The sequence below is a fragment of the Papio anubis genome, chromosome 4 (genome assembly GCF_008728515.1).
Source record: "Papio anubis isolate 15944 chromosome 4, Panubis1.0, whole genome shotgun sequence".
NCBI classification, from domain to species: Eukaryota; Metazoa; Chordata; class Mammalia; order Primates; family Cercopithecidae; genus Papio; species Papio anubis.
Window position 1 is genome coordinate 165,960,403 of NC_044979.1, and position 72,089 is coordinate 166,032,491.

Below are 72,089 nucleotides of genomic sequence, written 5' to 3' on the forward strand. Positions count from 1 at the left end.
TGCACTCCAAAATGTTCATTGATTTCTCCTTATGTAGTACTTTTATATACTTTACTTTTGTTTGTACCATTTTTCTCTTTGTAAATGTTGAAATGTTAGACTCTATTTGCCTGTTCCTACCTTCCTTCTCCCAGAAGTGGCCTGCTGCTTTATGAGAGTGGTGCTTGGATTATGATAACCATTTTTCTCTTTGTATCATGGGCGCTCATCTATATTTGTTTCCTACGACTTGAGTACGAACTTCATTAAGTCAGGAAGTCTGCTTGTGGCTGATTTTGTTTTTAATGTAATACAGCATCCAGCCCAATTTTTTTATTATATAGTAGGTACTCCATTAATGTTTACTGCACTCTACTTAATTAGAGAGGGTTACCTATATAAACAATGTTTCAAGTAATGATTTCTACAATATTGCTCTCCTTTCTAACTTTAAGGCCATTAACAAATCTGGAATTACTTATTACATGACACAATAATCATTGTATGTGTAATCTTCTACTCCCTTAAGAAATAGTGAATGGGTCCTAATGGGGTTAGTGACTGACATGTTATTTGGGGTGCATGTTTAGCTTGTAACACATGTTCAATGAAATGTGAATTATTGCATGAATAAATAAATCTTGAACCTTACAGGTAAGCATAACTAGTTTAACATTGATGGTGGGGGTCAAAAAGTGTTTGTACCTTTTTGCCCATCCTTCATTGTTTCACTAAAGGAATGAGAATATGATATACTCAAAGTGTTGACTTTCGGAGATGTTCTACCATTGGCTTTTCCTTATGAAAGCAATGTTGCTAAGCAACACTTGTGCATTGGTATATTTCTTTCCCAAACTTTCTATCACAAGGACAGCCCAGGATTTTTTCAATTGTAATCACTGGAATCTCTTGAGAAGTAAACCACAACATTGCCACCAAGCTTTGCTTCATAGTTTGCATTGAATTTGATAGGAGATGAGTACTCCACTTCACCCCCAAATACACAGGTGACTGACAGCAGGGACAGTTCACAAGTGCAAATGGAGTATGATTTATGACACACCTCAGAAATTACCCCAGTTGCTGGTTTTCATTATGTTGCCTAACTCCGATCTGCATGAGGTACCTGCCTTACAGACGCTATGCACTGGAAGGCTCATAAAAAATCATGTGTTCTGTTATTGAGACACAACTTCTGTTTCCTTCCAGTTTAAGTGTCAAAAATCACCTGGCTGACAAATATCTTTCTCTAGAATATTGATGCACCCTACACTAAGACTCTGACACACTTCCTTAAGGAAGAATAAGAAAAGATTTTTATATTAAATCTTTCCATTGTCCATGTGTCCTGACATCATAATATCCCCTTTTCTTTTTGTTGGCTAAGGTAAAGAGACTGCAGTATTAGCTTCTGTTAACCAGGAGTTATGTTATAGTAGCTTTACAAATTCTACACTGTTTAATAACTTTAAGAAATAATTTTTGTTAGTGAATTATTTTTCTCAAACCTTTAAACAGTATCTTTTTTTATTTTTTTGAGACAGAGTCTTGCTCTGTCGCCCAGGCTGGAGTGCAGTGGCGCGATCTTGGCTCACTGCAAGCTCTGCCTCCCGGGTTCAAGGAATTCTCCAGCCTCAGCCTCCTGAGTAGCTGGGACTACAGGCGCCCGCCACCACGCTCGGCTAGTTTTTTGTATTTTTAGTAGAGACGGGATTTCACTGTGTTAGCCAGGATGGTCTCGATCTCCTGACCTCGTGATCCACCCGCTTCGGCCTCCCAAAGTTGGGATTACAGGCGTGAGCCACCGCGCCCAGCCCTATGTATTCTTAAGTATTTCTGATCTGTCATTTATTTTAATGGGAATTGTTCTTAGTAAGGTCCAAAAAATTCTTAGCAAACTAGCAGTGTAGCATAACACAGAAAGCATGTGAGTCTTGGAAAACTGGGTCGTGAACATCTTATTTTGCAAGAGTTTCTCCTTCAGGAGAAATATCAGGCTTGACAGAACGAAGATTTTAGAAATAATACAAGTTTTTGGAGAGTTTTATTCCAATCATAAAATGGCTCTCAGTTGGTCTATAAGTGATACTTACAGTAGAAACCCCCAGCCATCTTCAAGTGTTTGGGCTCCAGAATAATATGATGAGAAACCAGAAATAGTCTTAGAACACAGCCAGAAGCTCAGCTAGGTGATGAGGAAGACAGTGAGTGAATGAATGGAAAGGTTCTGAAAGTGAGTTTCCAAAGTGGCAAGAGATGCCCCCTGGTGTACAGAAGGAATCACTGCAGACTTTTTTTTTGCTTTGGTCAGCAGCAACAAAAAAATGACAAAGATGTCTATAATCATATCCATATTGAATATTTACAGGACTTGTAAAATGATGAAAAAATTGTACAGATTCTATCTACAACCATGATTTTTCCCCTTCAAATATTGTCTTCTTTATAACTGTTTAACAAACACCTCGTTTATGTTACCTCTACTCATGAAATCATGTGCCCTCTAGCAATGCTGAGCCACTTTTAGCACAGAGAGTAGACTTTATGCATCAGACAATATTGTAAATGTTCTGTGAAGGGCAGGCAGATAATTCCCTTTATTCCCTTTTTCAGAGTTTTACCCTCCTTTTGGATTGTCCTTTAACATTTTATCCTTCCAAAGTCTAGCTCATGTCCCATGAAATGCCTTATTCTCCACAGCAGCAGGATTGCAAAATTTACCTTCCTTATAAGTTAGCAGATAGGGTTTGTGGCATTATACAGCTCATGAAGAAAGAGAGAAAGGTTAAGAGGAAGATGAGAGAAAGTGGCTTCCTTACTTGACTGCTCCTTCTTCAACATATTCCACTAGATTGGGTTCCATTATTTTAACACTGGATCTTATGGATTTGCCTTCAATAAAGTGACTTTGTTGTTAATTATCTTCTCAGATTATGGCCTTGGTTTAATAACCAAACACAAAGTATTACTGATATCCCATACCATCTAAAATTAGGTATACTAAAAACAAATGCTGTAGATAACTTCACAATTGTCTTACACTAGAGGCTGCCTGCACGCCCTAGTAAAAAACTGATGATTTCAATGAGGATCCATTTTCTCTCTCTTTAATTCGGGGTCCTAGAACTCTTTTGAGTTTTACCAAACTTATACCCAATCAGTGAATTACTCCAATTAACCAGTGAAGACAACAAACTCAATCTACCATCTCTCTCAGCACACAATTCATCCCAAATATCACTCCTGGTGCATGCTTTCTGGCAATAGCAAGAGGTAGTAAGAAGACCAAACATGGGTTTTAAATCAAGATTCTAATCCTAACTTTACAACCTATTGGCTGTGAGATCTTGGACAAGTTACTTAGCCTGTCTGATTCAGTTTCTTTATTCTTGCAATGGGAATCATAATGCTTTCAGAGTTTATGTAAGGCATTTAAAGTATGTGCTTAAATCAAGTAATCAATGGTTGTCCTATTTTGGTATACAATGTTTCTATTATTATACTTGTCACTTCTAAGTTTCTTAGCATATTTAATGCTAACTAATCTCATTTCTCTCTTCTCCATCTATATTTTTGTCTCTATTAATTGTTTTGAACGACTCAATACTTTATAAAGTCACCCATGGACATTTCAGTGCCTTTTACTCAAAACAGAAAAAGCAAAGCAAGGGAGAAGTGCACCAAATGAGAACTGACAGAGTTATATAAAATTTTACTTAGATCTAAAAATGTATACAAATTATCTAGCCCTAATCATGGTACTTTGCAGCTGGATAAAAACCCTGCTCATATAAACAGGAGTTTATTAAACTTAACAGAAGCTGATTTTTACACACTAGATGAAAGACAAATGTTGTGATTAATTTTCAGTGAGCAATTAGGTAAATATATGAGAAACTAGTGAACTCCTTGTTTCCTGTCCTTTGTATGACAAGAGTAAAAGCAATTTTACAAAATATTTCTTTTGTTTCCTTTGTACTCTGGGTCTAATGACTGAAGATTCAATTCTCTTCCTTTAGAGACTCAAAGAAAACACATAGGAGGGGATACATTTGAAATTGTACTTTGAAAATGTCAGTGACACCAGCTGATGAACACTTAAGCAGAAACAATCAACTTTAATACTTTTCAACACATACAAAAATACATTCCTGTTTTATTTCTTTCCTGATTTTAGGTTAGATTCTTAAAATCCTTTCAGCCACGTTATCTGCATTCAACAAGGAATATATTCCTTTTAATATTGATACAGATGAAGATTAACACAAATATGTTAAATGGCCTGCAGGGATAGTCTTCACATATAAAGAAGAAAGTTCAAAGTCAAATATAAATACACATATGCATTTGTTCAAATGTCAACACTCTGCTTGATATTTACAAAACTGAAGAATATTTTTGACACTTATTGTTTCTGTTCAATTTGTTAAAACAGTATTTTGTTGATTTCGTATATTATTCTATTTTTCCGTTTCTTCTATTTTTTTTTTTAACTTTAGAAATATACCATACTCTAGGAAGAATTTAGGAAACCAAACATGTTATAAAGAAATTTTTGTTAGTTTTGAAAGTGTTTAATGGAAATTTTAGAGGAAAAAAATGGGAAATTTGAGTAAAAGAGATAAGTTACCTACATGATGTATGATGAAGAAAGAAATTAGACAAATACAAGAAAGCTGGGGAGTCCAAGGGTAATCCTGACAACTAGTGTCTTATGAAAAAAGACAAGAAACTCAAGGAGTTTCATGAAGTGAAAAGGTCTTTGTGTTTCTTCCATATGCATTGTGTGTGTGTGTGCGTGTGTGTGTTCAGATACATATAAATATAACACAAATGGAATATTCAGTGTCGAATTGCATGTTTAAATGGTGGACTTTTTACTACAGTCAAATAAATTTGCCCCAGATGATTAGATTTGAGGTCCACTGGAATAACTAATTGCTAAGCATTATAATTCAAGCTCATCATAAAGCATATGTTCACTTGTTTTACAGTAAATATCAATTCATGAAGGGAAGAAAAGTCTTAAAAATAAAAATCAGTTAACCCAAGTTATTTCAAGTCATAAATTTAAATACCCACTAGATTCTTCGGTGAACACTGAAGAGCAGTTATTTTTATGGTTTTGTAGTTTATGTAAAGCTGGAGACGTATATTTGACTTGAAACATGTAGCATTTTTTAACAGATTTTATAAGCCACCTATTAGATAACCAGATGCATAGTAAGACAGGTAAGCCCCATTATACACATTTCTGTTAAGACAAAATTAAAAATGTAAAAAAAAAAAAACATACATTATGTAACAATTAATAAGAATTATAAATAAGTATGTAATAAGTATGCTTAGCCCTTTTTCCTAAAACAAGAGGACTTACATTTTAAAAAGGCGTTTGGCTTTATTTTCTAAGTGAAATTTTAATATTCAGAAAGAAGTTCTGCTCAATAGTAATGGCAAAAATAAGATCATAGAATGTAACTTTGGGTGTAAAACTTGTGTAACAATTATATTTTACAGATGGGAAGAGCGAGCTTGATGACCTATAGAAACTTATGCCCGCCATGAGCATGACCTGTAAATGATTATGATGTACTGTACCACCCTTTGGAATGAAAGTTGAAAAAAACATCCACCACTGATAAAGACACTTATAAAGTCACCATAGATTATTGATTGGTGTTTCCAAAAGGAAAATGAGATCATTTTGTTAGAAGTTAAAAGATTATTGTATCAGCTACATCATTTAAATACACTTTGGAAGACACCCAGTCATTATAATCAGGTGACTACGGGATAACATATATTATTACTAAAAGCAAGAAATCATTCTTCATTTAGAAGGCCCAATCAACACCAAAGAAGCATGATTCTCACAAATTATTGGTTTTTGAAACAATAATAAGTAGATTCAAAGGAAACAATACAGAAGGAAAAATAATGCCTCACATGGTGATTATGAAAGTTACAAATTGAATACTGGAGTGAAGGTGAAGTAAATGTTAAAAAGTTACTGCACAAACTCAATCACCATGTTAAATGAGCTGCAGGTAAAACTGACTTTCTGATATGGAGGATTAGTACAATCAAAACGGTCAAACAGGTTGTACATGATGCCATAATCGTGATGTTCATTGCTTCAGTCTTTGAGATTAGGTTGTCATTTCTTTTAAGTCTTTTGTCACTAATATGGAATTTTTTTTTTTTTTTTTTTTTTTGCCAAAGACTAAACCTTTTATAGAACAAGAAAAGTATTAAAGAAAATTAATAAATAAATAACTGAGTATTTCTCTACATTGTATGAAATCAGTTTGCTTGATCGTTTGCTTGGATTAATTTGTTTTCAATCATACAGACTTAGTTTTAAAATAGCATGCTCCTGAGTGTTGGTTACACATTTGCTTTACTTATTTTAAATATTATGGTCTTTTACTATTTTCTACCACTCAGAATAAGAAAAAAACAACTGATCATAACAATGAAATACTCCCATAAAGAACCTGACTGTGATATGCCCCTCAAATGAAAAAAATCCATCAGAAGAATAATGTCCTTTAAATAACTCCATCACATCACATCTCAGTCAGTGAAAGCACCTTGCGAGTTTATTTCTTCCTTTCCATAGAAACCTCCTTTCGCACGATATCTCTGAGGTCGAAATTCAGCAGCCTGGAAGACTCAATATGATGGGAAAGGTATCCAAGTTGTTATTTATTCTACAACAATTGAATACCAAACTAGTCATACTCCAAAATAGTTTGAGGGAAAAAAAAGTCATACTTTAAATATCCTGGTTCACAAATGATCAACACAGGTCCCAGGGATGGCACAAAGATGGTTGTAATTCAATGAATGCAGAATGTTCGTGTCTTCTTAATGGATGTTGATCTGGTTACAGAGAATATGCACCCTACATGACCGCAGAGAGGCCAGAATTTTATATTTACCCTGTTTGCCAAGGTCTTTATCTCTAAGCCAAAATGAGAATGGCGATTTAAACAGTTGAAGTCACAGTACTCATCCCAAAGCTTTTGTGGAAGCATAGATTGTCAGTGACTGCAGCTATTAGGGAAATGAATTCAGCTTGGTAGAAAAAGTCACATCACTTGAGTTTAAATGTCACTCTCTGTTCTCTGTGCAGTAAAATTGTAAACCCTCAGAAGTGGGGCTGGTAAAGCCTAGAGCCTTTACGTCTCAAATAGCACACAAGCCCCCCAAACCCTTTAATATTCCCTTGATTCCAAGAAGGGAGGGCCTCTTGAATATTAACATGTTTGAATTTGGTATTCCTTTAATCAACTTGGTGCCTGTAAGAGGTAAATGTTTCCATTCTCAAAGCCTTGGCTTTTGTCTGACCCCAATTGAGATCCCCATAAATGTACTCCATGACATGAGGTAATCCTTCAACTGTATTTCAAAAGATTATTTTGCTTCACTAATTATACATGATGGCTTCTGACATTCTCTGTAATCAGGTATTTATGTAAACATCACCGTCTGTCCACCATTATTCAAAACCAACTTCTATTAAAGGGTTAACCACTTCAACTGAGTCCCTGGGATAGACACATCTCTTAACCTGGCAATAATAATCTTAAGAATAGTAAGTGTTTATGAATACTTATTATACGTCAGGAACTTTAGATGTTTTGATTCACTTAACATGATCCCCTATGAGGTAAGTATTGTTATTACCGTCTTTTTATAGATGGCCTAGAGAGCTGAAGTAATGGCATGCCCAATGTCATCATGGCTATTAAGTAAGTGTGCATGTTGAATCTGAATTTAGGTACGCTGACTTCAGAGGCTATGTTCTTCCACTTCACTGAACTGCTGATTTATAGAGCTCCTCAGAAGGGGAAAAGAAACAGATACCTCTTGATGGTGTTTTCTATAACACACTTAGATCACCTAAAGTCTTGGGGCATAATTTTTGTAGACATGGTTTATCTTTGTTGACTTCTTATCCGTGTCCTTTTGATCTCCACCCTTTGCCCCTGCCACATCCATCCTGAAGAGGTCAGTCACTACATGGCCTCTCTTGGGGGCTAGGTTGGTCACTGAGTCACTCCATCCTTGTGAGTTTCTTCCCTTGACTCTGCATCTCTGGTTCCATGTGTGTTCCTCTGCTTTCTCCTTTTCCTCTCCCTTTTCCCTCCCAATATGTGGGTGGATAGTATTCCAGAAGCAAATGGTAATAATGCACAGGATGGTTCTCTTCCTAAACCCTCAGGAAATGATTTTACAATTGTCATCATGACCACAAGTCTTAACCCTATGTGCTAAGCAAAGGTTTAATTCAGAGAATTTTAGTCACTTTAGAAAACTGGATAAATGGTTTGGGAGGTACAGTTAAAAAATAAATTAGATTTCAGTGGCACTCCTGCTACTTAACTAAGAGCGTGCTTATTGATATTCTGGGCTCAGTCTGGTATGGAAGAAAACATAGACATTTACTCTAACTTGGGCTCTGTGTCATTGACATTTGTGACTTGTTTTTGTAGGGTTACTCAGTATCTAAGACTTGTTTCTGTTTTAGGAGGAGACAGTACTGTGGCTCCCAATATAGACCTTGAAGAAGACTAGATAATTCCTTTCATGGCTCCCAGTAGGGATGTCTTAGGCATTTGAACTAAGCTTGGATAATCAACTGTCTCAACTGGTCTTGAATTTTTAACAAAGTGACACAAAGATAAAAAATGGTATTCAGAATGGATCTAGAGCAGAGGTATCCAGAAGCAGAAAAAAGAAAAAAAAAAAAGGCAGGAGGAACGTCAGTAGTAGCAGTGCTAGCTACTAGTACAAGTAGTCCTCGTGCTAGCTAGTCAGTAGTAGCACCACCCACTCTAGTGGTGGCTAAAAAGAAAAATGGCAGTAATGACAAAAATAATATCCTAACCAGACTATTGCTGTGTCATTGATTTGGGTGCTATATTAGCTATATTGACAACCCTGGGTCGCATCCCACTTCTCAACCCAGTCTCCCAGATTTCCCACAGTTCTTCAGACTACCCATAGTCTCAGTAAAGTTTTTTTTTTTTTTTTTTTTTTTTTTGGCCAGTGGTTTCCATCTCATTCAATCAAGAATACCACCTGATACATTCTGCATTTCCTTACATTCCTTTCTTCTAGAACAAAAGTAGACTAAAAAGACAGTTATGATGACTTGATAATCTTTCCTTTCACTACTTCCATGCTTATTAAATAGTCTCCCTGATAGACAGGCCTTGTGTTTCAGCCTCTTCATACAGTACAGACTGTTGACATAAAAGTTCTAATAAATTACTGTACTTACATTTTCCATTTACTCTTTGCCTAGGAAGTAATCCAGGTGTTTCATATGAGCTGTTTAAATCTTTTGAGCAAACTATTTCACTTATTATTTTAACACGAAAATAGAGCATAGAAGGCATACAATTTAAAATGGGAACATATCAAGCTTAATAGCCATCTTGTATTGTAACCATGAGTGATACAATAAAGTAAGACATTTAGCTTTATGAATCTGTAATGACTTTCAATTCAAATGCATTAAAGTTGAGTAAATCTAGATTGCTAGGAAGAAGCTCATTATTGAGCAGGAGAGAAAGATAAGCAAACATCACATTATAAGATAAAAGTGGTTGTGAGAAAAGACAACATGTGAAAAGAATATGGTTGAGAATAGGGAGTTTGTTCATTCATCATGAACCACGATGTCGGAGTAGTTTTTACACATTAAGACTTGCAAGATGAAAAGGTATTATGATGGGATGAAATAGAGACAACAGGTATTATAAAAGAATAAGTGTATTATAGTAATAATCATTATTATTACAAATAATGTCTACCATTTACTCTGTGCCTGGCCATTCTTTTGTACTTTACAAATAATAAATCATTTAGTCCTCACCACATTACAGGGAAAATATTGACATTATTTTCAACTTGCAGATAACAAAAATGAGATTTAATGAGATAAAATAAATTTCCCAAGTTCAGAGAGTTAATCTGCAGTGAAGTTAGTATTGGAATCCAAGCAGTTTGACTTGAACTTTGAGTTTCTAACTAGTAAAAATGGAGCCTTAAGATGTAAACAAAATAAAATTTGAGTTAGGAAGATCCTTAATAGAGACTGCTGTGATGAAGAAATGAAAAAACATAAAATAAAAAAGAAAAGTTGGTGATGCAGATGGTGTGCCATCTTTGAGAAAAATATAAATGCCAAGGTTACAGGGAATTAGTAGCCAACAAGTGAGGAGAGGGACATAAATGGATAATTATTTTCACAAAATTTTAATTTTGCAGAACTTGGTGGATCAAAATGCTGGAAAGGGGTTTGTAGAGAGGCAAAAAGGGTGCATGTGTAGGAAGAATAATCTATTGGTTAGAGTAAGTTTAAGCTCAGCTGTCTATGGAGACATGCATTTGGGAACATTCTTCTGGCAGATAAATATCAGAAGAATGACCAGATTGGGAGAGATGCCTTATATGGCAAATAAAAACACAGGGTGCCCAGTTAAACTTGAGTTCTAAATAAACAACATTTTTTTTAGCATAAGCATGCTCTATATAATTTTAGACATACCAAAAATGTTTTTGTTACTTATCTGAAATTCAAACTTCATAATTTGTTGATTATTGTGTCTGACATTCCTATAGTCTGGGAATGTAGATTCCAGCATCACAACTTGCAGAGAAGGGGTGAACTACTGCTTAGAGTAAAGGAGATCAGCTTTAAATAAACAAAGGCTAGACAGTGGGTTCTCTGGTAGAATACAAAGCTTTATATTTTCCCTCATCTACTCTCTTTGCCTTATAACTTTGAAATGTTCTTTCACTCTGATCCCTGGCACAGTCGTATAACATGGTGTTAACAGCAAAAAGGCAGAATTGATGATGTTCTGGTTCTGAGCATAAACGTCCTTGCAAGAATCTATTTTGTTCTCATACTCTTGCCTTCTTCATGAGAACACAGTAAATAGATCTAGCCTAATTGGAGAGTGAGAGATTGATGGAGCAAAGCCAATTCCCACTTTTACCCCAGTCAACGGTAAGTCAAATCCCAGTCATGTGAGCGAACAGCAAGGCTATCTTACTTCCCCCAGCTGTTGGATTGTTGAGCATGAACCTCTTATTATACAGCACTGAGGTCTAATGGTTGTGTGTAGTACAGCAGTATGATGGCAATAGAAAGTGGAAACAAAGTCATTTATAATAGTGTCAAAAGAAGAGTAGCAATAACTAATATATATTGATTGCAGACTATATGACAAGCAATGCTTTGAGGTTTTGTATGCATTACTCATTTAATCCTCACAAGGATCCTATGAAATTGTTGCTATTATTACCCCAGTTTTACAGATGAGAAAACAGAAATCCACTGGGCTTAAGTAACTTTTCCAGGGTCACCTTGGGAAGTGACAGAGCTGCCAGTCTGACTTAGGTGAATTTACCTTCAGAAAATTCATGCCTAACCACCTAATGACACTGCATCTCAACAAAACTTTGAAGATGACATTGGATTTGACAATAAAGAAGTTGTTTGGAACATTTACTGCATTAGCTTCAACTAAGTGACAGACTATTGGGGGAGGATGGAGGATTGCACTAGAAAGTGAGGTACAGAGGAAGTGAGAGAATGCAGAGGGGGTGTAGTTATTCAGCAACATGAGGAAAAGGGGAAGAGATGACAGTCAACTTAAAGGTAGACCAAGATGACACTGAGGTTTTCACCTTGGTTTCTTTGGTTGTGTTTTTCATAGGACTTTGTGTATGTCTGAAGATAGTATATTGCACTCAGAATTCCTGAGTTAAAAACCCAGCTTTGCCTCGTATAAACATCCAACTTTAGGAATTTTTTAACCTCTTCGAGCTTACTTTTTTTTAGCATACAAATATCTCAAAGAGTTTTTAAAAGACTGAAGCACAATATCCCAGAATATAGATGGTGGTTCCAGGTGGTTCAATTTCAGTATCTTCCTACAAGGGGAAACTGCAAACAGAAGGATAGGTAATAGTGAATAAAACAATAAGCCAGAAGATAAGAGATAGAAAAACAGGAAAAATGAATGCCTCCAGTCTTACCAGGGAGAAGGAAAACTTCTTTCTCAGAGAGAGTTGAGAAAAAAAAAATGGGTGAACATAAATCTGCAAAGTGAGAGAGGGAGGTCAAGGTATATCTCTCCTGATGATACTATAGAAGAATTTTGACTGGCGCCTCTAATTCTTAAATGTGACCAGTGATATCCTATGAGTAAAACATCGGACCTTCTTTGGGGGCATTTGTCTCGCCTTCACTGCTCAGGTGCACAAACTTATGCTTAGCGTCAAAATACTTTTTATTTTGTCACAGGTTATAATACCTCACAACTCACTATTGGATGGTTTGTGGAAGTTATTTAAATTTTCCAAAGTGCAACTTTCTTACCTATTCCACAGGAATAACAAAATCATATACCTTATGATGTCTGAAGTTTATGTGTGACATGTCACCAAAGACAGAAAGTAAATATAAGCTATCATTACTAGCTATATTGCAGTTGCAGTTGGCTTACGCTTATGCCTATGTACTTAACAGAGCATCCAGCACATTGCAGTAGTTAATGTCTACCTATGGAAGAGATAAATAAAGCATGACATTAATTTAGCATAAAAGTAGAGCTATTTTACACTTTCATCAATAGAATCATATTATTATAAGAAAAGGACACAGGATTCAATGGGGAAACTGGCATATAAATTAATAACCAGTTGTTTGGCTTTATGATAGATTTATTTGGCACATATTTTATGAAATACTTTCTGTAAGCCAGGCATTATTTTAGGCCCTGTGAATGCACAGATGAGTGAAAGAGATTAAGTTTCTGCCCATATGTAGCTTCCATTTCCTGGGGAGATACACAGTATGTGAGTCAACAAGCAAGTGTATAATATCGCTTGGTGATAAGTGCTATGAAGGAAAGGCTATATAAAGGACCATAGGCCAATAGCATCTCAGGGAAGACCTCTGCGCAAAAGTGACATTTGTGCTTGATGCTGTCAAGTGACTGCTGGAATCTGGAAGGCATCTCAAGAGAAGATACTTAAGTTAAATTTTTAAATTTTTTATTTTACTTTAAGTTCTGGGATACATGTGCAGAACGTGCAGGTTTGTTACATAGGTATACATGTGCCATGGTGGTTTGCTGCACCCATCACCCCAACATCTCAGTTTCAAGCCCTGCATGTGTTAGATATTTGTCCTAATGCTTTCCCTCCCCTTGCTCCCCACCCCCTGACAGGCCCCTGTGTGTGATGTCCCCCTTCCTGTGTCCACGTATTCTCATTGTTCAGCTCCCACTTACGAGTGAGAACATGCTGTGTTTGGTTTTCTGTTTCTGTGTTAGTTTGCTGAGAATGATGGCTTCCAGCTTCATTCATGTCCCTTAAAAAGACATATCTCATTCTTTTTTTTAGCTGCGTAGTATTCCATGGCATATATGTGCCACATTTTCTTTATCCAGTCAATCATTGAAGGGCATTTGTGTTAGTTCCAAGTCTTTGCTATTGTAAATAGTGCTGGAATAAACATACGTGATTATGTGTCTTTATAGTAGAATGATTTATAATCCTCTGGGTATATGGGAGAAAATTTTTGCAATCTACCCATCTGACAAAGGTTTAATATCAAGAATCTACAAGGAACTTAAACAAATTTACAAGAAAAAAAAAAACATCAAAAAGCGTGCAAATTATATAAACAGACACTTCTCAAAAGAAGACATTTATGCAGCTAACAAACATGAAAAAAAGCTCATCATCACTGGTCATCAGAGAAATGCAAATCAAAACCACAATGAGATACTATCTTCCGCCAGTTAGAAGGGCAATTATTAAAAAGTCAGGAAACAACAGATTCTGGCGAGGGTGTGGAAAAATAGGAACGCTTTTACACTGTTGGTGGGAGTGTAAATTAGTTCAACCATTGTGGAAGACAGTGTGGCAATTCCTCAAGGATCTAGAACCAGTAATACCATTTGACCCAGCAATCCCTTAAGTTAAATTTTGAAAGTGAGTAGGAACTCTTTATGAGAAGTGAAGAGCAAGGTAAGGGAGGAGCTACTATAAAGGCAAATATTTAACAAGATTATGGATCATTTAGGTAAATACACATTTTAATTCAGTCGGTGTTTGCTAAGTATCATATCATACCTGATAAGCCAACTGCATGGTCCAGGCTCTTCTGTGTCATGCCTTTTAATGAAATTTCCTTCCATATCAGCATATTGAGCACTTCATTGTTTTCATCATAATAGCAGCATTATGTGTCATCCCAGAGAGAGCTATTAGGAGCCATTTTAAACAAATAACTTTAAACAAAGAGACTAAAGAAAGGTAGCAGGTTTTGAGTTTCAGAGATCAGATAGGGATAGATGAGATGAGAAGGTGCAGCCATAATCCAAGTGGCAAATTGTGACCACGAGCATTGGACAAAAGGTAAAATGAAATTGAATATATTTATAAAGAATTATAAGTTTTATGTGTCTATTAAGAAGATAGCACAAAATAGCTACCAATTGGCTATGGAGATGACAGAAGAGACATGCAAAGCCTCTCCATATTCTGACTTGAGTGGCTGAAGCGATCACAGTGTCCTTGTCAACCAATTAAACAATAGAATCCACATTGTCTCTACAACCCATCGTAAGGTGCTTGGCAGAAACATAACTAAATATATAACAATATTAAGCCTCAGAATCTCCAAGTTCGTAGCTCAAACCATAGATGGATTCATAGCTGCAACCTAGTTCTCTAAATTTCAGAGGTCAGCAGTGATGTTTGTCAAACATATTTCCAATGAAAGGAAATACTTTTATTCAGATTACCAAATTTTTATTCTATACACATATCCAATACAATATTGATTCAATTGATCTTTCATATTGATAGAGCATTTTTCATTGATTAAAGAGTTTTTATATTGATTTGCTTTGTTAGAGTTTTCTGTGACCAATCTGAGTGCAGTAATAAGATGTGACCATGATTATTATGTCTGAAAAACCTTTTTTTGGTAGAGGAAAGAAATTTTACTTTTTGTATCCATGTTTCAAGAAATTATTCATTCTCCAATTCTATCCTTCAACATTAATCTTGGATCCTAAATTATGCAATCACTATTCACAAGCATGTCTAGGTACACATGACACTATTATACCTTCCTCAAAATTAGAGTCTATAGTTTTCATCAGGAAATTCCCCCTCTGCTTGCATTCAGAAGAATTGCATGTTCTCTTGTCTTACTGATATACTGTAATAAACATCTACAAAAATTCAGTTCTCCCAGCAGAACTATTTAGTGACTGCAATTTAGAAATATCTTTCACATTCCCAGCTTCCAATTCTTTAACAATCTAACGAAGAATAAAAACATCTTTTGCAATATACTTTTAAAAGCCATGACATTCAGGAGCATCACAAATTATATCTGGGTACAAATCGAATTTAACAGCACCTGGACTGTTCAGATCGGAAATCAAAAAGACCTTCAAGTCAGGCCAGCACTTAAACCTAATGAGGATGATTTTTGTTGTTGTTTTTGCTTCCCTTGTTTAGTTTTCAAATTTGAAATAGAAACTGTGCTGTAGTAAAAAGGTAACAGATTTTCTGTCTACAAGGTCATCTCTAGTAGGATATATAATGTCTGTCTGGAGAAAATTAGGTTGACTAGTCACATATTGTACATTCTAAATAATTGTTCTCTAAAAGCAGCCACCATTTTTTATATGTTTATAAAGGGAAGCTTTATATATACTTACAAGCCTTATAGAGAAAATATAAATATGCAGACTAATTCACACATTGTTAAGTTTTAGCGTTGACAAAGGACAATAAAAAAATCAAAGATAGAAATCATACAGAATAGTAACTATAGTTCCTGTAATCTACAGAGGCTATTCTCCTGCTCTTTTTGGTTAGAACATAAAATAATTAGCTAAAGCTAAAAATCAGCTTAATTAATAATTAACTCTTCTATTTTGTCCAAGGAATTTAGAACATACTAAACCTTAGATTGCAAAACCTCACTAGCAAAATTAAGTATTTGCAAAGGGTATCTGCAGGAGGGTCTTTGAATCACTATCTTTCAGTTTAACAGCACTTGGACAGGTATTATATCTGGTTCTCATTTCAACTTCATAAAAGATCAGTTATCCATACTCATTATCCTGATCTGATTATTATACATAATATATATCAAAGCTTCACTCTGTGCCCCATAAATACATACCATTATTGAGTCAATTAAAAAATAACATAAAACATGGAATGTGTTCTAAATGTGATTGGGCCTTTAAACTATGAATTTTTCTTTGTTTTTGGATTTCTTTCTTCTTTCTTCTCTCCATTTTTTTGCATCCATTGTTTAGTTTCTAAATTTGAAATCGAAACTATAGTGTAGACAAAAAGGTAACACTTTTTCTATGAGAAATCGTTTATAAAATAGTATTCCTCTTCTAGATTTACAAGAGGATAAAAAGATTTTCTAGGATAAATAGTAGGGGTCCAAATTTGAATATAAGCGGATTCAGACATGCCTCGTCATGTCAGACAAACTGGTGAAACAGGCTTCTTTCACTACTTTGAAAGTTGACTGAGAAACATAGCAGAGGAGGGTTCTGTGTTTACTGTTAGTGTTCCAAGATGCCTGGCTAAGGGTGGTGAACTTGTAAAACAAGGCTGAAAGGAACAGAAGCATTTTTTTGGATGAGAATAAATTCCTAGAGAAAAACGAGCCGGGCTACTTGAACTTGACTGAGAAGTGAAGCCAGAGTTGAGAGCCAAGAAGGGCTCTTATCAGTAAAGCCTCCTGTGTATTATTCTCATGTGACTTTGTGTCATCACCTATTCACAACAAGCTATATAGACTATTAAGAGCCTCTAATAGGGTGCAACAAAAAAAAGTCAGAAAGCACCCCTCCGGCTTACCCCAGTTTTCTTTCTTTTATTTTTTTTAATTTTTGACTTTTGTGGGGACATAGTAGGTACATATATTTATGAGGTACATGAGATATTTTGATAGAGGCTTTCCAAGTGTAATAATCACGTCATGGAAAATGGGGTAGCCCTGTCCCCAAGCATTTATCCTTTACGTTACAAACAATCCAATTCTACAAGTTATTTTAAAATGTACAATTGAATTATTATTGACTATAGTCCCCTAGTTGTGCTATCAAGTACTGTCATTATTTATTCTTTCTATTTTTTTTTTTTGCACCTATTGACCAGCCCCACTTCCCACCCCAAATACCCTTCCCAGACCTTAGTAACTGTCCTTCTATTCTCTACTTCCATGAGTTCTATTGCTTTGATTTTTAGATCCCACAAATAAGTGAGAACATGTGACATTTGTCTTTCTGTGCCTGGTTTATTTCACTTAACACAAGAAACTCCCAGGATGTTGGTCTGGACAAACATTTCCTGAGTAATACCCAGTAAGCACAGGCAATCAAGGCAAAAATGGACAAATGGGATCACATAAAGTTAAAAAGCTTCTGCACAGCAAATGAAACAATCAACAAAGTGAAGAGACAACCCACAGAATTGGAGAACACATTTGCAAACTACCTCCAATTTTTTGTGCAGCATTGTACCACTGGGTTTCAGTGCCACATTCCAGTGGGAGTTGCATCAGTCAAATATGGGACAATGGCCTTCAGGGAGATGCTAAATACAAAGTGTAGTTCTGACTAGGAAATGAGTGAAACTTCCCAATCTCCTTTCCACAACCTCAACTGAAGGTGGAAAAAAAGCAAAGACATGCCTGGCCAGGACAGTGGTACCAAGAAGACATTCAGCTAACAACAATGATACACAGCAGAATATGAGAATGACACTGTCCTTAGTGACTCCAGGAACACCTGAGGGACACTTGAGAGGAGTTGACATCCTAAGTAAATAGACAGGGGCAAGTTATTTGTATCTCTTGTTAATATGATCTCTTATTTGTTCTCAAGCTTCCATAACATGGTGAACTAGGAAGATTTTCATCACATTCCACTATGGAGTCACAGATCTCACTGCCTCATAAGTAAACTTTTTATAGTAGTTGCAAAATAAAATGTTAAATAATAACAATGAAAACATTGAAAAGAACCAAAATATTTATACTTTAATTCATGTATTAGATAAAAGCAAAATACAAGTTTTTGCTAGGATCTTGATAGATAATATGATGGTAATGGTGGTAAGAAAAACAAAGCAAATTTAGGAGAACAAACTAGAGTGGCTATACATGAATAGGATTTCAGGTGATGGATTCCGAAAGTAAAAAACAACTAGTATTCATAGAAGTGGCTTAACCATTGATAAATATCTGTCCATTGATGGTGAAGACAACAGAATGGATTTTCTGGAATGAAAGCACAGGACAGGACCAAACACATTTGGAGGTTTCTCCTCTGCTTCCAATTTCAACAATTCATTTAATAAGAGCCAGAGAATCCGTATCTTCCATAGTATGATGGGCGGCAGCAGCCATATCCATAGCCTCCAAAGCCAGAGCCATATCCGTAGCCTCCAAAGCCAGAGCCATATCCGTAGCCTCCATAGCTACAGCCATAACCCCGTTTGCGGAAGCTGCCACATCCACAGCCATAGCCATAGCCCGGGCCACCGAAGCCTCCACAGCCATAGCCCAGGCCTCCGTAGTAGCTGCCGTAGTAACTCATGGTGTCAGGAGTGGTGAGTTGGTTTGCTATTCAGGCAAGATCCTGAGTGTGAATGCCAGCATGTGTAGAAGGAGGCTTATATACGCTGGTCAGAGCATGTAATAAACATGTGCCCCTCTTTTTGTGTCATTCCATGAATTCTACTTGGCTGAGGCAGCTTGTTAATCTATTGTCCTCTGACAACACTCAGTAAGAATGCCTGAGCTTTTTTGGCTACCTAGTTAGCTTGTCCCTGAGCTTGTTGCTTTAATTTTATTAGAAGGGATTGCTGCTTCTTCAAAGTCTAAGACATAACAAACCCAAATAGAATTATTTATTACCAGTCACTTAACATCAGTCACATTAAAAATTCTTGATTTCTATTTAAATATATTCTCAACACAAGCATTTTTGGATGTTGTTATAATTGATTCTACAAAATTTCAAGAAATAGCCAAGGTCAAGACTCTTAAATTCATCAGTTTCTTCATAAAGCACACATATTTTGTAGCATCAGAAGCAGGAAAGGTTTGATTCACCTGTGTATGTACCTGAAAGAAACAAATGTCACCTAATTTGTAGACTTTTAAAACTTTGATCATGCACAATTGTTATATTTGTTTTGGGCTTTGCACGCCAACATGCAAAATATTTGTTTTGTTTTAAGAACACAGCACAATTGTAGTCCCAAGTGGAGAGACTCTTACAGGGATCAAAAGCCCATCTCGTGTGAAGTCTTTCCAGAGTTTTCTATTTATATCCCAAGTCCCTTTTCCATTATATGTTCTAACCTCACTGTTACCAAAAAATGAAGATTGTAATCTGCCTCCACACAGAATTTTTTCTCTTTCTCTACCTTTTGTCATTAATTCATCTCTCTTGTATCTTTTGCCGATTTTACTTCAAACTTCACCCAACTTCCTTTCCTTCACGATTCATTACTATATCCAGGTAAAAGTTAGAAGTAGGTAAAATGTTCTGGCTACAACCTATTTACTCAAATCAACATTCATTCTTTCCATTTAGATCTCCATAGTCAATATTTGCCCTTGTCTTTGACTATTTTATGCCCATGATTTTTGTTGTGTTTTGTTTTTAAGCGCTTTTTAGTCAGCTTTTCCTAAGATATCAACTAGATCTTTCTAAGATATTGATTATAGTGTTTCTTGTTTAAAACATTTTTCAACTCTTCAAATTATCTGAAATTTAAAAAATATTTGTGCAACTTAGCATAACAAGAAATTCTCTAAATTTAAGGCACACTTGTGAAAAATATAGAAAAGAAGGAGTAGCTCTTTAGGGAGAGTTGGCCAGAGAGTTCCTCAGCTGAGCCCATAGAGTTAGAAATGCCCAAGGCTTACCCCATACCTGATTAAGCCTCATCCAGATGTACCTATGTCTTGAAACTTGGAACTCCAGAAAGGTATCAGTTTTATATGACTATAATCATACTACTAAGATTTTTTTTTGAGATTTACGAGTAGCTGAATGACACATTTTAAAATTTTTATTTTATTTAAATTTTTTATTGATACACATTTTACATACTTATGAGATACATGTGATATTTAATTGCATGCATAGAATGTATAATGTTCAAGGTAGAGTATTTGAAATATCCACCACTTTAAATATTTATCATTTCTTTATGTTGGGAATAAATCAAGCTCTCTCTTCTAGCTACTTTGAAATATACAATATATTGTTGTTAACTATAATCACTCTACAATAGAACTTACACCTTTCATTCAACTTTTCTCTCTCCTGCACCCACACACCCATCCCAGCCTCTGATATCTATCACTCTGTTCTCTACATTCATAAGATTAACTTTTTTATCTCCCACTTATGAGTGAGAACATGTGATACCTCTCTTTCTGTGCCTGTTTATTTTACTAAATATAATGACTTTCTGTTCAAGTGACACTTTCTTTTTATAATGTGATGTTTCTCTGACCTGCTGAGTGTCAAAACAAAATCTCATATTTAGTTGGCATTCAAAAATATTATTTGATTAAAGTACATGACTTTGACATCAATGCAAGGGTCATGAATAGCATAACATGAGCAACTTACTGGCTATTCTTGGAGGTGTTGTAAAGCTGAACACAAGTTCCAACGAGATTCCTGCTGTCAGAGTAGCATTTAACCCAACACTAGCCTTCCTCTTTGATATCTGTGTTACTGTAACCCAATTTCATTCCATTTTTATTTCCATTTCAGAAAATCAGTCAAGTGATAAAATTCATATATTCATTTTTAATGAACCGTTTAGAATTATGAATAAATTACATAGCATTAAGAATTTCACATTTTCTTGTGTAGCTCTGTCAGAGCATGTGACCATGATTAAAGGCTATTTTGTATGTTTTTGATATATAAAACTGTCTCTATATGGAAATAATATGAGACACAAATGCGAAACTTTGATAGTACAATAAACACTAAATGTATTTTCAAAGAATAAACCATATGACTATGACATGCATAGCTTATTTTGTCCACTAGCTGTGTAAACTAGAAAAACAGTTTGAAGAATATGTAAAAAATCTGATTTCTTTTCTGTATATGCAAGTAAAAAAAGTCTCAATGAAATTTCCTTTGAGGGGTTATTCTTTTTCTATTCGTTTGTTGGATCAAAAGTAGATTTGGATCATTATTGTTTTTTAAGAATTGTTAGCTCATGACCCTATTTTCTACTCATGTTGATAGATGGAAGAGTGAAAAGTGTTCTCACATGTTTCCTGGAAATAAGGAAATTTTTGTTAGAAATTTTATATCATCTCAGAAATTATTCAATACAACCTTAAACAGCATGAAATTATAATAATATTGATTATACTAATAACAATGGCAGTAATAATTATATCGATTACTGCTTTTCAGCCACATGGAAACTATCCCTGAGACATTACCCAAATGAGAAGAAAATACTTCTAGTGAAATCCTGTTCTACTGGGTCAGACAATATAGCTGACCTCCCATGGAGTTACTTAGCTGTATTTCCCCTGTTCAGCCTGCTGTTGTAGGACACAGAATGCCGTGAGAGCATTGACTTAAAGAAGAGGTCATGGCGCTTTGTTTTGTTTTTAACTTAGAGTCTAATTTTAACGTTGCTCATTGGTTAGTTACATTCAGAAGCAGATAAACTAAAATTTGATTGGTTTAATTCTTTATATCACAACAATAAAAATGAAGCATCGATGTTAATGTAAGAAAAGGGACTAACCCTCATAAAAGCAGTTGAGATAATTTAGCTCTTCTTACAACTATGACCAGAACTTTCATAATGGTTTATCTGACAACAATCAAGAAGAAAATACATAAAAAGTGAGTCTGCACAGTATCGTCTAATACCTGGGACTCAGGATGGCATGATTCTGATCCTAGTCTTGGCACCAATTATAAGAAAAATGACATATTCTGCTGGAATACAGCATTGCAAAATTTTAATGTCTCTTTCTGGTCCTTAATTGTGTGATTTAATTTTTGTCCTCATTTAATTACATTTGGCGAGCTTATACAAAACATCTGTAGGCATATATTATTGCCTGAAATTCCATTTTAGAAAAACAATATTGTTTTGGCCATTTCTTGAAAGGATAAGGTTTCACTGAAATTTATTTTCTCATATATATATATATAGAGAGAGAGAGAGAAACATATATGTATATATAATGATATTGATATAAGACATAGAAATATATGATATATAAAATATACACATTATATACAAAATGTATATGTTATATATGTATGTATTATATATTTTATATATAATATATAATAAATGAATATTTCATTAATATTTAAACATATACTTCTATATATTAATAAATATAAATATAAATATCAAATTATCAATAATGTATTGAAATATAAATAAAATGGTATTAATAACACAGAAATATAAAATATATTTATATATTTAATATATTGATTTACTTAATATTGAAATATATATACACTTCTATATATTTAAATATTAAATGACACTTTTAGTCAGTTGAAACTACACAGTATTTTGCCTCATAATGATGTTTCTGTGTGTTTATAGTCCCTACTGCATTACAAATCCTTCCATATAATAATGATGATAATAAAGAACACAATATTCCTATAAAAAGACAAGTGAAATGAGTTGAATGACTACAATTCATATTTTATTATCCAGTTTATCAAGGACTTTTAGGTCAGGCTTATTTTACATGCATAACAAACTAGCTGAAAGCAGAAAATTATGAATAAAGGAAGATTATATATAATGCAAAGATTCATAGAAAAAGAGAGTTTACTTCTCTTTAAGTTTTGGGGATATAGATTGTAAGATCTGTGAGAAGCAAATGTGTTTTAATTACAGTTTTAATGATACGAATGTTGTGATACTCAATTTTAAGTGTCAGCTTGACTGGGTTAAGGGATGCTAGGATAGTTGGTAAAATATTTCTGGTTGGTCTGTGAGAGTTTTTCCAGAAGAGATTCACATTTTAATCTGGAGACTGAGTAAACATCACTCTTACCTATGTATGTAAGCATCATTTAATCTGTTGAAGACCTAAATAAAAGTAAATGGGGAAGGCAAAGGGAGCTGGCTTTCTGAGCTGGGATCTTCATCCTCTCCTGTCCTCACACATCAGCATTCCTGGTTAGAGCATTTGGTCTCAGATTGAGACTTAACATCATTGACTCCCCTGTTCTCTAGCTTTTAGGTTTGGACTAGAACTACTAGATCAGCTTTCCTGGGCCTCTAACTTGCAAACAGCAGATGATGAGAGTTCTCAGCCTCCATAATTGCATGAGTTCTTCCCTAACAGTAAATGTTCTTCTGTATATCTATGTATATCCTATTGATTCTGTGAAATGCTTTGGATGTGTGTCCCTGCCCATATCTCATGTCAAATTGTAATCCCTGCTGTTGGAGGAGGGGCCTAGTAGAAGGTGATTGGGTCATGGGGGCAGTGTCTAATGGTTTGGCATCATCCTCCTACTGCTGTCTAGTGAAGGGGTTCTCCCGGGATCTGCTTGTTTAACAGTGTGTAGCACCTCCCTTGACCTCTGTCTCCTGCGACCATGTGAAGATGTGCTTGCTTCTCCTTTGCCTTCCACCATAATTGAAAGTTTCCTGAGGCCTCTCTAGGAGAAGCCTGTGCAGCCCATAGAACCGTGAGCCAATTAAACTTATTTACTTTATAAATTACCCAGTCTCAGGTATTTTTTTATAGCAGTGGGACAATGGACTAATACAGAAAATTGGTACCAGAGAAGAGGGACATTGCTATAAAGATACTTGAAAATGTGGAATCACTTTGGAACTGAGTAACAGGCAGAGGTTGGAACAGTTTGGAGAGCTCAGAAGAAGACAGGAAGATGGGGGAAAGTTTGGAACTTCCTAGAGACTTGTTAAATTGTTGTGACCAAAAGGCTGACAGTGACATGGACAGTAAAGCCCAGGATGAGACGGTCTCAGATGGAGATGAGAAACTTGTTGGAAACTGGAGAAAAGGTCATACTTGCTATGCTTTAGCAAAGAGACTGGCAGCACTGTGCATGTGTTCTAGGGATCTGTTGAGCTTTGAACTTGAGGGAGATAATTTAGGGTATCTGGCAGAAGAAATTTCTAAGCAGCAAATCATTCAAGATGTAACATGATACTTCTAACAGCATAACCTCATATGCTTGAACAAAGAGATTATCTGAAGTTGGAACTTACATGTCCAGAGCATAAAAGGGAAACAGAGCATAAAAGTTTGGAAAATTTGCAGCCCAGCCACATCATAGAAAACAAAATCTCAATGTCTGGGGAGAAATTCAAGCCTATTGCAGAAATTTGCATAAGTAGAGAGGAGCCAGATGTTAATAGCCAAGACAATGGAAAAATGCCCCCAAGTCATTTTATAGACCATTGCAGCAGCCCTTTCACCACAGGCCTAGAGGCCTAGGAGAGAAAAATGATTTTGTGGGCCAGGCCCAGGGCCCCACTGTTCTGTGCAGCCTTGGGACATGTTGCCCTGAGTCCTAGACACTCCATCTCCAGCCATGGCTAAAAGGGCTCCAGTTACATCTCAGGCTGATGGTCCAGAGAGTGCAAGCCAGGAGCTACCAAGGTTTTCACATGGTGTTAAGCCTGTGGGTGCACAGAGGGCAAGAGTTGAGGCTTGGAAGCTCCTGCCTAGATTTTAGAGGATGTATGACAATGCCTGGATTTCCAGACAGAAGTCTGCTGCAAGCGTGGAGCCTTTATGGAGAACCTCTGCTGGGGCAATATGGAGGGGAAATGTGGGTTTAGAGACCCCACCCAGAGTCTCTACTGAGGCACTGCGTAGTGGAGCTGTGAGAAGAAGGTCACCATCTTCCAGACCCCAGAATGGTAGATTCACCAACAACTTCCACTGTGTACCTGGAAAAGCTGTGGATTCTCAATGCAAGCCTGTGAACGCAGCCAGGAGGACTGTACCCTGCAGAGCTACAGAAGTGGAGCTGCCCAATGCCTTGGGAGTCTGCTCTTTGCATCAGTGTGGCCTGGGTGTGAGACATGGAGTAAAAGGAGATTATTTTGAAGCTGTAATATTTAATGACTGCCCTGCTGGGTTTTGGACTTGTTTGGGGTCTATAGCCCCTTTGTTTTGGCCAATTTCTCCCTTTGGAATGGGAGCATTTACACATTTACACCTTTACCCCCATTGTATCTTAGAAGTAAGTAACTTGTTTTGAAATCCCCTCAAGGTAACAGATGCTGCATCACTAGAGCAGCAGCTTAGTAGAAGCCGGTGAATCTATATCCTCTGTAGCATGACGGGCAGCAGCAGCCATCTGCATAGCCTCTGTAGCCACAGCCATATCTCCTGTCTTCATAGCCACAGCCATAGCCCGGTCTGTGGAAGCTGCCACATCCACAGCTGTAGCCATAGCCTATGCCACCAAAACCCCCACAGCCATAGCTCAGACCTCCATAGTAGCCGCCATAGTAGCTCATGGTGTCGGAGATAGTGACTTGGGTTTGCTGTCCAAGGCAATGTCCTGAGTGTGAATATCAGCACATTTAGGGAACGCTTATATACCCTGAGCAGAACATGTGATAAACATGTGGCCATCCTTTTACAGCATCCTAATTTATTTATTTACTCGATGCAAATCATCAATCTGTTTGTTAGCAAAAGGAGAGATACAAACTCATTAAAATCTTTGAGCTGGCTTAGCTGCATGGTTAGAATGCCCTTTAACTTATTACATTTTTTTTTTTTTTTTTAAGATGGAGTCTTGCTCTTGTTGCCCAGGCTGGAGTGCAGTGGTGTGATTTCAGCTCACTGCAGCCTCCACCTCCTGGGTTCAAGTGATTCTCCTGCCTCAGCCTCCTGAGTAGCTGGGATTACAGGTGCCTGCCACCACTCCCAGCTAATGTTTATATTTTTAGTAGAGACGGGGTTTCACCATGTGGGCCAGGCTGGTCTCGAACTCCTGACCTCAGGTGATCCACCCGCCTTGGCCTCCCAAACTGCTGGGATTACAGGCGTGAGCCACTGTGCCCAGCTGATACATTCTTTTTAATGACAACATAGTCTGCATTTTCAAAGTTACACAATTTTTTAAAATTCTAAATGTAATTCTTCATCACTAAGCATATTGAATTATTCGTATTTGATACTGTGTTTTTATTAAATTTTTTCTCATTTCTCATTTTTATACCATTCCTTAGATTGTTCAATTTTACCTCCCCCTAGATTCAAATACATTGATCAAGTTTAAAACTTTTAAATCTAGTAAAGCCTTCAAATATCAAATATCTTTACTGGGTTGAGAAATTAAGGCTATTCCTCCTTCAAAAGAAAAGGAACTTTTTGAATAAATAAATTTTCTGATCAGCTGTGGTAAATACAAAGTAATGGAAATATGTATGTAGGCATAATATAAAACTACTTTAATTTTCTATATCAGCTTGCAAAACATTGTTTTGGCTTATCAGCATAACAAAAGTTCTTCCAGAAACCGAGATACTATTCAAGAGAACAAACTCACTGTTACACCAGCCTGACCAACTGTTCAAAAATATTCTCTTCAGGTAGGGTACAGTGGCTCACCCCTGTAATGCTGGAGGCCAAAGTGGGAGGATCACTTGAGCCCAGGTGTATTAGTTTGTTTTCACACTGCTGATAAAGACATACCTGAGACTGGGAAGAAAAATAGGTTTAATTGGACTCACGGTTCCACATGGCTGGGTAGGTCTCAGAATCATGGCAGGAGGTGAAAGGTACTTCTTACATGGTGGCGGCAAGAGAAAATGAGGAAGAAGCAAAAGTGAAAATCCCTGATAAACACATCAGATCTCATGAGACTTATTCACTATCATGAGAATAACAAGGGAAAGACCAATCCTCATGATTCAATTACCTCCCCCTGGATCCCTCCCACAACACATGGGAATTCTGGGAGATACAATTCAAGTTGAGATCCGGATGGGGACATGGCCAAACTATATCACCAGGAGTTTGAGAGTAGCTTAGGCGACATAGGAAGACCTTGTCTCTACAAAATTTAAAAAAAAAAAAAAATAGCCAGATGTGAGGGTGCACACCTATGGTTCCAGCTACTTGGGAGGCTAAGGCAGGAGGATTGTTTGATCCCTGGGAAGTTGATGCTGCAGTGAGCCATGATCGTGCCACTGCACTCCAGCCTGGGTGACAGAGTGAAACTGTCTAAAACATACACACACACACGAAAACAATCATTTCTATTTTTACCGTTACACAATTTTCCAGAACTGGCTCTACATAAAGTATTACCTAGGCTACTCAGATGATCTTGGCTTCATGCTTTACAGATACCACTTGTCTTCCACTTCCTAGTCTTCCTCACCATGTATATATCCGTTCTCTTTATCAAACCTTTTCATTTTATGCTGTATTCATTCCCGATATGTACTAGTGCTACGTAGGTATTTGTTCTTATCCATTTTTTTTCCAATCAATATTTTATCCTTCTACCCATATATTTAATTTTATCACAATATTTTTATCCTTATGTTTTCTTTTCCAATTCTGTGTGCCTCACCTTCTTATTTTCTCTCAACCAGCAAACAAAAGACATTATTTGTTTATTAAAGTTACACATTTTTGAACAATAGTTTATATGACTCTTAGAGTCATATAATATATCTAACAGTCTCTTACAATTCTGATACCTTGAAAATCTCAAATGCAGATGTGCACTGGTGAAATAACTGAGATAGGAAGCAAGGATGTGAGGAGGGCTGGCCATTCTCCACCGATTTTCTATACTTACTCTGGGAAGACAGTAAATCAAGTCCAAGTTTAGCTCCACCAGAATATGACCATATATTGGACTTGGGTCTTTAAGCAGTGCTTTGCTTTACAAGACTGTAAACATTTTGCCAAGGGTATTTTTTGTTGCTTTGTTTTCTGTTTTGCTTTGTCGTGAGGTTTATAAGCAACGTTTTTGATAAAGCATTTTCTCAACTTGATTTGTTCACTATTCTTCCAAAAACGTTGTTGGATAAATGAAAGAATGAATTTTGCCCACCTCAACATGTAGTGCACATCTCATGCGGAATATGCACTCAAAATGGCTTTCAGGTTTTAAAGGAATATTCAACTCAATATTTGCCGTGGTTGTTTTCTCCTTTATCAAAATTCATTCCACCTTTATTTTCGTTCTGAAAAAGAAAACTGGACAATTTTTAAATTCTCAATAAGTAGTTGTTGAAGACAAGCAATAACAAGTAAGTCTAACTAGTTTAAGAATCTCATTAATTCTTGGGTAAGCCTGCCAGATTTTCTAACCCTCATGAAAGGCTAATGTACATTGCTGTTTCTGATGCCTATAACCATCTCCAAGAGAAATATCATCCATTAGATTTTACAAATTAAAGGCAATTTTTATTATTTTTTACAAACAAAATATTATTTAATAAAATACGTCCTGCTTTACTTATGTATTTTCAAACAACAAAATAATAAGATATATCTCATTGATACACAAATACACATATATCGATACATGCACATATATCATCATAGAATGCTGTGAAATATATGAACCAAAACAATCAAAGACTTCTGCTTTTTTCCTAATTAAAAAGTAGAACAATTACAGTATCTTTTGGATAGCGATTAACTTTGGAAATTGAGAAATGCTTATTTTTCTGATTTTTTCACTTAATTCAGTGGACTTGCACAATTAGTTCTCTGTTATGCTATTTTTGGGAGATTTTTCCAGGAAGATCATGAGTTAATTGTGAAACTCAGATCCTGTGTTGATGTGTGAAATAATGAAAATAAAGTTTTCTAGTGGCCGGGTGATTAACTTTTATTTGAGAGATAAAGACATTTTTCTATAAATTCAAAACATGTTTCTTTAACCCAGATAAAAATATTACATAAAAAATAAGATGTAACAAAATTTGATAATGCATTTGAATAAAAGTATAATACACAATGTTTTTCAGTATAATCATATTGATGGGTGTTTTTATTTTTAGCTCTATAAGGCATGTCCATTGACTTTGAAACTATTAACCTGAATGAATAAGTGCAAAATAATGGAACCACATAACTCTACCTTGCCTTTCTACGTATTGTGATCCTATAACATCCAGATTGAACTGACTAGAAGAATAGCTGATATCACATGGCTAAGCAAATTTAACTTTGTGACTTTCAAATGAAAACTTTAATCCCTTGAAATAGATATACCCATACAGATAAATATAGGTATACTTATACATATGTATATATACTTATAGATATGCATATAGATGTGGTTACAGTTGAAATCTAGATGAAGGTAACATTGAAATCAAGAGGTTCAATTCTCTAAATCAGAACAATAAAATATTATAGAAAAGTGATTATAAGAAACCATTTTCATTTCCCCCATAAATTCAGTCATGTTTATGGAAACTGAGCAGAACATTCAAGATAGCCTCTTTGGGTTCATGAAGGGAGAAAATATACTGGGAATAAAGGCTTCATGGTGGCATCTGCATTCAGAAGACCTTGGCAATAACCCTGATCCTGACTCTGCCACTAGAGCTAGTGTAAGTTTCCTGAGTGTTTTTGCTGCTGTCATTGTTGTTTAACCTACAAGATGAAATGAATGTAACTGCTACCATTTAATGTCTGTTCTAGTAGAGCAACTTTTAATGCAACTGTGTGACTCAATCAGACACATTTAACAAGTTTTGACATTTAAACAAAATATCTTGATTTTATGTTGTTTGTTGAATATATCCTTTGATTTTAGAAAAAAGCTGATATTCATTTATATCTTTTAAAAATTTCATCAACAAAATGCCCCCTTCTTCCTATTTTTATCAGGGGAGTGGTTTAACTGAAATTCAGGTTTGTAAGAAAACTCTTTGGATCAAAGTGTTCTTGTCATCAGCTTAAGCTAAAAAATAAATTAGTTCACATTAAAGTCTTATTTCTTTCCCTTGTTAAGTTGCAAAATTTTCAATATAATGGTGATGGTGAAGAAGAATGCTGTATCATACCATGAGGATTAAGTAAGATAATAGAAAAGCCAGTTGAAAAAAAAATCTAAAATGTTTGGAGTTAAATATGTTAAACCAATATGAAAAAAATTCTACACTAATTTAATAGTTACATCAATTGTTCAATGAAAATGTCAAATAAATTAATGGGCAGAAGAGTATGACAGGGTGAGGTTATACCAAATACAATAATTTGGAAAGATAATATACTTTCATAATTAACCTAGAAATATGGTTTGATCTGTCACCATTTGCTTGCTCTTACAATAAAAGAAAGAAATTTTGAACGGATAGAAAGATTCATTACACATTCGCAGTGAGTTGACAAATGTGACCTGAATTAAATAAAACATATATGCTTGATATATAAATATAAAGACATGTTAAGTAGGTATTGCTTTTTGTTGTTGACTTAAATCTGAATACTATCTAAATAAAAGCAAAACGTTGAAAAATGTGAGATTACTAACCACTCTGAAGTTCTATTTTTCATTTCAATCTAGAATTATTATTCTTTGGAGCTATTGATGTATTTATCTATCTGCATGCATGTTTATGAGGTATATGAAAATCATAGATTCTCAGTCAGGGAGATAGCATCTCTGAATGACATCATCACTTACATATAATTGAGTTTCATGAACAAAACGGAACCACATTGTGTTTTGAAATTAGAATGTTTTATTGGAAGATAAATAGATAATTCAACCAGTTATAAAAGCAAAAGTAGAGAATACCAGGATTATGATAGAGATATGGGTGCACATAGAAAAGACTGCCTGAAATTCTGAGATGTTAAATTCTTTTGTGCAAATAGCTCCAGCATGATCTTGGTTGTCCGATGATTGAAGTCAGCTTTGGGAAAGTCCTCTTATAATTTCAGATATTGTGTTGCTGGGGCAGTAGTTTAATAGAATCCAGAGAATCCATATCCTCCATAGTATGATGGGCGGTAGCAGCCATATCCGTAGCCTCCAAAGCCAGAACCATATCCATAGCCTCCAAAGCCAGAGTCACATCCATAGCCTCCAAAGCCAGAGCCGTATCTGTAGCCTCCATAGCCACAGCCAGAACCCAGTCTGCGGAAGCCGCCACATCCACATCCATAGCCATAGCCCAGGCCACCGAAGCCTCCGTAGCCATAGCCCAGGCCTCCGTAGTAGCTGCCGTAGTAGCTCATGGTGTCAGTGGTAGTGAGTTTGGTTTGCTGCTCAAGGCAAGGTCCTGAGTGTGAATGTTGACATCTGCGCAGGCATGCTTATATACCCTGACAGATCACGTGACAAAACACTTCCTGCCTATTTTAGTGTAATTCTATATGTTACACTTACCTGACCCAATCCTGACATCTGAAGAGGCCCTCAAACTCATTAAAGTGTTTGAGCTTGCATTGCATTGCTGTCTTGTCATGCTGTCCCTTTAACATATTGCGTCACTTTTATGAATAGAAATTGCTGTAGGTTCAAAGTCTGTACATACCAGACCTTAAATAGACTTCTTTGTAGGCATGTTGCATTACACAGTTGGTAATGCTCCATTTTGAAATTAAGTATTGCTTCATCTCTGGCTTTCCTGGAATTGTTTTGCTTCATTTGTGATTGCATAACAGACTTTGGTTAAATTCAATGCTCTGAAATTTATCATATTCTTCCAGAGTTATCTTATACCTTAGGTGAGGTCCCTTTTTAAAGAGATGCAAACGTTTGAAAGACTGGAGCCATCTGCTCACCTGCTATGCCTAACAGTAAAGAACTTCATGGGGTTAAAAAAGTTAAAATAAAGCCACCATTCTTCTATTATTCTAGAACATTGGCCATCATAATCAATATTCTCCTTTTTTTTTTGTTTTACTAGTTGAAAAAATAAAAACCATTTAGATTTAACAACGTAACAGAATATAGCTCAAACATTAAAGTCAAATCACAGTAATAAAACATCTATTTCCTAAGCAGCTTTACAAACTGTTCAAAATTTTTTTCACACCCTGACTCCCTTACTGCCATATTAGACATCCAAGGTGCTACCAAAAATACAGATTGTATGGCTCGCCTCTCTTACAAACACCATTCATTCCTTTTTCCTGATCCACACAATTATCCTCTTTTCTTTTTTTTTTTTTTTTTTTGAGACGGAGTCTCACTCTGTCGCCCAGGCTGGAGTGCAGTGGCGCGATCTCCCTCACTGCAAGCTCTGCCTCCCGGGTTCAGCCATTCTCCTGCCTCAGCCTCGAGTAGCTGGGACTACAGGCCACCACTCACGCCCGGCTAATTTTTGTATTTTTAGTAGAGCTGGGGTTTCACCGTGTTAGTCCAGGATGGTCTCGATCTCCTGACCTCGTGATCCACCCGTCTCGGCCTCCCAAAGTGCTGTGATTACAGGCGTGAGCCACTGTGCCCGGCCAATTATCCTCTTTTCAATATATTCTTTCAGTTCCCATTAGCGTGTGGGACTAGGTGAGATGGTGAAATATATGGAATTCTCTTTGCCTCCCATCAATTTTCATTTAGTACTTACTTAAATTCATATCTATATCTATATATAGATAGATATATGTATATAAAGATATATATATAATCTTCAAATTTTGATAATATTTTTGCCTTTATATTACCTTTACCTATTGTGTGTTCCTTTTTTTCCTAAAGGAAAATAGCTAACTAATCTTTATTAAGATGTTAAGCATTTATTAAAGTGTTAGATGTTAAAAATAGATGCCATTGCCCAAGACCCTGGGAAATCCAGTAAGAGACTGTTAGCATTGTGAATGTCTTAATTATCCCCCAAAATATGTATAATGTAAAAAGACAGGATGAAGAAAATAATAAAGACAAAGAGTACCTCAGCTGACTCTAAGAATTTAGTCACCTAGACCCAAGGATGACCCCAAACCCCACCCACATATGCCCTTAACTTTAAGCTTAAATATATAATTTCTTGTTAAACTTGTATTACTTTGAATATACTGTTCAACTTTTGATGAGTTTATAAGCAATTTTCAAATTATGCATTTCTCCAGATAGATTTGCTGGCTGCAGTTCAATGACCAGCATGCAATAGAAACTGAATATATAAATATTGAATAGATGAATGAATTCTAAAGTTCTTACAGGTAAAAATCTTACATCTCATAGAAATGAACAATACTATGAATGTATCCAACAATAAGAATTTAAAAGAGAAATTAGCTCAAATAGCTTTCTTTCTTTAGAGGAACAAATAAGCTATCATTTCATTTGCTTTTTGTTGCTGTTGTTTAAGGCATATTTAAAAATACTTAAATCTTAAGTGCACAAGTTGGTGATATTTTTCTTATATTTATAGACCACCTATAACAAGCACACTCTAATTCCCAAAATCTGTCCCTTGACTCTAGCAGTCAATATTATTCCGTGTAGAGTAACTATTAACATCCTGCATAAGGCTTTCTTGTTCTGTACTTCACTTAGGTGGTCTCATATAGCATACTGAAACTTTCCATTTCCATCCCCAATTGGTCTGTGTATCACTGTCTATTAGGTAGATCTCTGTCATATGTAACGTGAATTTTGTCGTTTTAATTTCTGAAAAGTAGTCTACTACATGAATAGAGCACAACTGGTTTATGATTCTACTCTGGTAGGCCTATATTTGAGGAGTTTAGTGGTTTCAGTTTTGGTTTGTTTTTTTTTTATTGCTACAGTGAATAAAGAAAGCTGTTATGTACCTTTTTATAAATATTCTTTTTTTCTTTTTTTTTTTTAATGGAGTCTCACTCTATCATGCAGACTGGAGTGCAGTGGCACTATCTTGGCTCACTGCAACCTCTGTCTCCCAGGTTCAAGTGATTATCCTGCCTCTGCCTCCCAAATAACTGGGACTACAGGCATGCATCACCATGCCCAAATAAAAAATAATTTTGTATTTTTAGTAGAACAGGGTTTCGCCATATTGGCCAGGCTGGTCTCAAACTCCTTACCTCAAGTGATCCGCCTGCCTCAGCCTCAGCCTCCCAAAGTGCTGGGATTACAGGAGTGAGCCACCATACCCAGCTAAGATCCTTATTTTTAGACCTAGACTTTCCTATACCTTTGTTACAGCTGGGATAGGAATTACTAATTTGTATCATATCTATACTTATTTTATACATTATATATAATTATATATTATCATAAATAACAGTTATATATTATATAATATATAGTTAGCTTCCATAGATTCTACCAATCTCAAGATACAGTTATTACATTTACCAGTTGTTAAATTTACTGTAACAACAGGGATGTATGAGAGTTCCAGTTGCTTCACATCCTTACCTCCACTGATCACTTGCAAACTCTTTAAAAAATTGATTACTCTTGTGAATACATAATGATACCTTATCATTGTTTTAATATGGTTTTATTGATTAATAACAATGTTCAACATCTTTACATATGCTTATAGGCCATTTAGATATTTTTTTGAAGTACCTGTTGAAGTATTTTGTTCACTTTTAATTGAGCTAGTAATATTTTATTATTGATTCTCAGGTGATCTTTACATATTTGGGTATGGGTGTTTTTTCAGATTTACGTATTAAAAATATTTTCATCCAGTATATAGATTTTTTCACCTTAAAATGGTATCTCTACATAAATAAAATGCAATAATGTAATAAATTCTCACTTTAAAATCTTTTTGTTTTATGTTTAATGTTTTTGGTACTAATTTTAAAAATTTTGACTACTCACATTGTTATTTAAAACTTTTCTCTGTTTTCTTTAAAGCTTGTTCTATTTTTGTGATTATTTTTTAAAGGCAGTTGACGATTTGAATATTACAGTTTTTATTAACTCAGGCTAAAGCAACATAATCGCAAATAAATCAAACAGGTTTCAGATACCGCCAATTTAAGTCTACCAAATATGCATCTGTTTTGGGGCTTAAGGTCTTGTTATAATGTGTTCTTCCTAAGATAAGCAAAGCTCTTCCCTGAAAGTAAAGATATTCTGGAATATTTTTTTAAATCCTTCAGCAATCCATAAAATCAATAAATTCAAGTTCTAATAATTTGATCATACTACATTGTACTAGAAGTATCAAACGCTTTTTCCAAGTAGTTAAATTGATTGTTATACTTATTCATAGCTACAGAAGGCCTTTACCTGTATTGTGGGAAAATGCCACTAACGATTAGGAAAATGAAAGAGCTATTGTCATATTCTGTCAAACTAAGTAGTGTAGCCCTCCAATGGAATCAGTTGACCCAGTCAATGGAAAGTGTATGTACTCTGACTAGACTGACTGAAAGTGTGGGTCTTACTAGCTGGCTGTATAAACCTATTCTTATGTTTAGTAAACAAGTCTGAGTCTTTCTAATTCTTCTTACTTTTTTATACCATTTGAATTTATCATTAATTACTGATTACTTTTATTTAGATCTAGATATGCTAAAAATTAAGAGGTTCCAGATTCACCAAAATCTTAAATAAAAAGAGGCATATAGTGTGAAAAGTAGACTAGTCTTCAAAACTCAGCTGTGATTGTTACACGAACATCTGACCAGAATTTTAAGATTATTGGGAAGCACTCAAGAAAAGAAATAGGCAATGGAATGGAGAGTCAGCATTTAAACAAATAGATAAATAAATAAACAGAGGCCATGTGTGCCATTTCAAATTGAGACAATTTATTGCAAAGGGAACCAAGCAATTCCACAATTAGTAAAGTACAGATAATGGATGCCAGTAGACATGATATAGACAATTATAACATAATAAATATTCCTAACATCTTAGATGCTAAATGATTTTTTTTAATCTCAGATTGATACAGTGTGCCCTTGTTTGACTCAATATTTGGTTAATTTGAATGATCTTCTTATGACCTCTGATACTGAGTCCTCAGGGTAGGATTTCAGTAGAACTGAGAGAATCCATAGCCTCCATAGCATGATGGGCGGCAGCTGCGGTATCCATAGCCTCCGAAGCCAGAGCCATATCCGTAGCCTCCATAGCCACAGCCATAACCCAGTCTGCGGAAGCCGCCACATCCACAGCCGTAGCCATAGCCCAGGTCATCGAAGCCTCCATAGCCGTAGCCTAGGCCTCCGTAGTAGTTGCCGTAGTAGTTCATGGTGTCAGGAGTGGTGAGTTGGTTTGCTGCTCAAGGCAAGATCCTGAGTGTGAATGGCAGCATGTGTCGAGGGAGGCTTATATACCCTGGTCAGAGCATGTGGTGAGTCACATGCGTACCTGTTTGTGTGTGTGTGTGTGTGTGTGTGTTTTCAATTAATTACTTAACAGAAGTCATTCATTGTTCCCTGGCACAAGGAGAGGCCCTCGCATTCTTTAAATTGTTTGAGTTTGCTTTGTTGCTGAGTTACAGTGGCCCTTAAAAGTTATTACATCACTTAATGAGAAGAAATTGCTGTATCTAAAGTCTTGGCATACCAGATCCTAAATAGATTTCTTCATAGCTAGATATATTGCATATTACAAATGAAATAAAATGAAGGTTATATGTTCCTCTAAAGTCAGATGCTATTGGAGCTCATTTCATTGTCTTCTTTATGTTGCCCAGGCTGGTCTCAAGCTCCTGGGCTCAAGTGACCCTCCCCCCTCGACCTCCCAAAGTGTTGGGATTAGAGGCATGAACCACCTCGCCCAGCCCTCATTTCATCTTTATAAATCCCTATTGTTCAGATGCGGCCAGAGAATTACTCATGCCTTTGAGAGGCATAGACTTTAGAATTTATTCATCCATTCAGCATTTATGTACTGTGCTGTTACTACATGGTGATTATTGCAAAGAAGTATACAAATTCAGTTGTGAAAATGCAACATTTGGAAATTACTGATAAGACTAAAAATAACTGATCACTATATTTGAGATCATATAAGGTTAATAAGAACTTAAAGGCTCAGGGTTGGAGTTAAGGGCACAGCTGAATTAACTATGTTTGGGGTCAGCTGTGGCTGTATGTGACTAAATTCTTGGAATCAACTGAGGACTTGTACCCTCAGTTATTTTTTCTTCCTGTTATCTTGTAATATTATACCTACATTTTGGAGATTCCTTTTCTCAGTTGTGGGGCTGATGACCCTATGATGCATTTTCTCTAGACCAGGTGACAGCTTTTCCTTGGAAGGAAATGTATTCCGAAGGTATTCTTTTAATTTCAACACAAATCAATACAATCTAACAACTAGAGATGTAATAATATGATAAAATTGCATTATACTAAAAGTGTTACTTTCCTCTAAATGGTTATATTAATTGTTCTTCTTTTGACATAGCCTTTCTTCAGACTGTGATGCCATTGACCACTTAGGGAGTAAAAAATTTTCATGTGAAATTCTGTCGTACTCAGTAAAACTAAATACTACAGCCCTGCAATGGAGATACTAAAATATTTTTACTGAGATCTATTTATGGTGAAACTGCAACATCTCACTTGAATTGAATGAAAGAATTGGTAATAGTATCTGGCTAAGCAAATCCATCCATATGTTCAGCAAACAAGTCAGAGTTTTTCAAATGCATTATGATTTCTTTTAAATATTAAAATATTGGATTTTCATTATTAACAAGTTGTTTTTACACAGATAAAGCTACATTAAAAATTGCTAAGTTCAAGATTCTACAACAGAGTGTTTACAAATGAAAATAAATAGAGGTGGTTATTTGGCCATGATAATTAAAGTCTTCAGACGCACATGACCAGAGCCTTCAAGATGCTTCATGTGACAACACACAAGAAGAGATGTAAAAAATGAATGGAACAGTGAGCATGGGGAAGTAGAATGCCTGATATTTAGTAAAACTGGGTTCTGGTCTGGGATCTCCTTGTCATGTCATTTTTGATCTATAGCAAATGATTTCACTTTTTGGAGATCTTTTCCCATTCAAGATGGTATCAGGGTAAGCGTTGGGAAAACTTTATGGTAGTACCCCTGCACACTCCACAGTTCTTTTATATTATTTTCCTGGCATTTTTGAACTTGCTTGACTCAAACAAAAGACATTCACTTTTGTTTCAGTACTGAAATACATTATTCTTGAAACATAATAATATGTTATTACATATTTTTCTTGGGCAAACAGTTATTTGACATACCAACATGAAAAGGCCCATGTTTGCTTGTTGGAGGTTAAAAGAGGCTTGGCTAGAGTGTATAAAGCTTCAGGTCAGTCACAGCCTTAATATGAATTACTTCACAAGTGATGGCAGTGATTTCTATATTTCCTTGGTGTATTGCAAAATATTTAAATGTGCTGATAATATGAGAGAGCAACTTCGTGTCACACCACAACGGACCAGGAATAAAACATGAAAGTCACAAAAAGAAGTTCATTTTCAGTGTATTTTCAGATACATACTTTGTCTTATCATTACTTTTCTTACCATTGAAAGGGCCAAATAAACATACATTTTGCACAAACTATAGAAGTACATACTCTTCATGTTGGTCTCCATTGAGATTTGAAAGTTTATAAAGTTGGTATTTCAGGGCTGAATTTAAACACTGACATCTAACTGAAAGCATTGAAATGAAAAAGATATGGTCAATACGGCACAGTATTCCAAAGAAAAAAGATTCTTTTTAATTGAGTGTTACGGTTTTAATTTGTGCATGTACAGCCTACTTTGGACAACATGGGCTTGGACTGAGTGAATTCACTCATACTCAGATTTTGTTCTACCTCTGCCACTCCTGAGACAGCAAGACCAACGTCCCGCTTCCTCCTCTTCCTCCTCCTCCCCAACCTATCCAATGTGAAGACAATGAGGATAAAGACCTGAATGATGAGCTGCTTCCACTTCACAAACAGTAAATATAAATTCTCTTCCTTATTATTTTAATAACATTTTCTTTTCTCTTATTTACTTTATTGTAAGAATACAGTGTATAATGCATATAAAATACAAAGTATGTGTTAATCAACTGTTTATGTTATCAGTGAGGCTTCCAGTCAACAGTCGGCTACCAGTAGTTAGGTGTCTGGAGAGTCAAAAGTTTTATGTGGATTTTCAACTGCCCGGGGGAATCAGTACCCCAACCCCTACATTATTCAAGGGTCAACTGTGACCTTTGAATGCGGATATATACATGCACACACATACATACAGCTATATAGATAGGTGCATGTATATACAAAATTATTTTATTATATATAATATACTTCTATATGTATATAGTTTGTTCTTTTTTCACTGGATATAATTATAAATAACCACTTTGCCGTTTTGAGCCAAGCAAAAAATAAAAGCCATGTATTTGCTTTAAGTCAACATACTTTATTCCAAAAGGAAGAGAGAAGCCCCACAGCTATAAAGGTACAAGTAAGACACATCCAGAGACGTAAAGCAAAGAATTATGGAATGATAGGTATTCTTAAAACTCTCAGATGCTAACTGCTCTTGGTCTCGGCTTGATCCAGGGTGACCTCGTCCTTTTGTTATTGCAGTCAGGTTTGGGTGATCTTCTTATGGCCTCTCATGTTAGGTTGTCAGGGAAGGATTTCAGTAAAATCCAGAGAATCCATATCCTCCGTAGAATGACGGGCGGCAGCTGCGGTATCCATAGCCCCCGAAGCCAGAGCCGTATCCATAGCCTCCATAGCCACAGCCATAGCCCAGTCTGCGGAAGCCGCCACATCCACAGCCATAGCCATAGCCCAGGTCATCGAAGCCTCCATAGCCGTAGCCCAGGCCTTCATAGTAGTTGCCGTAGTAGTTCATGGTGTCAGGAGTGGTGAGTTGGTTTGCTGCTCAAGGCAAGATCCTCAGTGTAAAATGCCAGCATGTGTAAGAGGCTTATATACCCTGGTCAGAGCATGTGATGAGTCATCTGTATACCCTCCTTTGCTGTAGTTATTTGTATTACGTTTGATGTTACAACTCATTTATCTATTGTCTTCTCATGCAGGGAGAGGCCCTCATTCTCATTAAAATATTTCAGCTTACTTAATGTCTTATTCAGGACACGATTGAACTTACTGCTTTGCTTTTATGAGAAGAAATGGCTGACTGTTCAAAATATGCACATTCCAAATGCTCAACAGAATTGCCTATTACCAGGTGTATTACATCATCTACACTTTATGGTATTTCTTTTATAATGAATCATTTCCTTTGTCCATCATCTTCCAAACTGATAACTTCATATTCAACTGAATTTACAGCTATTTTTTCAATTTACAGATGTTAAATCTGTAGTTTTAAAAAGCAAACTTATTTATCAAGGTGAAGTCTTCAGAAAATGCCTATATTCACAATACAGGAAAACATTTGAAATCAAAATGATTTTAATGCCCTGCTGTGTACAATAGCCAAACGACTCAAAAAAAGAGAGCATATGTTGATTTTTAGCATTTTATTCACAATAACTTTTATACTATTTTTGGCTTTGTACACCAGCTTCAGAACCTTTTGGTTGCAAAATATGTAAGAATTAATTTCAGAAATTGAGGGCACAAAATCCATCTCCTATGCAGGCTTATCAGAGCGGTAGTTCAGTTTTCCATTCAAGTCCTAACACTCTCCTTTATAATTGGTTTTATTCAAAGTCCTAGTAAAATTGCAGATTGCATCTGCCTCTGTTTTGCACACTCCAGTCAATTACTTTCTTTCTTTATCCTTTTTCAGTAGTGTATATATGACCTCTATTTCCATTCTCATCAGCTTTCATTTTTCTTCCCATTTTCTCAACAGCTATAGAAACAGCCAGGTAGAAGTTTATTGCATACATTTCCCCAACCCCCTCTGCCTTCCATCCACTTATCTCAATGCTTTTTTTTCTGCCTCTTCTTTGTATTCACTATAACGTCTTTCCTGATGTTCTTCTATGTCTATCCTGTGCTCATTTATTCTGAGGTAATTTCTAACCACTGCCTACTGATCTGTTCATTGAAGTATCTGTTCATTAAATATCATTAAAGATCTGTTCATCTGTTCATTAAAGTATCATTTTTAAAACTTTCTATTTTTTGTACTTACTGAACATCCTCAACTCCCCACCCCAGCAAAAATACTTAGAAATAATGAATAAGACCTACTATTAGATAGCACAATAGGGTGACTATAGTCAATAACAACTTAATTGTACATTTTAAAAGGTCTTGAGTATAATTAGACTGTTTGTAACTCAAAGGATAAATACTTTAGGGGATGGATTTTAAAAAATTTACTCCAACTCCTATGGCTTTCTGAAATGTTAAAAGGGTATCCTAAAACTGAAATTGTCTTCAAAGTTTTCAAAATAAAGGCACCATGGTGAAATGACACAGAATAGAGAAACATATGTAAAGAAATTTGCCCTGGGCTTCATAGAGTTCCTCAGCTGACTTCGTTGAGTTAGTGAAACAGATACAACATTGAGCCTACTCTTGATTAATCTCCATGCAGCACCTGTCTCTTGGCTTTGACAACTAAAAGTTTATTTAATTTACATGACTTTGAACATGCTGTTGAGTTTTTGTGAGATTTATAAGTATTTTGTCAAAGACAAATTTCCTAAAAGGGATGCTTCAGTTCTTCTAAGCAATAGACTAGGGAATTAAAAACTGTTTATTGAAGAAATTCTAAGTAAATTGACAGTAACTACCACAGCAAGCACAATCTGTGCACAACTCTGACTACGCCTTAGTGAGCTACCTTTTTAAGACAGAAAAATAGCTCAATAAGTCTTTCAATTTGTAGAGTAGGATTTAATTCAACATTTTCTCCATTTCTTTTAACCACATCTTCGTTCACTCTTATTTCTCATCTGAACTAGAAACAGTCGATACGCTGAATTCTCAGTGAGTCCTTTTGAAGCCATAAAATCACAAATAACTCAGACTGTATTAAGGATATCACCGTTTGTCCATATAAATCAGCCTGATAATGTAAGAGTGTTTAATAGCTAATTTTTGTTTGGGATGCATAAATGATGCATACATCTGGAGATATAAAACTAAACAAGATATCAGTGGAAAACCTCAATAGCCAAATAAGAATTAGAATGTTATAAAGAAATAGACCATGTGATAATTTTCCACAAGACCAATTAATCACCGTAAGCAGTAAATGATTAATACTAAAATAAAAAAAATCTATATATTTCTATACAAAATATATAGAACAAATATTTTGTCTTTTTTACAAAGTGAACAAATAGTACAATGAAAGTATCTATTGTAAAATTAAGACATATATTCATTTGTAATGATATTGGTTTTTTTTTAAATTTATTTATTTATTTATTTATTATTATTATACTTTAAGTTCTAGGGTACATGTGCATAACATGCAGGTTTGTTACATATGTATACTTGTGCCATGTTGCTGTGCTGCACCCATCAACTCGTCAGCACCCATCAACTCGTCATTTACATCAGGTATAACTCCCAATGCAATCCCTCCCCCCTCCCCTCTCCCCATGATAGGCCCCTGTGTGTGATGTCCCCCTTCCCGAGTCCAAGTGATCTCATTGTTCAGTTCCCACCTATGAGTGAGAACATGCGGTGTTTGGTTTTCTGTTCTTGTGATAGTTTGCTAAGAATGATGGTTTCCAGCTGCATCCATGTCCCTACAAAGGACACAAACTCATCCTTTTTTATGGCTGCATAGTATTCCATGGTGTATATGTGCTACATTTTCTTAATCCAGTCTGTCATTGATGGACATTTGGGTTGATTCCAAGTCTTTGCTATTGTGAATAGTGCCACAATAAACATACGTGTGCATGTGTCTTTATAGCAGCATGATTTATACTCCTTTGGGTATATACCCAGTAATGGGATGGCTGGGTCATATGGTACATCTAGTTCTAGATCCTTGAGGAATCGCCATACTGTTTTCCATAATGGTTGAACTAGTTTACAATCCCACCAACAGTGTAAAAGTGTTCCTATTTCTCCACATCCTATCCATATTTCTCCACATCCTATCCAGCACCTGTTGTTTCCTGACTTTTCAATGATCGCCATTCTAACTGGTGTGAGATGGTATCTCATTGTGGTTTTGATTTGCATTTCTCTGATGGCCAGTGATGATGAGCATTTTTTCATATGTCTGCTGGCTGTATGAATGTCTTCTTTTTAGAAATGTCTGTTCATATCTTTTGCCCACTTTTTGATGGGGTTGTTTGTTTTTTTCTTGTAAATTTGTTTGAGTTCTTTGTAGGTTCTGGATATTAGCCCTTTGTCAGATGAGTAGATTGCAAAAATGTTCTCCCATTCTGTACGTAGTTTCTTTTGTTCACTCTGTTCACTCTGATGGTAGTTTCTTTTGCTGTGCAGAAGCTCTTTAGTTTAATGAGATCCCATTTGTCAATTTTGGCTTTTGCTGCCGTTGCTTTTGGTGTTTTAGACATGAAGTCTTTGCCCATGCCTATGTCCTGAATGGTACTACCTAGGTTTTCCTCTAGGGTTTTTATGGTATTAGGTCTAACATTTAAGTCTCTAATCCATCTTGAATTAATTTTCGTATAAGGAGTAAGGAAAGGATCCAGTTTCAGCTTTCTACTTATGGCTAGGCAATTTTCCCAGCACCATTTATTAAATGGGGAATCCTTTCCCCATTTCTTGTTTCTCTCAGGTTTGTCAAAGATCAGATGGCTGTAGATGTGTGGTATTATTTCTGAGGACTCTGTTCTGTTCCATTGGTCTATATCTCTGTTTTGGTACCAGTACCATGCTGTTTTGGTTACTGTAGCCTTGTAGTATAGTTTGAAGTCAGGTAGCGTGATGCCTCCAGCTTTGTTCTTTTGACTTAGGATTGTCTTGGAGATGTGGGCTCTTTTTGGTTCCATATGAACTTTAAAGCAGTTTTTTCCAATTCTGTGAAGAAACTCATTGGTAGCTTGATGGGGATGGCATTGAATCTATAAATAACCTTGGGCAGTATGGCCTTTTTCACGATATTGATTCTTCCTATCCATGAGCATGGTATGTTCTTCCATTTGTTTGTGTCCTCTTTTATTTCACTGAGCAGTGGTTTGTAGTTCTCCTTGAAGAGGTCCTTTACATCCCTTGTAATTTGGATTCCTAGAAATTTTATTCTCTTTGAAGCAATTGTGAATGGAAGTTCATTCCTGATTTGGCTCTCTGTTTGTCTGTTACTGGTGTATAAGAATGCGTGTGATTTTTGCACATTAATTTTGTATCCTGAGACTTTGCTGAAGTTGCTTATCAGCTTAAGGAGATTTTGGGCTAAGACAGTGGGGTTTTCTAAATATACAATCATGTCATCTGCAAAGAGGGACAATTTGACTTCTTCTTTTCCTAACTGAATACCCTTGATTTCTTTCTCTTGCCTGATTGCCCTAGCCAGAACTTCCAACACTATGTTGAATAGGAGTGGTGAGAGAGGGCATCCCTGTCTTAATGGAGTTTTCAAAGGGAATTTTTCCAGTTTTGCCCATTCAGTATGATATTGGCTGTGAGTTTGTCATAAATAGCTCTTATTATTTTGAGGTACGTTCATATTTTTGAATTTATTGAGCGTTTTAGCATGAAAGGCTGTTGAATTTTGTGTCAAAGCCTTTTCTGCATCTATTAGAGATAATCATGTGGTTTTGTCTTTGGTTCTGTTTATATGCTGGATTATGTTTATTGATTTCTTGAATGTTAGTGTACTTGCATCCCAGGGATGAAGCCCACTTGATCATGGTGGTTAAGCTTTTGATGTGTTGCTGAATCCGGTTTGCCAGTATTTTTATTGAGGATTTTGCATCGATGTTCATCAGGGATATTGGTCTAAAATTCTCTTTTTCGACCAATGTCTCTGCCAGGCTTTGGTACCAGGATGATGTTGGCCTCATAAAATGAGTTAGGGAGGATTCCTCTTTTTCTATTGATTGGAATAGTTTCAGAAGGAATGGTACCAGCTCTCCTTGTACCTCTGGTAGAATTCAGCTGTGAATCCATCTGGTCCTGGACTTTTGGTTGGTAGGCTATTAATTATTGCCTCCATTTCAGAGTACTACTATTGGTCTATTCAAGGGATTCCAACTTCTTCTAGTTTAGTCGTGGAAGAGTGTAAGTGTCAGGAAATTATCCATTTCTTCTAGATTTTCTAGTTTATTTGTAGGAGTGTTTATAGTATTCTTTGTTGGTAGTTTGTATTTCTGTGGGGTGGAGTGGTAGTACCTTTATCATTTTTTATTAGATCTATTTGATTCTTCTCTCTTTCTTCTTTATTAGTCCTTAACATCGGTCTGTCAATTTTGTTGATCTTTTCAAAAACCAACTCCTGGATTCATTGATTTTTGGAGGGTTTTTATTCATCTCTATCTCCTTCAGTTCTGCTCTGATCTTAGTTATTTCCTAGCCTTCTGCTAGCTTTCAGATAATGTTTGCTCTTGCTTCTCTAGTTCTTTTAATTGTGATATTAGAGTGTCAATTTTTAGATCTTCCAGCTTTCTCTTGTGGGCATTTGGTGCTATAAATTTCCCTCTACACAGTGCTTTAAATCGTCCCAGAATTCTGGTATGTTGTATCTTTGTTCTCATTGGTTTCAAAGAACATCTTTATTTCTGCCTTCATTTCGTTATGTACCCAGTAGTCATTCAGGAGCAGGTTGTTTCAGTTTCCATGTAGTTGAGCGGTTTTGATTGAGTTTCTTAGTCCCTGAGTTCTAGTTTGATTGCTGTGGTCTGAGAGACAGTTTGTTATAATTTCTGTTCTTGTACATTTTGCTGAGGGAGTGCTGCTTCACAATTATGTGGTCAATTTTGGAAATAGGGTGGGTATGGTGCTGAGAAGAATATATATTCTGTTGATTTAGAGGGTGGAGAGTTCACAGATGTCTGTGGGTCTGCTTGCTGCAGAGATGAGTTCAATTCCTGGATATCCTTGTTAGCGTTCTGTCGTTGATCTGTCTATGTTGACAGTGGAGTGTTGAAGTCTCCCATTATTGTGTATGGGGAGTCTAAGTCTCTTTGTAAGTCTCTAAGGACTTGCTCTATAGATCTGGGTGCTCTCCTGTATTGGGTGCATACATATTTAGGATAGTTAGCTCTTCCTGTTGAATTGATCCTTTTACCATTATGCCAATGGCCTTCTTTATCTCTTTTGATCTTTGATGGTTTAAAGTCTGTTTTATCAGAGACTAGTATTGCAACCCTGCTTTTTGTTCTCCATTTGTGATAAATCTTCTCCATCCTTTATTTTTGAGCCTATGTATGTCTCTGCGTGTGATATGGGTCTCCTGAATACAGCAGACTGATGGAGTCTTGACTCTATCAGTTTGCCAGTCTGTGTCTTTTAATTGGAGCATTTAGTCCATTTACACTTAAGGTTAATATTGTTATGTGTGAAGACTTGATCCTGCCATTATGATATTAACTGGTTATTTTTAACTCGTTAGTTGATGCAGTTTCTTCCTAGCCTAAATAGATGCTGCATTTTGGCATGTTTTCATAATGGCTGGGTACCAGTTGTTCCTTTCCATGTTTAGTGCTTCCTTCAGGGTCTCTTGTAAAGGCAGGCCTAGTGGTGACAAAATCTCTAAGCATTTGCTTATCTGTGAGTTTTATTTCTCCTTCCTTGTAAACTTAGTTTGGCTGGATATGAAATTCTGGGTTTAAAATTCTTTTCTTTAAGAATGTTGAATGTGGCCCCCACTCTTCTGGCTTGTAAGAGTTTCTGCCCGAGAGAGATCTGCTGTTAAGTCTGATGGGCTTCCTTTGTAGGTAACCCGACCTTTCTCTCTGGCTGCTCTTAAGATTTTTCTTTCATTTCAACTTTGGTGAATCCTGGCAGTGTATGTGTCTTGGGTTGCTCTTCTCGAGGGTATCTTTGTGGGGCGTTCTCTGTATTTCCTGGATTTCAATGTTGGCCTGCCCTACTAGGTTGGGGAAGTTCTCCTGGATGATATCCTGCAGAGTGTTTTTCCAACTTGGTTCCATTTCCCCCTCACTTTCAGGCACCCCAATCAGACGTAGATTTGGTCTTTTACATAATCCAGCATACTTCTTGCAGGCTTTGTTCATTTCTTTTCTTCTTTTTTCTTTTGGTTTCTCTTCTCGCTTCGTTTCTTTCATTTTGATCCTCAATATTTGATACTCTTTCTTCAGTTGATCAGGTCGGTTACTGGAAGCATTGCATTTTAATCCGCGTATTTCTGGTGTCATGGTTTTCATCTCTTTCATTTCGTTTTATGACCTTCTCTGCATTAAGATTACTCTAGCCATCAATTCTTCCACTTAGAGACTTTTGGTTTTCTTTCGCTGGAGTGCGTAATTCCTCCTTTAGCTCTGAGGGGTGACTGAAGCCTTCTCTCATCTCGTCAAGTCGACCTCCATCAGAAGCTTTGATCCGTTGCTGGCGATGAGCTACTTCTACTTTGCGGGGAGATGTGCTCTTATTTTGAATTTCAGCTTTTCTGCCCTGCTTTTCCCCATCTTTGTGGTTTTATCTGCCTCTGGTCTTTGATGATGATGGTGACATACTGATGGGGTTTTGGGTGTAGGTGTCCTTCCTGTTTGATAGTTTTCCTTCTAGCATCAGGACCCTCAGCTGTAGGTCTGTTGGAGATTGCTTGAGTCCACTCAGACCCTGTTGCCTGAGTGTCAGCAGCAGAGGCTGCAGAAGATAGAATATTGCTGAACAGCGAGGTGTACCTGTCTGATTCTTGCTTTGACTTCCTCTCAGGGGGTGTACTCCCACCTGTGAGGTGTGGGTTGTCAGAGTGCCCGTAGTGGGGGATGTCTCCCAGTTAGGCTACTCAGGGGTTAGGGACCCACTTGAGCAGGCAGTCTGTCCCTTCTCAGATCTCAACCTCCGTGTTAGGATCCACTGCTCTCTTCAAAGCTGTCAGACAGAGTCGTTTGCGTCTGCAGAGGTTTCTGCTGCTTTTGTTGTTGTTGTTACTGTGCCCTGTCCCAGAGTTGGAGTCTATAGAGACAGGCAGGTTTCCTTGAGCTGCTGTGGAGCTCCGCAGTTCGAGCTTCCAGCTGTTTACCTAAGCCTCAGCAATGGCGGGCGTCCCTCCCCCAGCCTCGCTGCCGCCTTGCCCCGAGATCGCAGACTGCTGTGCTAGCAATGAGGGAGGCTCCGTGGGCGTGGGACTCTCCCGGCCAGGTGTGGGATATAATCTCCTGGTGTGCCTGTTTGCTCAAAGTGCAGTATTGGGGTGGGAGTTACCCGATTTTCCAGGTGTTGTGTGTCTTAGTTCCCCTGGCTAGGAAAACGGATTCCCTTTCCCCTTGCGCTTCCCAGGTGAGGCGATGCCTCGCCCTGCTTCAGCTCTCGCTGGTCGGGCTGCAGCAGCCGACCAGCACCAATTGTCTGGCACTCCCTAGTGAGATGAACCCAGTACCTCAGTTGAAAATGCAGAAATCACCGGTCTTTTGTGTCGCTCGCGCTGGGAGTTGGAGACTGGAGCTATTCCTATTCGGCCATCTTGCTCCGCCCCCTGATATTGGTTTTATGCTCAAAGCAGACTGTTAGACCCAAAGTAGATTAGACCCAAAGTTGACAGAACAATGATGTTTTTTATTTTCTCCTTCTTTTCACTTTTAGGAAGTTCACTTTGGAATATATGCTTAATAACCTTATGATAATGGATAAGGAAGAAGAAAATAAGTTCTTACTTGGGATAAGTAGTAACTTTTACCTGGAAAGAAAGTTTTCATTATAAATTCCAAGGACTTCTTTTAACTCAGACACAAACCAATAATATATAAAAATGTAAGTTACAAAAGTATGTTAATATTTAATTATACCAGCAATGTCACAAGTGCTTTTTCTCAGTATAATTATATTGATCTTTCTTTAATTGTAAATTTTTAATACTTTTACTCAGGCTGGGAGGATATATACCTGTATGAGAATAGAGCAGTTTCATATGTAATTCAGTTGTATGGGTCAAAATTCCTTTAATGAAATTACCCAACTTCATCTACCTTGCCCTCCCCTGTGAAGGTACAGCATCTACAGAGAGAAATAACCAAGATTTGTTTGGGTTGTTTGTTTATTTTTCATCTTTACATTGTATAAACAAACAAATATTTCTCATAAAAGTAATCTTGAGAATTGAGTTTATTCGTTCTGGTTTTGCCTTCAAGTAAAGCTAAGTTAGCAATTCAGAAATATATTATATATAAGAAAATAAAAGTTAACAAGAAAAATTTTAAAAACAACAGCAACAAAACATAATCTAAGAGATGAAATTAGTCTCCATAAACTCTGCTCTAAAAATTGAAACTATTCACAGTATTATTACAAGAACTTTCTAGATGGCATTCAGATTTGGAAGTATGCAGTGAAAGAGACTCAGAATGATGGACTAGAGCATTAGGATTCAGGCGAACTGCTTTCTGGTCTTGGTTCTGACACTTAAGATTGTGTTACTCTAGGCGTTACTTAACTTCGGCATTTCCTTACCTGTACTATAGGGGGCAGCACGGTACAATCTGTAATAATCTAATATTTGGTCCAGCTCTCACTTCTTTTGTCCTTATATTATTGAATTTCACCAGCTCAAACAAATACTTTAATGCCATTGCCTGAATATGCCATTCAATTTTGTAAAAAGCAATATATTTTTAGATCTTTTATATATTCTATTACATAAAATACCAACAATGAAATACTTGTTTTTATGGTTTTGGGTTTTACATTTAAGTCTGTAATCCAACTTGAGTTAATTTTTGTTTAAGGTGTAAGGAAGGGGTCCAGTTTCAGTTTTCTGCAAATGGCTAGCCAGTTTTCCAAGCACCATTTATTAAATAGGGGATCCTTTCCCCATTGCTTGTTTTTGTCAGGTTTGTTGAACATCAGTTGGTTGTAGATGTGTGGAGTTATTTCTGAGTTCTCTGTTTTGTTCTGCATCTATTGAGATAATCATGCGGTTTTTGTCATTGGTTCTGTTTATGTGATGGGTTACATTTATTGATTTGCATATGTTGAACCAGCCTTGCAACCCACGGATGAAGCTGACTTGATCGTGGTGGATAAGCTTTTTGATGTGCTGCCAGATTCAGTTTGCCAGTATTTTATTGAGGATTTTTGCATCGATGTTCATCAGGGATATTGGCCTGAAATTTTCTTTTTTTGTTATGTCTCTGCCAGGTTTGGTATTAAGATGATGCTGGCCTCATAAAATGAGTTAGGGAGGATTCCTTCTTTTTCTATTGTTTGAAATAATTTCAGAAGGAATGGTACCAGCCCCTCTCTACCTCTGGTAGAATTTGGCTGTGAATCCATCTGGTTCTGGAGGTGTTTTTGGTTGGTGGGCTATTAATTACTGCTGCAATTTCAGAAGTTGTTATTGGTCGTTTCAGGGATTCAACTTCTTCCTGGTTAAGTCTTGAGAGCGTATATGTGTGTATTAAATATATCCATTTCTTCTAGATTTTTTAGTTTATTTGTGTAGAGGTTTTTATTGTATTCTCTGATTGTAGCTTGTATTTCTGTTGGATCAGTGGTGATATCCCTTTTATCGTTTTTTTATTCTGTCTATTTGATTCTTCTCTCTTTTCTTCTTTATTAGTCTAGCTAGTGGAATATCTAATTTGTTAATTTTTTCATAAAACCAGCTTCTGGATTCATTGATTATTTTCAATGGATTTTTGTGTCTCTATCTCCTTCAGTTCTGCTCTGATCTTAGTTATTTCTTGTCTTCTTGTAGTTTTTGAATTTGTTTGCTCTTGCTTCTAAGTTATTTGCCTAGTGGGAAACCTAGGCAATACCATTCAGGACAGAGGCATGGGCAAAGACTTCATGACTAAAACACCAAAAGCAATTGCAACAAAAGCCAAAATTGACAAATGGGGTATAGTTAAACTAAAGAGTTTCTGCATGGCAAAAACAAACAAACAAACAAACTAGAATCAGAGTGAACAGGCAATGGGAGAAATTTTTTGCAATCTACCCATCTGACAAAGGTTTAATATCCAGAATCTACAACTAACTTAAACAAATTTACAAGAAAAAAACAACCCCATCAAAAAGTGGGCAAAGGATATGAACAGACACTTCTCCAAAGAAGACATTTATGTGGCCAACAAACATATGAAAAAAAGCTCATCATCACTTATCATTAGAGAAATGCATATAAAAACCACTATGAGATACCATCTCATGCCAGTCAAAATGGCGATTATTAAAAAGTCAGGAAACAATAGATTCTGGCCAGGGTGTAGAAAAATAGGGACACTTTTACACTGTTGATGGGAGTGTAAATTAGTTCAACTATTGTGGAGAACAGTGTGGTGATTCCTCAAGGATCTAGAACCAGTAATACCATTTGACCCAGCAATCCCATTACTGGGTATATACCCAAAGGATTATAAATCGTTCTACTATAAAGACACATGCACACGTATGTTTATTGTAGCACTATTTAATAGCACTTGGAAGCAATTGGACTTGGAACCAATCCAAATGCCTGTCAATGATAGACTGGATAAAGAAAATGTGGCACATATACACCATGGAATATTATGCAGCCAGAAAAAAATAATTAGATCATGTCCTTTCCAGTGACATGGATGAAGCCGAAAGCCATTATTCTCAGCAAACTAACACAGGAACAGAAAATCAAACACTGCATGTTCTCACTCACAAGTGGGGGTTGAACAATGAGAACACATGGATACAGGGAGGGAAGCAACACACATGGGGGCCTGTCAGGGGGTGGGGGAAAAGGGGAGGGAGAGCATTAGAACGAATACCTAACGCCTGTGGGCATAAGACCTAGATGACAGGTTGATAGGTGCAGCAAACCACCATGGCGTATGTATACCTATGTTACAATCCTGCACATTCTGCACACGTATCCTGGAACTTAAAGTAAAATTTTTTCAAAAAAGAAAGAATTGCTTTCTGGTGAGTGGTAATTGATTAAAAATCTACTTTACCCAAACAAAACAAAACAATAAGTCTTTTGGATGAATGATGACTCTCATCAATTAAAGCTGCAAAATGCAAAGGAACCCATTTCTTGATTACATCCGGCTGTTTGTTTTCCATTTCCAATTGTAAAAAGCTTTAGTGCCATGAGGATGATGACGACTGTAAAAAAAAGCATATCATTGAATGCCACAGAGGAACTGTGACATAAATAAACTAATTAAAACGATTATTTTTAATACGATATATATTTTAATCACCTAATTTGAAAAACTTTTAGTAACTTTATAACACAACCATTTTCATGAGAATTCTAAGTTAAATAACAGGCAATAGAGAATAGATCAAAGAAGATTTATATAGAATCAAGAAAGCCATGAAACATACATTTTCTCTCCTAGAAACTTAGAGAAATATTTTGTTCTAGCACTCTTTCGTTCTTACCACAAAAGGGCTGACTAAGCAACACATTTTGAAAGAAGAAATTGATTACTTATGTATTTGGACTGCATTGATAAATATAATTGTATAGAATTAAAACCATGTAAATTCCTTTTATTTATTACCATAAATATATAGTTACAAAATGTTGGAGTTGAATTTTTTATTGTTGTTGAGTTTAAATCTAAGAATTATCTAATTAAAAGCTAGGAAATAAAAATCACTTATATTTGGCCAGGCACGGTGGCTCACACCTTTAATCCCAGCACTTTTGGAGGCTGAAGTGGGTGGATAACTTGAAGCCAGGAGTTGAAGACCAGCCTGGCTAACATGGCGAAACCCATCTCTACAGCAGAAATACAAAAATTAGCTAACTGTGATGGCACATGCCTGTAATCCCAGCTACTAGGAAGGCTGAGGCATGAGAATTGCTTGAACCTTGAAGGCAGAGGTTGCAGTGAGCTGAGATCACACCACTGCACTCTAGCCTGGGCAACAGAGTGACACTCTCAAAAAAAAATTACATATATTCAAGGAATCATCATTCAGTTCAGTCTAAAGTTATTGTCCTTTTCATATATCTATCAATGTATGAAATAAATATTTAATACACAGATAGTGTTTGAGTTTTCACATTGAAAGTTGAGTAGTATTTATACTTAGTAACATATATAATTAAGCCAAATGAATTAAACAAAAGCTATATTTGCTGTGTCTCAAGAGACTTCATTAAAGAAATCCAGGAGATATGATGGAGACAAACTTGTACAATTATAAATGTACTGCAAGTCTTAGGTGCTAATTATTTTGAACAAATAGACTCGGCGTAATTTTGAAAGTTAGGTCCAATGATTGAAATCAGGCTTATGAAGTTCACTCATGAAATCAGATGTTAGATTGATAAGGAAGAATTTTAATAGAAGCTAAAGAACCCATGTCTTCCATAACAGGATGAGTGGCTGCAACCATATCTATAGTCTCCATAGCCACAGCTATACCCTGGTCTACAGTGCTACCACATTTACAGCCATAACCATAGCCCAGACCACCAAAGCCTCCACAGCCTTCGCCCAGACCTCTGTAATAGTTGCCTCAGTAATTCACGGGGTTAGGAGTTAAAGGCTTGGTTTGCTATTGATGGTATGCTTTCTAAGTACGAATTGCCATACCTGCACAGAGGTTTTATATCCTATGTTACGGATGCGGTAAATTATTCAGATTTACCTCATTTTCATTACTCAGGAGAAATTACATGAAACAAATATTACTGGCTCTCTGTTTTGTTTAACATGCATGGAGTTACCTTCCATTGCAGTATAACTTTTAAATTAATTTCTAGTTCAATTACGATTTCCCTGATTAAATTGTGTCTATAATGAGAAATATTATTTGCAATTTCAAAGACTATTCTTACATCAGGACACACATAATCTCCACCTAATGTAGGCTTCAGAGCATCTTTATAATCCAGTCAAGCAGCTGTATGACATCGTCATCAAGGTGATACTTCTTTCCTGCTTTCTGTAATTTCTCATGTTCATGACTACACCTTATCATTTGAGATAAGCAGGGCCCTAATTTTTTTTTTTTTTTTTTTGAGACGGAGTCTCGCTCTGTCGCCCAGGCTGGAGTGCAGTGGCCGGATCTCAGCTCACTGCAAGCTCCGCCTCCCGGGTTTACACCATTCTCCTGCCTCAGCCTCCGGAGTAGCTGGGACTACAGGCGCCCGCCACCTCGCCGGGCTAGATTTTTGTATTTTTTAGTAGAGACGGGGTTTCACCGTGTTACCCAGGATGGTCTTGATCTCCTGACCTCGTGATCCGCCTGTCTCAGCCTCCCAAAGTGCAAGGATTACAGGCTTGAGCCACCGCGCCTGGCCCAGAGCCCTAATTTTACCTTAAATCCATGCCTCTTTCAAAACTCTAATCACTTAAATGTCAAGTAGTTATAATATTAATATGCAAACAAATTTTACTTGACTTCTGTGCAGTTTGAGTCCACATGGAAGCAATCTTGTTAAAAGTGTCTCTCTTTTTTTATACTACATTAAATATGTATTTTTTTCTTTGTTAAGGGTTTACACATGATGCCAATGGGCGTTTGATATTCCACAGCCCGGTATCCACATTTCATTTTTGAGAACATACTGTATAATAACTTGGGACGTATTTGAAGTTTTCAAAGACTTTCAAATACAGTGAAAGAGATCACCATGCAGCATCGAGATAACTAGGGTGATTTAAAAAGTCACAAATCATTTCATGTTCTGACTTTGTTCTATTATCTCAATTTTGGATTCTATTGAGATATATCAAAATTCTAGTTACATGCAGAATGCCAAGTGAACCAAAACCTTAGTGCTGGCCCTACCCCAGGTAAGACTAATACAACAGAATATAAACTAGCCTGATTTTCTAAAGTCTTTACTAATGCCACATAAGATAGGAATTAAATGTCCTCTACTGGATTCTGCACCAGCATACACTCAAACTGCATGGAAGGAGTCAGGAAATTCCTCAAAATAAAAAGTTAACTAAAACTAACACAAGTAGAAATAAAGAATTGTAAAGTACTATATCTCTTTAAAAAAAATAAAATTTATGTAAAAACAAGAGAGGCAGGCCAGGCATGGTGGCTCACTTCTGTAATCCCAGCACTTTGGGAGGCCAAGGTGGGTGGATCACTTGAGGTCCAGAGTTTGAGACCAGCCTGACCAACATGGTGAAACCTGTCTCTACTAAAAACATACAAAAATTAGCTGAGTGTGGTGGCGCACATCTGTAATCCCAGCTACGCGGGAGGCTGAGGCAGAAGAATGGGGAATAATGCCCCTGGGAGGCGGAGGTTTCAGTGAGCTGTGATCAGGCCACTGAGCTCCAGCCTGGGTGATGGAGCGAGTGAGATACCCTCTCAAAAAAAAACCAAAAAACAAAAAAAGAAAAGAAAAGAAAGGCAGACTTCTAACGATGAAAACTGCAAGTGAACATGGTGTGTTGTAGCAACTGATTTAAAAGAAATAATAGTAATTTTACACAGTTTTTTTTCTCAATCTACAAATTCAAGATGCAATAATAAATGAAAAATTGGAAAATAAAATGCAGAAATATTAACAATAGTTTCAGACAACATAAAATACAGGTAAATGTAACAAAGACCTATTCTTTGATAATTACAAATAAATGCTTGAAGAAATTCATAAGGACTGTTAAAATGAGGTTATATCATATCTACGTATTGACAACAGACTAAATATTCCCAAATTATGTATTTAGCAAAATCATAATCAAACTGCCTGTATATTTACAAAACATTCTAAAATGTATAAGAAATCCAAAGGACATAGAATACACAATGCAATCTTTAAAAAATAACAAAGTTTGACAAGTTATATTAGCTGATGTCAAGACTGATTATAGTAGAATTATCAAGAGAGTGCAATATTGATGTGAGGATACACAAATAGATCAATGGGAAAAATTGAGAGTCTAGAATTAGACTTTTTTCTACAAATACTCTAAAGCAAACAAAAGACTTCATCAAATGGTGCTAAAACAATGAAATACTAACATGGAATAAGGAAAAAAAATAGCCTTAACAACTACTTAATATGATACACACCAATTAATTAAAAATGTATTATAGATCTGAGCATGATAGCTAAACTGCTGACGCGTCTAGAATTTTATAGGGCATTGAAGGCACTGGCTATAAAATAAAACATTGTGAAGTGAATTTTATTAACAGCAAATCACAGATTAGGAGAATCAAAAACTAAGAATACATAAATTGATATAGATATAGATACAGGTATCACTTGTAAAGATCTCCTACAACCTAATTGTCAATGGAAAAGCATCCCAATTTGGGCTCATTGAAAGCAAGATGTACAAATATCCAATAAATAAAAAGTGTCTAAGATCATTAGTTATCAGAATTATCAGGAAAATGTGAATTAAAATCACATTTTTAACTGCAGGCATGGTGGGTCACACCTGTAATCCCAGCACTTTGGGAGGCTGAGGCGGGCAGACCACATGGTCAGGAGTTTGAGATCAGCCTGGCCAAAATGGTGAAACCCTGTCTCTACCAAAAAAAAGAAAAACAAAAAAATTAGCCAGGGATGGTGGCATGCGCCTGTAATCCTGGCTACTTGGGAGGCAGGAGAATTGCTTGAACCCAGGAGGCGGAGGTTGCAGTGAGCCAAGATCGCACCACTGTACTCCAGCCTGGGCGACAGCACATGACTCTGTCACACACACACACACACACACACACACAAACAAAACAAAACAAAACAAAACACAGTGGGATAACACTACTCACCCATTAGAAGTGCTAAAATGAAGGAAAAAAAGGTCGTTTTTTTTTTCTAATTAGTAAGCTATGATTTAGATCAATCGTGATTTATATAAAATTTCTCATCAGGTTAATTTCAAAATGTTTCTAACATACATTAGTGCAATTTTCAACTCATTTACCATGATAACGCCCGAATTGAAATTTTGACTTTCTGTTAGATTCTCAAAAGAGCAAATCCAAGGTTTTGGTACATAGCATCATACTTCAATACAATCTGTTAACATGCTTAATTTAAAGCAATAAAACAGTGAAAATAACAAGAGTCCATGGGAAAGGAAATCAGTCCCCAAAAGTGCTGGCTAATGAGCAGATTCCATTATCCTCACCCTACGAATGACTCACAAGGCAGCTAATCAAAACAGAATTCATAATAGGGAATGTGTGATAGGGTTAGTAGACTCTGGTTTTGTGGTATAATATGAAGCTTCACATAGCTCCTTGATATAAATTTCCCTTCAGTCATTCAGAATAATGGATGTAACCAGAGACCAAGCGACCAAATAAATTAAAGTTGTGATCAAGACTATTTATTATCCCAATCCAGGGATTTTAGCACCTAAATATTATAGCCATAAATTAGAGTTCACACCAACATAAATTTTGATTAAGAACTCAAAAAGTCATTTAAATCATATTTACTGTCAAATAAGTACCTTCAGTGAAGATCGATAAGCCTTCTTGGGACTGGAAATCTGGGAGAAGGAGAACAGCAACTGGGAGAGACCAGTTATTTCTCTCCTTCAAACTCCATCTATGATATTTGTTTTTTGCTCATTTAAGAATAGGAATAAATGGTATTCTCGAGAAGAAAAACAGTTGCCTTCATTTCAAGTATCATAAAATAGGAGAAACTTATTAAGATATATGACTAAAGTTAAGACCATATTTCAATGGCACATTAAACACATCTATTGGAAAATGATTATAGAGGCATTTCCCTATGTAAAATACACCACAGAAAATCCAAATGAAAAATTAGTACCTTTGAGAACAAAAGGAGAAATAACCGTTGTAGGAAAATATCCAATATTTATAGAATAAATACAAATTGCTATTGAACAGCTGGATATACACAGGCAGCTCTTGAATCTTATGACAACAGGCTTGTAAAGCCAGTAATTCATCTTCCCTGCCTGCTATGAGCAGGGGATATATTTGATAGGACACAACATTTGAAGAGTTGCGTTTTGTTATTGGATCATTTTCCCAAGCATCTTAGGTCCCAACTCCGAGTAGAAAGCAGAGGCCCAGTATCTTCCATAATAATTTGGGCGGCAGCACTGTATCCCTAACTACCATACCCAGAGTCATATCCATATCCTGCTCTGCAGAATCTGTCACATCCACACACATTGCAACAGCACTGGCCATCCAAGTCACCAAAGCCAGACCCCAGCCCTCCAACATCGATGCCAGAATAGCCCATTGTTTAGAGGTGAAGTCTGATATTAAAAGATACTTAAACATCTTTAGTACTAGTGTGACAAGTCTTAGATACCCTCTATATAACATTTATACCAAAGAGTACACAAGAAACAATCTCAGTGATTTGTTTCTCCTTATGTAAGGAGAGGGCCTCATGTCTATGAAAACTTGGCATGTTTTGGCAATTATACTTCCCAATTAGTGCTCTTAAGTTTTGTTACTATTTATAACATACTCATTGTGAGTTCAGAAGTTATATTTTCCATGTATTTGAGGGGTTCATGATACCCCCTTTAAAATGATATTTTGTATTTCTTTCTCTGATGGAATATCTTAAGCATGTATGAAAAAGCAGATGGCTAGACTAGCAAGCTGTGGTATTTCTTAATTTATGTACTGGGATATTTTGTGCTCACAGCACAAGTAATATTGTTATTTTGCTTTCAGAAAAAAAATTCCTTAGTGTCATTTTAACACCCATTTCAAACTCATTCGTCTTCTCTACCTTTCTTCTGTCATTGATTATATCATGTTTTGTTGTGGGTATTTGAGACATGTCAGCATCTACTACTTATCTGTAAACACCAGATAAGTAGATCTAGTAGAGTGTGTATTGGATTTCTCATTTATCCACAGACTGCCTACAACCTAAAGTAGGTGTTCAATATGGCTTTCTGAGTGAATGAATGTGATTTGTTTGATTTGATTATACAGTATTCCCCTCCCTCTTATCCACAGGGTAGATGTTCCAAGATCCCCAGTGGATGCCTGAAACCACTGATAGTGCTGAAACCTACATACCCTATGTTTCTTTTCCTATACATGCAAACTTATGATAAAGCTTAATTTATAAATTAGGAATAGTAATAGATTAACAACAATAACTAATAATAAAATAGAACAATTGTAGCAATATGCCAGCATCAGGATTCTTGTGCTTTGAGGATATTATGAAGTAAAGTAAGACTCACTTGAATGCAAGCACTGTGATATGCCCACAGTTGGTCTCGTCATTGAAAGAGCTTTTGAGTAACAGGCGGGGAGTGTCTACAGCCTGGATCCCCTGGACAGAGGATTCCTGCCCTGAGCTGGATGGAGCAGGACTGCACAAGATTTCATCATGCTACTTAGATTGGCAGGCAATTTAAAACTTATCAATTGTTTATTTCTGTAATTTCCCATTTAACATTTTCAGCTATAGTTGATGTCAAGTAACTGAAACCAAAGGCGGCAAAACTGCAGATAAAGAGGGACAACTGTACACAATTCTATGTCGCCATAACAGTGTATTTGGCACTCTGAGAGGCAGGGTGTATTAATTAGTTTTCATGCTGCCAATAAAGACATACCCGAGGCTGGGCAATTTACAAAAGAAAGAAATTTAATGGACCTAACAGTTCCATGTGGCTGGGGGAGGTCTCACAATCATGGCAGAAGGTAAAAGGCACATCTCACATGGCGGCAGATAAGAAAACACAGCTTGTGCAAGGAAATTCCCTTTTTTAAAACATTCAGATCTCCTGAGACTTATTCACTATCACAAGAGCAGCTCAGGAAAGACCTGCCCCCATGATTCAATTACCTCCCACCAGGTCCCTCCCACAACACATGGGATTTCAAGATGAGATTTGGGTGGAGACACAGCCAAACCATATCACAGGGGTTTCTGCTTTTCGTCTAGAAGTTCACTAATGCTCTGCTTTGGAAAAGTCAAACTTTCTTTCTCTGATATTCTGATACAGTTTGGCTGTGTCCCCACCCAAATCTTATCTTGAATTTTAACTCCCATAATTCCCATGTTTCATGGGAGGGACCCTGTGGGAGGTACTTGAATCATGGGGATGGGTCTTTCCCATGCTGTTCACGTGGTAGTGAATAAGTCTCACGAGATCTGATGGTTTTATGAAAGGAAGTTCCCCTGAACAAGCTCTCTTGCCTGCCACCATGTAAGACATCCCTTTGCTCTTCCTTCATCTTCCGCCATGATTTTGAGGTCTCCTCAGCCATGTGGAACTCTGAATCCATTAAACCTCTTTCCTTTATAAATTACCCAGTCTTGGGTATGTCTTTGTTGGCAGCATGAGAATGGACTAATACACATTCCTAGACTAGTAGACCTTCATCCAAATGCAAGAGTTGATGTCTTCTTTCCTACTCTTTAAGCTTCTAACTTCCTAAGGAAGAACATTTTCTTTAATAAACTTTCTCTAACTCTGCTAAGAATGCACCAAAACTGGAATTCTTTTAGTGCCACAATTTTTCTATTTACCCTTATTTAACACTGAAAAGAAGGATCACCTGAAACCTAAAGTGTATTTGTAAGAGCCAATATTACTATTACTTGCACTCCAAACACATGAAATGCTTAGCACTCTTAACCTGTAACTCCTTTAAAAAATTAAGTTCTATCAAATAAGCAAAGTCCAAATATTCCTTGGACTATCTTGCCTCAATCACTTGAAAGAGTGATGTTCAACGAAGTAACTCTGGGGGAAAAAATCCCACTCTAGATGGGAAATTTAATTTTCCAATTGGGAATGTTTTTTATTTTTCATCAGTGGGGAGAGAGAAGAACTTGTGATTTCATGAAAAGCTTTAATGAATCATCACTACAGAGATGGAATCAGTAACTACATATTAATAATTAAAACGTTCTGAGATAAATAAGAGTTTTGACTATAGGATCCACAATCATGCTGTTCACTCTGTTGCGACTGCAGCTGTTTCCACTCCTAGTTCCTGTGGAGTTTTCCAATTAGGGTTATGTAGGCTTTTATAGAATCCAAAAAGAGCTTATTAGAAAACCCCTTAGATCAAAGCATCTAGAAATTGAGCTTTCTGTTTCTAGGGTCAAGAAACATGAACACATTTTTAAGTAGAAGTCAAATCCACATGTCCTGAAGCCAGAACAATAGCCAAGACCTCCATAGCTAGAGCCATAGCCACTGCCTAAGCCTCAGATGCTCCCACACTACAGCAAATACCAGAGTCCAGGCCTTTCTTGTCTAAGCCCAGGCCTCTATAGTAGTCCATAGTATCACAAGATCTGTGAGTGTGGTTGAAGGTTGCCTAAGTTCCTCTGCATGAGAACTAACACCTGCAGAGCTGCTTTGATAGTTCCTCAGTGGTAGATGTGGCAAACCACACTAATTTACTTCAAGTTTATTCAAGACTGTTGTAATATAGAAATCCAATTAGACTATTTTCTTAATTAGAAGAGACTCAAATAGGGAAGGTTAAATTTTTAATTTAATTTTCCTACTGAGCTTGCTTTCCACCAAACCTATTATGCCCATGAGTAAAGTTGATGGACTTTGCAAAGTCAACCATGACTTAATTCTCCAAAAACTCCATGTCAGGCTTCAGGGCATCAGGTAGCCCTCTGATTATATCACCTGAGGTGTGGCTCCCAATTCAGTTTATTTCCTTGACCATGTATTTTTCTCTATATATAATGATGTGCATTATTTCTTTTCTTTCTTTCTTTCTTTTTTTTGAGATGGAGTCTCACTCTGTCGCCCAGGCTGGAGTGCAGTGGCGGGATCTAGGCTATGATGTGCATTATTTCTATCTTTTCAACTTATAAGACATCACGTCTGAGGTCTATTATTCCTTAAATTTGCAATGCTATATAAAGTTGTGCTTTGTCGTTTTATTTATTTATTTTTTTGTTTTGGGGTTTTTTTGTTTTGTTTTGTTTGAGATGGAGTCTTGCTCTGTCCGCTAGGCTGGAGTGCAGTGGCGTGATCTTGGCTCACTGCAAGCTCTGCCTCCTGGGTTCACGCCATTCTCCTGCCTCAGCCTCCCAAGTAGCTGGGACCACAGGCACCCGCCACCGCACCCGGCTAATTTTTTTTGTATTTTTAGTAGAGAAATCAGGGAGGTACTGGACCAAGTGCTTTATTTTCAGAAGGTTTTCAATTATTAGTTGAATTACTTTAATACATGTATATATTTATATATATACATTTATACATACATATATATATAAATATGTTTATATATATATATAAAATATATTCCTTGCATGTGAGTTTTGGTAGTTTGTGGCTTAAAGGAATTCATCCATTTTATTTATTAAATTTGTGATCAGAGATTAGAAAGAAAGATTACATCTTTTGCAGGAACGTGCATGGAGCTGGAGGCCATTATCCTTAGCAAACTGATGCAGGAACAGAAAATCAAATACCGCATGTTCTCACTAATAAGTGGGAGCTAACTGATGAGAACTCACGAATACAAAGAAGGGAACAACAGACACCGGTGCCTCTTTGAAAGTGAAGGATGTGAGGAAGGAGAGGAGTAGAAAAAAAACTGGTTACCTGGTTTAGTACCTTGGTGACGAAATAATCTGTACAACAAACCTCCGTGATATGAGTTTACCGATGTAACAAACCTGCACCTGTAGCCCTGAACCTAAAATAAAAGGTAAAAATAAAGAAATTTGTGGGCATAGAATTGTTTTTTAAGTTTCTTGTTATTCTTTTAATGTCTATGGGATTAGTGGTAATGACACCTGTTTCATTTCTAATATTAGTCATTTGTTTCTTAATGTTTTTTCTTGACTGATCTGACCAGAGGCCTAGCAATTATTGATCTTTTCCAAGAAACAGCTTTTGGATTTGTTCATTTTTTTTCCTATTGTTATTCTGTTTACAAGTTTAGTGATACCTGCTTTAGGGTTAAATTGTTCTTTTTCTTGTTTACTAAAGTAGATTGAAGTTATTGATTTTAAGTTTTTTTTTTTCCTGATACATACATATAAAATGCTATACATTTCTAAGTACTACTTTCACTACATCCACATTTTAACAAGTTCCATTGGCTTTTTCATTTGGTCCAATGTATCTTTTTTCACACACACTTGAGAGTTTTTAAAAATTTGTGTGCTATTTATAAATGTGCTGTTTTACTTTCCAAATACATGGGAATGTATCATTCCATGATTGATTTCTAGTTTATTTATTCTGTGATCTAAGAACATACTTTGTGTGTTTTCTATTCTTTTAAAATTGTTAAGATATATTTTATGGCCCACAATATTACCTATCTTGATGAATGCTCTCAGTAAGCTTGAGAAAAATATATTCTCCTTTTGTTGGATGGAATACTTTAAAAATGTGGATTATACCAAATTGATTATGTGTACTCTTCACACCATCTGTATGTCTATTCTCATGCCACCAAAAGGACATACCTGAGACTGGGTAATTTTAAAGGAAAGAAGTTCAATTCCTCACCATTCCTCAGGGCTGGGGAGGCCTCAGGAAACATATAGTCATGGCAGAAGGGGAAGCAAACATGTCCTTCTTCACGTGGTGGCAGTAAGAAGTGCAGAGCAAAGGCGGGGAAAAGCCCCTTATAAAACCATCAGATGTGATGAGAACTCACTATCATGCGAACAGCATGCAGGTAACCACCCCCATGATTCAATGACCTCCCACGGGGTCCCTTCTACGACACATGAGGATTATGGGAACTACAGGTCAAGATGACATTTGGGTGGGGACACAGTCAAACCACATCACCATCTATATCCTTACTGATTTCCTGCTAGCTCAATCTATCAATTATTGACAGAAGTGTACTGAAAAGTCTCCAGTGACAATATTGAATTTATCTATTTCTCCTTTTGGTTTAATCAGTTTTTGGCGTTTATGTTTTTACACTCTTACATTAAGTGTATATGGTTTAAAATTGTTATACTTTTTTAAAGAATTGATCCTTTAAGCTTTTTTTTCTCTTGATAACCCTCCTTGTTCTGAAGTTTCTTCACTTGAAATTAATATAGAAACCTCAGTTTTTTGTTTTTTGTTTTTGATTAATGTTTTCATGGAATTTTTTTCTGTACTTTTACTGCATCCTAAATCTTGGTAGTCAAAAGTGTGTTTTTCTTTTACAGTCACCATATAGTTGGGTCCTGTGTGTATAAAATTTTTTTTTTTTTTAACCCATGCTGGCAAGCTTACTTCTATAATTGCTTTGTTTATATCATTTACATTTAATGTGATTATTGATATAGTTAGATTGATATCTATTATGTTTGTGACTATTTTATATTAGTAGCATTAGGTCTTTATTTCTGTTCTCCTATATTTTCTTCCTTTTCTGGTATTAAATGTATATTTTATATGATTGAATTTTATCTGCCCTCTTGGAAGGTATACCAATTATACTTATTCCTATTTTTATTTTTAGTGTTTTCCCTGGAGTTTACAATTTATGTTCTTAACTAATATAAGTTCACCTTCAAATAATGGCATATAAATTCACATTTACTACATGTACCTACTAATAGAATATTCCAAATTCTTTCACCTGTCCTTATAATGTTTCACTTATCTCTATTCTCTTTTAACCAATACCTTGTGACTATTTTTTGCCTTAACTGAACAGTTATGTTAAAGCAATTAAGGATAGAAAAATTAAACAATTTACCTTACCTTCTTTCATTTCTTCTCCATTCATTTCTTCTGTTGCTCCTCGTTTGTTTACGTAGATCCAAAGTTTTTAACAATCTTCCTATGCCTGAAAATCTTTTTCTTCACATTTCTTGCAAGGAAGGCTACTGGTACTGCATTTCTTTGTTTGTTGTTGTTGTTTTTGTTGTTTGTCTGAGAAAGTATTTATTCCCTTTCCACAATTTTGCTAGTGTAGAATTCTGGCTTCTGAGATTGTCTTTCAAAATTTATTATTTCGTGTTCTTCTCTTCTCACATACATATTTTTAGATGAGAAGTTCACTCTAGTATTTACTGTTGTTTCTCTTAAGGCCTTCTTTATCCTCCACAAACAAGTCTGCTGATGTTTGGTTTTCTGCAGTTTGAATATGATATGCTTAGTTGTGAATTTTTTACTGATTGTTTAATTTGTTTCACTTTGTTAGTATGTTTGTTTTACTCTGGTTGCTTGTTCTCAGAACTACTTAATATACAATTTGGTGTACCAATAATGTTTCATATTTTCTAGCCATTATTACTTCAGTTTTCTTTTCTGTATCATTCTCTCTTCTCATCCGGTTATTATAATCATGCATGTATTTTATATTTCAATAGTATTCTGTTATTTTTTTCAAAGTTTTTCTTTTCTTTGCATTTCATTTTGTCCAGTTTCTATTTATCTTCAAGCTCACTGACTTTTTTTTTTTTTCCTGGAGTCTCACTCTGTCGCCAGGCTGGAGTGCAGTGGCGTGATCCTGGTTCACTGCAACCTGCGACTCCCTGGTTCAAGCTATTCTCCTGCCTCAGCCTCCTGAGCAGCTGGGATTATGGGCATGCACCACCATACGGAGGTAATTTTTGTACTTTTAGTGGAGATAGGGTTTCACCACATTGGTCAGGATGGTCTCAATGCTCACTGATTGTTTTCTGGGTTGCTTTTATTCAACTGATGAATGCTTCAAAAGCAGTCTTTATTTCATTATGATGTTTTCTATTTCTGGGATTTCTTTTTTTATTTTGTCTTTGAGTTTCCATTTCTTTGCTCATATTAATCATGTTGTTATATGGCATCTACTTTTACTATTAGAACCCTTAACACATAAATCATACTTATTTTAAATTTCATATCTATTAATTCTATTTATGCCATATTTGATTCTGGTTCAGAAAATTGCTTTATCCATTCAGTGTGTGTGGTGTTTTGCTGTTGTTGTTTTGTGGGGGTTTTCATAGGTTTAAGTTTTGGTTTTGTTGTTTTTTTGCCTTTGGGCATGCCTTGCAATTTCTTGTTGATATATTGGATGGATAGCAAGAATTGAGGTGAAGAGGTCTTCAGTATTAAGATTTATATTAACCTGGCAATTTGGCTACAAGTTTGGCTTTTTTAATGTTTGCGGTAACTCTAGGTTCCAGAGGGGTTCAAATGTTTTCAGTATCCTTTTTCTTTTTAGTTTTTTTTTTTTTCCTCATCTTTCCTGTTGACTTTGATCTTCCCTACCATAAATATAGTTCTCCTCAGAGAGCCTGTGGCATGCAGCGCTCTCAGCTTTGTCCACTTTTATTTATTATATTGAAGTCCTGTTGGTTTTGTGGTAAGTTAAAGAGAAAGGAACCATTATGTTTTAATGGATTAAATATTATTTTTTTAAACAGAAGCTCTGTCTTACTGCTGCTACCTGCACTATTTTCTCTAGTCATATGGTTTTACCCCCTTTCCCCCAGTCTGTTCTTCAGTTACAACATTCTTCATCTATTTCCTAGAAGCCCTGACCCTTATTGCATATGGCCTTTCCCTTACATTAGGTGGGACAAAAAGGCTGGAGAGGGCTGGAGTGGTAAGTAACTCCCTTCCCCTAAATGAGCTGAAGTTTCAGAATTGCACTTCAGCAACATTTTTTTGTTTGTTATTTTCCTTATTCTTTTTTCTCCTATAGGGTAGACCTTTTTAATCCAGAAGACTCTGGCCATTATCCACAATGATTATTCTTCCCCTCCTCTTTTCAGAATCAAGAGAGGATCCTTGGATCTGTATAGTAAAAACCTGGTAGGGTTCTTGGAGGGCAAGCCAGGAAATTACAGGGCCTTCCTCACACTCTCCCCCCAAGAGCTTTCTCAGTCTCAGGCTTGTCTATGCCCTGCCTCTAAAAATCCACAAAGAAAACACCATGTTAGTGCTTTTATCAGTTTGTGACTGGAGAAGATTCTGCTCCAGGTAAGGAGGTTTTGGTAGTTGTATCATTCTAGATGTGTATGCCTTTCTAGGTTTGCAGTGGTAGGTTGTCTAGTGACTTTAGTTATCTAATGCATTCAAGAAAATTAGTTAATTTGAGGCCTGTCCAGATTTTTCTTGTTTTAAGAACAGTAGTGATTACTTCTAAGCTCTTGATATGCCAGAGCTGAAACTGGCAGTCCTAAATATCATCTTTTAATATATGCTAAGCACATTTTCTGATAAGTGATATGACTCTGAAGGGGAATAAAACTTTATTTGTACAATGGATTTAAGTCCAGCATTTTCCAACTGTTAAACTGATGCATGAGAGTAGAAAACTGTGATGACTATTGTTTATTGCACATTTACAAATGAATTAATTTATTATCTAACTTAGGTATCTCAGTATTTCTTTTATGTACTAATGATGAATATCTTGGTTTCTTGTATTTTCCTGTGAACCAGGTTTACCATCTTGCTGGTTTCCTGCCTAATATATTAAATACAGTTTTACTCATATTATCTCTTTTTACAAGACTTATGTTTTTAACCTTTTTGAACGATTCATTGATGGTGGCTTGGTGTCAGATTGTTGAAGTCTTTATAGTATTATCTCCCCAATTTTTAATTTTATGGCACAGCTATTGGTTAGGCAAGTTATACTATGCCGTAAGAATAATTTGCATTCCTCACGACTGGATATCATTTCTCATGCCTCTAAGCACATTTGTTTCCTTTATCCTCCTTATTTGCCAAGGGTGATATATATCTTTCAATATTTAACTGAGGCTTCAAATCTTCTGTGAAGAGTTTCACTCAAAGTTAAGTTTAAAAATTATCATGTAAAAACTGACTATTCTGCTATGCATTTTCTCTCCTCAAAAATGGCATAATATATAATCCTCCTCAAAGGAACTACTTTTACCTTGTTCATCTTAGTATTCTCAGTAGTTACCACTGTCTCTAGAATGCTATAAAAAGTAATAAATGTCTACTAAATTGAGTAGAATACAGAAATGACTGAAATATGGTCCTGCCTGAATATATTTAATTCTAGAGAAAGAGATAAATTACAAATGAAATTTGTTTGAATAGTTGGCAGCATGTGTATGTATAATGATAGAAGTATAAATAAAAGTATACCCAACCTAAAGAGGAAAGTGTCACTTACAATAAATAAAAGGCTTAATTATAGTCCTTTGAGGACATTGAATTTGACCTATGTTTTGAGAGGTACAAGAGACCACTAGACACTGAAAAGAAGAAAAGCTATTCAAAAGAAAGAAAACAGTAATGAAGAAGTGCCAAGACATTTAGGAAATATACATAAAAGATAAGACTTTATTTTTCCCAGGTAACTTTAACTTGATTTCTAGTAGTTTTAGAGAACAATGGTGAAAAAATAATTTAAAATAAGAAAAGAAATTTCACGGCAAACTTTTTACATTACATTGTAATTTAAAGTTCATTATATGCAAGGATTTTCCTTAAAAAATTAATAAACATGAAATACTTTTTACTGTGCAAGCTAAGGACTTCTTATTTACTAATTAACAGAGATTACACACTAAAGACCCCGTGTGTAAGAACGGTCATACAAGCTCGGCAGAAGAGAACTTTTTCCTGATAGTGCAATCCATGAAGATTTGGGGGGCCTGAGCTCCTGCTACTGAAATTTGCACTAGAATTCTTTCAGGAGCACACATTCTTCATCTTAGGCTTGCTGATGTCAAAGACTCTGTCTTTGGTCAAACTTTAATCAAGCTTCCTTGAGCTCTTTTCTGAATTAAGCCTCAACCTTGGTTAATAAGGAATTAAGCCTCAACCTTGCGAATGCAGTTCTTTAAGCCCCCCTCAAGTGACTACCCCAAAAAGCTTAATGCTGCCAAAGAATTTAACGTTTGGTCAAGACAAAACCTGACTATGCGTCCTTGATCTCTCTTTTGTTAAAAGCACTTAGTTTAAGAATTACAGTCATAAACTTTTTCTTTGTCCCATAAAGATGTATCTTCTACAACCCAGAACAGTCTTCTCAAGGACACTGTTTACTGGAGAGAGGTATCTCTTGCTCCCTTGTCCCACAATGTCTGTAAGAGTATAAGGGCCTAGTTTTGTGGGGTGCCTTGCTCCCATTTGCAAAACCACCTTTTGTCCTGAAGATATGAGAAGTGTCTTTTATCTTGAATTCTAGTAGTTCTAGCAAACAATTTTAATTGTTCGATTGTCAATGGCACAATAAGTGCCAACGAACGAGCATAGATGGCCTAATCTCATTGACCAACACCCCCTTCCCACTTTCTGTAATTTTCTACTTCCCTAATTCTGCTCTATCCCTTCCACCTCATTCCCCCTTCCTACTCCCCCAGTTTCCCTCTAAAATGCCTAGTTGCCTCTGCAAGGATTGGAATTGAGCTCAGTTCCATGAAGTCACTTTCCACTATGATAGTAGTACTAAATAAAGTCTGTCTTACTGACTTTAACCAATGTTCAGCCTTGATTCTCTTTGGCCCTGGGTGCTAAGTAAGTGGTCACATGCCACAAAAGATAGGTAAGATAACATAATTATGATGCAGAACATGAAGGTAGAGTTTACCCACGACAGTGTGCGGTTTCTGAGGTCCTAGGCAATCTGCAAGCTTTTCGGTAGAACTTAGATGAGCAGCGTTTATCAAAGATGAAGGGAAAGTAGTAGCCATAGCCACAGATAGCCACGAAGGATATTGCTGGAGCCACAGCCTTGGCCTAGACCACCAGATGAAAGCTAAGACCATAATAGTTGCCATAATAATTTACAGTGTCAGTGGTTGAAGATTTGGTTTGCTAGCAAAGTAAATATCCTCAGAATGAATACTGCTTTTCACATTTATAATGAAAGGCGTGACAAGCCCCAATGCATAAGCTTCATTTGCTTTGAAAGTAAGTGTCTAATCGCTTGAGAGACGGAGACGGAGGTTGCAGTGAGCCAAGATTGTGCCATTGCACTCCAGCCCGGGTGGACTCTGTCTCAAAAAATAATAATGAAAAATAAATAAGAAAAAGAAAAAAAGGTCTCTTATGAAAACAGTACCATTAAGCCATACCTTTGTTTTTCAAGGGTAGCTTCAAACATGCATGAAGTCCATTTTTCTTTTGAATGTATTTGATTGTTGTGTCTATCATTTAGTCTTTGTAGGGAGAAATAAGTTTTTTGTTCAAAGCTAATGACCACACATATTTCTATACCTAAAATGCAATAATCAAAGTTTTTTCATTAGGCAGTTCATCTCTGGAATTGCCCGAGACTTTTGTTTAGGCTAATGATATTTATTTCACTTTGTATCTAATAGGTTTTAAATCTGTGTCAAATATCATGCTTTCATTCTTTTAAAAATTCTATAAGCTAGCATACAAATTATAAAATTATCATGCACCATTATGTAGTTTTGAGACAGGAGATGGAATTTACTCAGAGAAAACAACAAATATTGATGATCCTTTTGTTTGCATATTCTGCGTAATGACATTCTAACTAGCTACATATTATAAAAGTCAGTTTTTGTTAGATTATATTCAAGTTCTATTGCAACACATCTCAACTTTCTTTGCACTACTACTTTACATGAAGCATCTATCCTATTTAGAAGGATCATTCAATTGTTTCTAAAACTGCAATTTATATTTACATTCTAAGCTTGTTCTTACACCTTTCCACTAAGTGTTCTTACATCTCATATACCTATGGGATATATATTCTTCTCCTTAGACTTTCCTTCAAATATTCTAGACTAAAATTATCTATTGAACTATTTTTTATGTATTACTACCTGAATTCCTGTTATGTAAAAAGTGTTTTGCCATATTCTTAAATAGGAAGATGATAGGTAAGAAAAATAATGATCACACTATGTTCCTAGAAAGCCTATCATTTTGTTATAATTACAAAATGTTTTACATGAGTGTGTGTTTCTGTGAGTGTATGTGGTTGCATGTACAGGTGCAAAGCTAAATATATGGAAGTACAAAGTGAGAAGAAGTTAAAATTAATTTAGAAGGTTTTTTTAAAGGTAAAGCTAGAGTGGGTAGATTGCCCTGCCAAAAGAAGTTCCCTATTAAGGCTGTTTCACAAACAATGAAAAATTCAACAGAGAAGAATGGAGGATTCTCCATCAAGAGGCAATTGCTTTAACTAATGCAGAGGTGCGACATTAATCAAGATTTGAGTGTATAGAGAATAGCAAACTTCTGCAAAAATTACTCCATGATTACATATGTTGTATCCAGATCCAGAAGGACCTTTGAATATTCCCTGTTGTTATAAAGAGTCAATCATTCTATGATTTTATCCAGGGCACTACTGTAAAATATATAAAATTTTAGGAATAATTATTTCATATCGAGATGAACCATACATAAAGACCTGCAAAAGGAACTAATTAAATTATAATGTACTTTTGGTATGTTGTGATAAGGACTGAAATTAACATAATAGTAACAGGGATGGTCAGGGAGGGTTAGATACAAGATACTATGTATATTGGTTGTAGTAATAGCCTTAATTTTTCATGCCTCGATATATTCACACTCATTGGCAGTGAACTACTATTCTGACTTTGGATTTTTCCATGAGAGTAATAAGTCAATGGGACTCTACTTTTCAAGTCGAGGCTTGAAAAGCATTTGCATGTATTTGATAATCTTCTTGTATAAATGTCATTACGTTTCTTGAATCTCAGTATCACCCTAAGAACATGCCTGGGGTTGCTGACTACAAGCATGTGATAAACATGAGGAATGATTTCAATTGTTTCAGACACAGTAGTCAAGGAAATCTTAAATGACCTCTTTAGCCGACATGCAGATGACCACAGACAGGAGTCAAATTAAGGTAGCACAATTGCCCAGCAGACCTGCAGCTCCATAAGCAATAATAAAGGGTTATTATTTAAAGCCTCTAAATATTGGAGTAATTTGTTATGCAACATTATTACAGCAGTAGCTAACAGATATAAATACATTGTGACAAATTGGTAATAGCTGCGCAGTTCATGAGAGACAAATGGAAACATTACAAAGATGATTTTTTTTTACTTTTTAAAGATAATGTTATGAGTCAATATTGATTAACTTTTAGGCAAAGTTAAACAGCATCAGCATCACGTTATAATAATCATCATTGTTTTCATTTAAAATGCATAAGCTCCTCATAAATGTTTTGATATATATATTGAATTATATTGGTTAAACCATCTATTTAGTCCATAATCATCTTGGAAATAAGAATAT

At 36.1% G+C, this 72,089-nt stretch overlaps 4 protein-coding genes, 1 long non-coding RNA gene and 1 pseudogene across 6 annotated transcripts; 1 reads left to right on the plus strand and 5 right to left on the minus strand.

The window, feature by feature from the left end:
- Window positions 1-13,900: 13,900 nt before the first annotated feature.
- On the plus strand, window positions 13,901-38,696 carry LOC103882643. The gene is made up of 3 exons (XR_644540.4): window positions 13,901-14,433; window positions 29,540-29,691; window positions 37,713-38,696. It is a non-coding gene; the product is annotated as an uncharacterized LOC103882643 (long non-coding RNA).
- LOC103882640 (keratin-associated protein 19-3) lies at window positions 18,090-18,699 on the minus strand. Its single transcript, XM_021935547.2, has one exon. The coding sequence runs from the start codon at window positions 18,660-18,662 to the stop codon at window positions 18,417-18,419; it is 246 nt and encodes an 81-aa protein (XP_021791239.2). The 5' UTR covers window positions 18,663-18,699; the 3' UTR covers window positions 18,090-18,416.
- Window positions 25,255-25,636, minus strand: LOC116274596 (keratin-associated protein 19-2-like). The gene has a single exon (XM_031665700.1). The coding sequence runs from the start codon at window positions 25,612-25,614 to the stop codon at window positions 25,396-25,398; it is 219 nt and encodes a 72-aa protein (XP_031521560.1). The 5' UTR covers window positions 25,615-25,636; the 3' UTR covers window positions 25,255-25,395.
- LOC103882641 (keratin-associated protein 19-3) lies at window positions 31,055-31,327 on the minus strand. 2 transcript variants are annotated; one of them, XM_031665702.1, is made up of 2 exons: window positions 31,237-31,327; window positions 31,055-31,146 (listed from the first exon to the last, which is right to left on the minus strand). In XM_031665702.1, the coding sequence occupies exons 1-2, from the start codon at window positions 31,325-31,327 to the stop codon at window positions 31,055-31,057; spliced, it is 183 nt and encodes a 60-aa protein (XP_031521562.1). The 2 variants fall into 2 exon arrangements, with proteins under 2 accessions (XP_031521562.1, XP_031521561.1); XM_031665701.1 differs by having other exon boundaries at window positions 31,055-31,119; window positions 31,201-31,327.
- On the minus strand, window positions 35,957-36,297 carry LOC103882642 (annotated as a pseudogene).
- Window positions 38,697-39,303: 607 nt separating the features above from the next.
- LOC116274597 (keratin-associated protein 19-5) lies at window positions 39,304-39,895 on the minus strand. Its single transcript, XM_031665703.1, has one exon. The coding sequence runs from the start codon at window positions 39,848-39,850 to the stop codon at window positions 39,632-39,634; it is 219 nt and encodes a 72-aa protein (XP_031521563.1). The 5' UTR covers window positions 39,851-39,895; the 3' UTR covers window positions 39,304-39,631.
- Between the last annotated feature and the right edge of the window lie 32,194 nt (window positions 39,896-72,089).

Excerpts from the sequence above, each read along its gene's own strand:
- LOC103882640 (XM_021935547.2), bottom strand. The coding sequence starts at position 18,662 with ATGAGTTACTACGGCAGCTACTACGGAGGCCTGGGCTATGGCTGTGGA.
- LOC103882641 (XM_031665701.1), bottom strand. The coding sequence starts at position 31,327 with ATGAGCTACTACGGCAGCTACTACGGAGGCCTGGGCTATGGCTACGGA. Across the intron at positions 31,120-31,200 it reads TTCTGGCTGTGGCTATGGAG|GCTACGGATATGGCTGCTAC; the intron begins GCTACAGATACG and ends CTGGCTTTGGAG.
- LOC116274596 (XM_031665700.1), bottom strand. The coding sequence starts at position 25,614 with ATGAGCTACTATGGCGGCTACTATGGAGGTCTGAGCTATGGCTGTGGG.
- LOC116274597 (XM_031665703.1), bottom strand. The coding sequence starts at position 39,850 with ATGAACTACTACGGCAACTACTATGAAGGCCTGGGCTACGGCTATGGA.